This window comes from Lepidochelys olivacea (genome assembly GCF_965140295.1).
Source record: "Lepidochelys olivacea isolate rLepOli2 genome assembly, chromosome: 2".
Taxonomy (NCBI): Eukaryota; Metazoa; Chordata; order Testudines; family Cheloniidae; genus Lepidochelys; species Lepidochelys olivacea.
In genome coordinates, this window is record NC_140412.1 from 26822544 (window position 1) to 26894632 (window position 72089).

At 42.9% G+C, this 72089-nt stretch overlaps 1 protein-coding gene across 1 annotated transcript; it reads right to left on the minus strand.

Annotated features, from left to right (window-relative positions):
- Nucleotides 1-6575: 6575 nt before the first annotated feature.
- On the minus strand, nucleotides 6576-42786 carry SLC30A8 (solute carrier family 30 member 8). Its single transcript, XM_084621724.1, has 8 exons — nucleotides 42617-42786; nucleotides 29878-30074; nucleotides 16324-16470; nucleotides 14871-15024; nucleotides 14487-14676; nucleotides 13951-14056; nucleotides 7394-7528; nucleotides 6576-6998 (listed from the first exon to the last, which is right to left on the minus strand). Exons 1-8 carry the CDS (start codon nucleotides 42694-42696, stop codon nucleotides 6853-6855), a joined length of 1155 nt encoding a protein of 384 aa, XP_084477850.1. The 5' UTR covers nucleotides 42697-42786; the 3' UTR covers nucleotides 6576-6852.
- Between the last annotated feature and the right edge of the window lie 29303 nt (nucleotides 42787-72089).

The window sequence follows — 72089 nt, forward strand, 5'->3', positions numbered from 1 at the left end:
CTAATGTTCCATCTAGTCCAGGCTCATGTCTAAGGCTATGTCTACACAGCCCACCTTACAGCGCTGCAGCCGCAGTGCTATAAGGTGTGCTGTGTAGTCGCTCTTTATCACTGAGAGAGAGCTCTCCCGGCGACAAACCAAAACCACCCCGAACGGGAGGTGGTAGCTGTATCGCCGGGAGATAACGCACTACCTAGACTGGTGCTTTTCAGCGCTAAAACTTTTGTCGCTCAGCGGTGTGTTTGTGCCAGTGTAGACATAGCCAGTACCAGATGCTTCAGAAGAAGATCAAGAACCTCCCCCCCTTCCCATAATGGACAAGTATGGACTAATCTGCACATAGGTGAAGTTTCTTTCTGGCCTCAGTCATTAACGTAGCTTTATGCCTTGAAGCCTGACAGTTTATATCCCTTACAAATATTTTTTACATTGTTTGAATGTTATTCCATCAAAATACAGTACCTGATTCTTTTTGTCACTGGGGCATGAGGAAGAGTCTAGCTTTTGATGTGCTAATGTTTATGGCCATAATCCAAACTCCTTTGACCCCCCTTGCCTCCGTAACCTCAAGCCCTGCAGAGAGGGTTAAGTTTCAAACCCGAAGTTACTATAAGTGAAAGAGAGACACCCAAAACAGACTCTGTATAATATATGAGCTGTAAAATGAGAAAGATGAGTGAAATGATATATGTAAACTTCAGTGTTACAAACTGAACTTCACAGAAAGTTAGCTAGGTTAAGAATTGGGCCACTGTGATGCTAGAAAATTAAAGTGGTGAAAGAACATTCTGGAGGTGATCAGAGGAATGCAAAGTTATTATAAGCAGAGAGAGCTAAAAATTGGTCCTGGAGTTCCCTCCCCCTGTCTCTTTATAGTGGAGTAGTGTTTCTGCAGAGGCTTTCATCCCAAACGAATCAGAAAACATTCTGGAGACAACGCTGCAACAAGTCAGTATCCTGGAAATATCAAATGAAAAAGAGCATAGATAAACCACACCTTACTGTTTCACACTGGTGCATGAACAATGTGAAACTGTCAGCTGTGTCGCCACTTACAATATTCATAGCAACAGATTAGTTTATCTCTGAGCGAAAATGGGATCTCATCCTTCAAACCTTAATCAAAACTTCCACTGGTTTTTATCTGCTTCTGTAAGTGAATGTTGGGAAAATTCCACAAAACTGAGTTGCTATCAACTTCCTGTTTTAGCTTTTGCTGCAAATGTGTGGTCAGTTCTTCTGGCTGGAAATAACTGCTCTACTGTAGATAGAAATGAATCCAATCTGGCCTCAGCTCTTCCACATCACACCTGTACTGCCTACTACTATCCACTACTGCATGTCTAACTGACTGTCTCTCTAGGAGGCTATCCTGGATAGTCTATTGCAGAGGTTTTCAGCCTGTGCTCCGTGGACCCGTGGGGTCTGCAGACTATGTCTAAGATTTCCAAAGGGGTCCGCACTTCCATTCAAAATTTTTTAGGGGTCTGCAAATGAAAATTTTTTGAAAACCACTGGTGCATTGCCAGCTCAAAATGAATATGGCTGACACCCGGCTTCTTATTTTCCCTCTCCTATCTTCTTTACCACCATTTTTCTCCACTTCTCTTTTCACCGCGATTATTCTTCCTATCACCAATGCTCATAATCTTGGGTCAGCTTGAACTCTTTCCTCCTCCTCTTCCCACATATCCTGGCAGTCACCAAATCTTACTGCTTCATCCTCCAAATCATAGTGACAATCTCTTCCATCTTTGGGGTCCTGCTTGCCAACAAACTTGCCCACACCCTAGTCATACCATTGGTCAGTTGATGTAACCTCCTCTTCTTTAGCCTCTCTAATTCTCACATTCCTTCCTTACAGTATATTGTTACCAAAATAATCTTCCTTGCTGGACCACACCACTTGCCTGTTCAAACCCCACCACTAACTCCCCTTTGTCCTTAAGTTTCTTGTCCTCACTTTTATGGGCCTACTAATCTCCATCTTGGCCTAGATCTCTGAACTTGTTCTTGCTACATCCTAACTTCCCACCCTGTTTGTTTCTTTCTCCCGCTCCAATTGCCAAGGCCTTTTCTGTAGTGACCCTGGTCCCAATTCCTAATGGGTCTGGCCCACATCCTCACCTCATTCAAATAACTTTTAAAGACACTTCTTCCACCATGCCCACAAACACTAACCCACACCAATTAATTATCCTCTCCATCCAATATATGAAAACAAAGGGCCAGATTCTCAGCGGTTGAATCACATATGCTGATATACACTAGCATAGGAACTCACAACATGCAAATTAATATTTTCCTACTGGTCTCTTACTGTGTCTTGCTTTATCTATCTCTTATCTTCCAGAGGCTTTGTTGTCTTGAACAGCACAATGCACTCTGCCAGCGCTTACAAACTAATAATGAGACACTCATGAAATTCCTAGCGAGATCGGTGGAAATTGCATCTGAATATCTGAGGGCAGAACTGATTTCAGTGCGAGGTTTGCCTGACTAAGGTCTTCAGGCAAAGCAGAATAATGTCTCCCTACACCCAGGCAAGAAATGGCAGAGTAATTTATCAATCTGTACTGTACAATTACATACTCCTTATATATTATCCACAACTGAAAGAATCTTGCAATGGCAAGAACATTACATTCTGCTCTCCTTAGGCTGATCTAATTGAAAATTGACTTGAACCTATTGCAAATCTAGTCCATGTTTCATAAAAACAAACAAACATACAGGGCCAAATTCTGTCCTCATCAAATTTTAATAGTGCAATGCTCTTTCTAGTTGTCAGCTTCTGAACATGGTACCCCTGAACATCAGAAAGTTTCTTCTCCAATAACAAGCCTGTTCATAGAAAGAGGCTTCCAGCTGAGATGATAGGAGCTGTGGAATGTGCAAATGTTAGGCCCACGTATGCACTGAGATACGTAAGGGCAACATTGGGACTGTTTTATGTAGAAGCACATGGGCATTTATTTTCAACCACACAACCCATTTTTGGTGAGGGGTTGACAGTCTGACTCAGTAGGTGTAATTGGAATATGGGGATTGCCAAATGGGATAAATGCAGTGGTCCATCTAATCTGATATCCAGTTTCTAACAATGGCCATTACCAGATGTGTGAGAGGAAGGTGCAAGAAACCCATTTGGCACACAATTATGAACTAACCTGCCCACAGGAAAAGTGTCTTTCTAATCCCCATTCAGTTAGCAGTTGGTGTCACAGGCTGTCTGTCCCTTGAAGGCAATCTAAACTCATCCTTGCCTGTGACCTAGCAACCCCAGTGGTAATCAGTGACTGCAGCTGAATGTGTTAGAGAGATTTAATTATATTAACTGGCCCTATCTGTGAGGAGGGAATTAGGAAGAAACATATACACAGAGCTGAGACTGTAGATGGACAGTAAAGGCCAGGAGCAGCAGGGGAGTACTGATGGAGGCAGCCAGGGTTGCTCCTGAGTTGTGCAGTCTGGCAAGCCTTCAAAGAGCATGACTCTAAAGAGGAGAGAGTGGGGGAACAGCCAGAAAGGCAGAGATTTTGTGTTTAGCTGGTGTGACCCAAGAACATCTTAATGCCAGCTGACAAGAGGGTCTGAAGGAGTAAAGGTACCTCCTGATTCTGGTATGTACATTCTGGTTCACCAAAGATCATCATGTGAGGACTTAAACGAAAGCTGGTGTTATGCTAGCCATTAATATTGTTGTAAAATGTACGTCTGTATGTGATGCAAGGAGTTATGTGTATATATAAGAAAATATGTTTTAAAGGCACAGGTGGAAAAACAAAAGTTTTCTTCCAGACAGGAGGCAAGATTTGCAGATCTCTGTCCGGATTCTTGAAAGTGGGATCTCAGCCAACCTTAGGGTGAAATAGTCTCTGTCTAAAGAACTTTAACTACTTTGTTAAGTATAGTGTCTAGAAAGCCCGTTATGACTTGTTTCACATGTAACCCTTCTGCTAGGCGAAGCCAGCAGCAACCAGGGCTGGGTTCAATATCTAGGGGTTCCTTTTCAACAGTATAACACAAAACCAGCTCAAGCCCCCACCCAGTAACCTGGGTAAATTACACACCATCCCGGGATGCCTCTGATAGGCAATACTTTCCCACTCGCAAGTATAGTATTGGAATGAAGAAAAGGAACTTTTAATTAAAAGGAGGGAAGTAACTCTGCATTAATTTGGGAAAACACCGCAACCAGGGTTCATAAAAATAAACCATGAGTGAAAGACCCACCCCCAAGTAGGGTGGGCAGTGTCCTTTTCCCCTCAGGTTCTTAATCCAGCAACACAAAAGGCCCTTTACTGTGCCCATCCCTTCTCTGCATCCCACTCACAGTTTGTGTCCTTGTCAGTGCAGACCCAGAGTTCAAACATGAATCTGCAGAGTTCACCTCCCACCCTGGGTGCAGGTAAGGAGGCACCTTACTCGCTGCGCCTCTCCGCCAGCCGTCCTGGTGTCTGCTTGCTGCACATCTCCACTAGCCACTCTGGTCACTCACTCTGCTCACTGCCTCACCAGACACTGGCTCATCAACTATCAGTCACCTTCTGCTGCCACCTGCTTCTCTCTGCAGTGACCTCTGCATATCAGTCTCTTAGTGATTTTTTTCAGCTCTTCATAGGCAGGCAGGAACACTGCCCCATCTCAAGCAATTTCAGCTCTGACTATTTAAAATAACAAAGAGGCTTCTAATGAAGCCTATTTAGCTCTACTCTTTGAACGGTGGTGAGGAACAGATCAACCCAGTCTGAGACTGCTAGGGAGCATCTACACACCTCCTACAAGGGACATCTGTCCCTGGCCATCTTACTTTCACAGGGATCTGGCATTTGAGCCCCTGGCTTAATGAGATCCTTTCAGCTAAAGATGAGCCCCCCCTCAATTGGGACAGTTTAAGCACAGTCCTGCTTCCCTGTATTCCTACAATAATTACAACATTTTGGTAACAGCATTTTACTACCTCTGCATTCAGTACTAAGGTGATTTGTGCCCAACGCCAGCCAAAATTGATTACTTTGACACTGCTCTATGTGCTGAATATCTAAGCAGAGCAGGAGCAAACTGTATTTACATAAACACACCCAAAGTCTATCCCCCTCCCAGGTAGCTGTCAGGGGAGCATTCATTCAGACCCTGCTTACACATATGTAACCATTTGTTTCCAATATCTGTACTCACTATCTCCAGTCTTCCATAATTAACTTACTCTTGCTTTCACTATAAATATCTCAGTGCTGTGATATTAAACAAGACACTGATCTTGAGCTGAATCATATAATCTGGTGTGTGCTATTCCTTTGGGAACAACGGACTTGGTAATTTGGTGTGTAGCCAGTGACACGGGCTGGATATCACAGGGAAATGCTTCAAAGGGACTCTGGAACCGGATGCAGCTATTACCTTGGCAAAGTAAGGGATGGCATTGCCCAGAGGAGAATATTGAATGGCTAACAGGCGGGTAAGGAGCTGACACCCAACCAAGCACAAGCAAGATTCCCTCTTGCTGGTGGCAAAGCGAATCATAGTGCTGGGTACCCCGTGAACGGTCCCAGCTGGGGACAACTGAAGACAGACCTCGGAAGAAAGGAGGTATGCCTGGTGGGAGACTGGGTGAAAGACTGTAAAGCAGCCAGACCTCAGCAAGGAAGAAGCTGTGCCCCCCCAGAGAGAGACAGACATTTTAACTTATTGTACGCTCATAAAGTAGCCCCCAAAAGGGGTGCTATTAAATGACTCAAGCATTGGTCATGTGCTGCAGAGTCAGCAGAGAATGGAAACTGGGGACAGGTGCTGCAGAACTACCCGAGACGAGTAGGTCATGCTGCATATCCACAGTCAGGTTAAACACTGAAGCCATATTTTATGTGCCCTAACATAACTTTAAGTTGAGACTCAATGTCTTTCTAAAAGACATGATGAAGCTCAGTCAGGAGTCATGGGTTTGCTGTAGAATTCACTGAGTGAAATAATATGGCATGTGTTATGCAGGAGGTCAGATTAGGTGAATATAATAGGCCCTTCTGGCCTTAATCTGTGAAACAATGGATGTGCTTCTTATCTGTATAAACATCCAATCTATCTTTTTCATGACCTCAATGATACCTTGTGGCAATGAGTTCCACAGGTCAGTTGTGCATAGTGGCTCACACTCTGCCCCTTGATGGATTACTCACTATTTCTATACAACAGCTATGGAGGATACTCTCCTAATCCCACAGAAAAATACTTTAGTTGCTGTTAGCCAACTGACATATAGAAAAATTCACCAAATATGTACAGAATGAGTCAGCTTGTGGTTCCTATTACAGAATATGCTACACCTGTTTCTTTTCTTAGAATGCAACATGCAGGATATCCATTATGCACTGATCTCCTTTTTTTATCTGTATTCTTCATGCTTACTTGCTGTCTCTCCTTTATCCGGAGCAGTGGTGTTGAGTTTTGCTATGACATTAGTCAGATTTCAACCATTTAGGGGTAATTAGTCTGTGGATAATTTGAAGGCTGATTCATTTTTTTGTTACCTGTGATTACAAACAGATATTCTTAAATATTATTTTAACTCCAGCCATTTGTCTCTTGTCGAGAAAAATTTAGATACATGTTCTTGTAATTGAATGTAACCGTTGACTCTCATTTAATCCGGTTGACAAATGGCCCTAATGCTCCGTCTCGTCATGGTAAATGGCACCAATGAACAATGGTGAAAGTGCACACCTCACTCTGTGACAAACCTTGTCAGTTCAATTAATTATGGTTTGTTGCCTAGTCGAGTATGTGCAGCCAGCGCACTGTACCCTTTGACCTGTTAAATGTGTAATAATAGGTCGACAAGATGCACTGGCTGCTTCAATCCTTTGGATCTTGACAGAAGACACAGTCGGGCTTCTGATTTGCTTGTAGTTCAATCTGAATGGTGACTGAGTGAAAGGTGTAAGTGTCAAAGAGAACTTGAGTAACTTCTTTCAGGATCTGGTGATTGTCCACTGTGTCTTCTGTAGATAGTGAACAAAAATTATCACACTGCAGAAATGCAATACTTTTAAGAAACCTAAGTGACTACTGAAACTATTTGCAAACATTTGGGATGGTCTACTTCTCTTTCCAAGTTACATCTTAATAACTATATTGCAACTAGCTGTTCAGTCTTGCTCAGCAAGCTTATACCCTATGTTGTAACTGATCAAAAATTTTCAATTTTTTTAATAAGTGTTCTACAAAAATATTGGGGGGAAAGTTGTTGTTGCTTTTATTTGTTTTTAACAAAAAATACTACATTTGGTTTAACAAGCACCGGATACAGACAAGCAGTTGTATCCCAATCAGAAGAAATTGACTTTACTAGGCTTCAGCTGAATTATCATTTTTCTGTTTACAGAAATTTACTGACCTGTGACAATGTGAGCAGATAGAATAACTTGATTCATTGTTAGAGACCAGAGATGCAGGTTGTGGATAGACTCCACTTTGTTGACTGCTAGAATTCTCTCTCTCACTGCATCATAATTAAATCCCTTGGGTGTTCCTGTAGAGGAGGAAATATGCCTTTTGATTAAATAAGAACTATATTCAATTAAAGGACACACAGAGAGACCTCTGAATCTTTACTGAATTAGATTTGGGTTTTCTTATAAAAACAACATGGGCCATAGAGTACAGCTCTATTTTTCTGTTCACTGTGAAGTTAACATGCTTATACTTTTGGGCTTCACAACATCCTCCAGCAATGAGTTCCACAGGTTGATTGTATGTTGCATGAACAAATACTTCCTTATATTTGTTTTAAACCTGCTGTCTATTAATTTCATTGAGTGACCCCTGGTTCTTATGTGATGCAAAGGGTAATTCACACTTCCTATTCACTTCCTCCACACCATTCATGATTGTATAGACCTCGATCATATCCCCCCCGCCCCTTAGCTGTTTCTTTAAGAAGATTGTTACTTTTCCATTTATAAATCTCTCTTCATATGGAAGCTGCTCCATCCCCCTAATAATTTTGGTTGCCCTTCTATGTATCTTTTCCAATTATAATTTATCTTTTTTTGAGCTGGCGTAACCAAAACTACATACAGTACTCAAGGTGTGGGCATACCATGGATTTATATAGTGGCATTATGATATTTTCTGTCTTATTATCTATCCCTTTACTAATGGTTCCTAATGTTGCTAAAACTGCCACTGCACATTGAACAGATGTTTTCAGAGAACTATCCAAGATGACTCCCAGACCTTCCTTGAGGGGTAACAGCTAATTTAGAACTGTTGTATTAATTTAGATGGAATATATGGGCTCCAGGTGTTAGCATAAGGCAGTCACTGTCCAACATTAAACAGTGTTAAACAAAGTCCGGAGCTTGGTTTACAGAAGCCTCTGCCTGCTTAGCACCATGGCAAAGACACCATTAAAAATCCATTTTTATTAAAAATACAGAAAAGAAAAAAGTTTACTTTTCAGATGCTTTAAATAAGACTTTCATTTTAAGAACTTCCCTTGTTCTATTTCTCTTTAGCTGAAGAGAGTTTTTAGAAAGAGAAACTCTGGTTGTTTGACCATCTCTTGGATGGTATCAAAGACAGTAATAACTGTCCTTTTGGGAAAAAGAGAAAATGTTAGTTGAGATGGGCTGGAGATGTCAATGCTGCTGTTCTGTTGTTGTTAAAATCAAGTCCTAGAAGGAAAAGCCCCCTTGTTTGACAGTCTCTTAGATCAATGTTTCTCAAACTTTAGCAACCCGAGGACCTCTATTTTGATTTAAAACTTTTGTGGACCCCCAAGCCGCCCTCCTCAGCCCCAGGCCATGCCCCCACTCCACCCCTTTCCCCAAGGCTCCACCCTCATCCCACCTTTCTTGAGGCGCCACCCTCATCCCACCTCTTCCCGCCCCTGCTCCACCCCCTTCCCCGAGCACACCCTGTCCCCACTCCTCCCCATGCCTCTTGCATGCTGGGGAAGTTCCACAGTGTGCAGGAGACACTGTGAGGGAGCGGGAGGAGCTGATCAGTGGTGCCGGACATGATTCCACCTCCTCTCCTTAGTGCGCTCTGTCCCCACTCCTCCCCTCCCTCCCAGCGCCTCCTGCACGCCAGGACAATTGTTCCCTGGCGTGCAGGAGGCACTGGGAGAGAAGGGGAAGGGTTGATCAGCAGGGCCTGTGGACCCCCTGGAATACCATCACGGACCCCCAGGGGTCCATAGACCCCAGTTTGAGAAATGCTGTCTTACATGGTATCAAAGATGATAAAAACTGTCATCTCAGGTGATGTTTGGGATTCAGCAGGAGCCAGTAGGGGTGGCAATGTCATCTGTCTCTGTTCCATTCTGGTCAGGACACCCCACTGGATGAAGGCCCATATCCCAGGAAACAGTGAGGGTGGCAGCCAGGATGGTGACGCTCACTCCAGTAGTCTATCTGTTCTTTCTGAGTGTTTGATTTTTGTTGTTCTTTTCAACTTTCCACACACAAATCTTTCTTATAAGGGCTCAAAAAGGGAGTGAGAGGTGGACTAGCCCATTCCCTCATTATTTTGTCCACCAATTAGGCCTAATATCTGATATACCAAATTTTGGCTCACTAACTGCAAGCTGCACCTCTCTTGTTTTTAACAAGCTTAATTTCAACACAGTCCTTAAATCATAACAACTTGGTCTTTTTGTTTAGATTAATGCAGTTATTCTGTCTCCCTTTCATTCCTTTCCCGCATCAACATTTGTTATTAGAGTTTATTTTAACATTTTTGAACATTTACATACTTTTTACAGTTGAGCTCACAATTCAGGCAAATTTGTAGGCTTCGTTGTCGGAAAAGAACCCATCATTTTGTATGTAAAGTTGGGACTATTTTTCCAATGTGCATTACTTTGCACTTAACACTGAATGTCATCTGTCATTTTGTTGCCCAGTCACCCAGTTTTGTGAGATCCTTTTGTAACTCTTCACTATTGGATTTGGACTTAACTGTCTTGAGTAGTTTTTTTTTACTGCTTTCCATTGAGAAAACTGACCATTTATTCCTACTCTTTGTTTCCTATCTTTTAAACAGTTACTTGTCCATGACAGGACCTTCCCTCTTCCTAGGACTGCCTGCTTTGCTTAAGAGCCTTTGGTGAGGGACATTGGCAAAGACTTTCTAAAAGTCCAAGTACACTATAACAACTAGATCACCCTTGTCCACATGCTTGTTGACAACCTCAAAGAATTCTCTTTATAAAAGCTATGTCATCATGTAGTATAATAATATGGCCAATTCAACTCAGTTGTGCCTTTCTTACAATAGCTCCAATGCCAGTTATTTGTGCTTACACAAGAACCTCAGTGTCTTGTGTTTTGTTCTGTCAGTTTATCACAAGAATACTATACTGTAGGGAACACAGACTCAGCACAGTATGGTGCTGAAAGGAAAGGTCTTCATCAGAGCTGATCACAAACTCTCTGAAGGAATCGTTTCCTGCGGGGAGAATGCAGATTCCTTGGAATAGTAACGTTTCACAGAGACTGTTCAATTTGAATGAAGGTCAAATGGAATGCAGGCAGTGGTCTGATGGAACCCTATCTGCCAGCTGACCAACCCAGTTCCTCAGCAGCCTGCCTGGCAGGTTGATGGGGAACCAGAAGCCCTGGGAGCATCAGCTCAGGTGACAATCCCAGGGCTTCCAGGCTCCTGACTCCCCTTCAGCCCACTGATTTGAGTGGAATTAACCTCCAAAGAATTTAGCCCAAAGTTCTTAGCAGAAATACATGGGATGGAATGGGTTAAACGGAGGTTAAGACTTGCCTAATGTCACATACTGAGAAGGCAGCAGAGCTAGAAATGAAACCCAAAGTTCTAACTCCCAGGCCTTTGGGATAACCAACAAACCATGCATCCTCCACTTTCATTACCTAATGTAAGAGACATGACCTGCTAGGTGCGGTATTCTGGCTAGACACATTTGACACTTTAAGCACCTAAATCCCCAAATCTGGCCCCACTCAGTTGCTGCTGAACCCTGTAGGCACCTAAAGTCAGCTGGCACCTATGTTTTCACAGTATCACTTCCTTAGGCGCCTATGTTTCTGCCTGTGTGCATGTGCGCTTCAGCCTCACTCTCGGTGTTCGGATGCCTAAGCCTTAGAGCGTTGCAGAAACCAGAGAAAGATAGGTATTGCTCTACCTTATTCACCTGGGAGGCCCAATCTGATGTGTGCGCTCAGAGCTCGCCTGCCAGATCAGGCCTCTCTAGGTGAGCTTACACAAAATGGAGGAGAAGCTCCCCCTTCATAATATAACTTTTTAATACAGTGGTTGGGGTACTTACCTGGGATGTGGGAGACCCTTGATTCAAGTCCCTCCCTTTGCCTGAGAGGGAGACAGGATTTAAACAGGGCTTTGCCACCTCTCGGTGGTTTCCTTTCCACTAACTGCTGGGCTGTGGGATATTCTGATGTGGGGCTCCCTCACCCTCTCCTGTAGGAGCTGTTCCACTGTGGGTTGATAATTTTAAAAAGCCATTGGGGCAGGGGGACTGAATACTGGGTCTTCCATGCAAGTGTCCTAACCACCAGGCTACAGAGTCAGTTTCTTGAACACTCTCACTGGCCCAGTGATTCTTTCATTATTTATTCACCCTAACCCCTGGGCTAACAGGTGTGAGGGAGGTCCTCCTCTTTCCCCACCCACCTCATCTCTTGCAAAAAATGGCATGGGTACCTAACCCCAAGGGAAGGTTTGCAGCTAAGTATCCCAAACAGAGGGAGGCACCTTCCTCCAGCCTGGATTTAGGCACCAAATTCACTGAGAGGGTAAGGATTAAGACATCCTTGCTTTGGCATAGCCCATTGGCTAGTTTAGGCAAGGAGCTGCCTAGTGTGGTGGCTTCTGTGAATTCCATTTTTAGGCACCTATCTCCTTCCATTCATTGTATAGGGAGTCTAGGCTCTGAACTCAGGCTTTGTGAAACCCACTGATTTTCTAGGAGCCTAAAATTTAGGCTTTGCAATTGCCATGCCTACATTTTTGTGACTCCCACTCTGGATTTCTACCCCATGACAGGTGAACACAGAGGCAACCTCTAGGAAAGCTTTATACTATGACTATACTGATACATTTCTTTACTGAAACAAAGACGTACACAAAAAGGAAGAGATAATAAAGACATATGCTGCAATAAGCTATGCAGAGAGTCAGGTTGGTTAAACCATAGCAATCCAAAAAGCTATATAACAACAGTTCCTCATCCCTTTAAGGCCTATGTCTTCTGTAGTAGAGGCAATAGCTGCCTCATATCGGTTAGCCCCAAGAAAGCAAAAACTTGTATCTGTGACTGCTACTGTGACTTTCAGCCTTGGCAAATCAAACATCAGGCCCACATCTAGGCAGTCTCACTACGTTAATGAAAAGGTGCTTAGAACTGTCCATTTTACCTTGAACTCTAACCTGACTTTGAAAGATGCTTGGATTTGCTCTTTCAGATCAATGTAACCAAAACCATAGCAATGTTTTATACCTTCGTTGCTTGATAAAATGGCTAACCTGCGACACAGTTTTTATTTATATTTATTTTTGGCACAAACTTGGTTGTGGTCATGATTCATAATGGAAATATACAATGCACAAAACAAAGAATTCACAAATGCCATAGGGGTTATGGGAAGCAATGGTATACATGTGAAAAACAAAGAGTTGTAGGAATTCATCATGGTTTCACTAACAAAACAGCAACATACAGATTCTTGGAGAAGATTCAATGGAACACTGGAATATACATAACTCTGTCATTATATCATCTAAAATAGTTCTAATTAGAATTATGATTAGCGTATGCTTAGAATTATGAAAATACTGAAAATGACATCACTGCACTGCTATGTTTGGACAAACTATTGTTTGTTGTTTAGCTTGCTGCGGGTATTATGCTGCTGTGTTAAGAAAGGGCTATGCTCATATCCTTTAAGGAGGCAGAGCGCAAGGGATTTTGGATCTCAAAAGAACTAGAAGCACACTGGGGGGGTATGCAAGATCAGACGACGTGTTAAAGCATTTCTGTGTTTCTGACTGCAGCTGTCGATGGTAGCCCACATCTGATACCCTAAGAGAATTATACTAGCATCAAAATATTCTAGTCCTGAAATCTAGAGACCAAATTATGTTCTCCAGTATGTTCACATAACTCCCACTGCAGAATTGTATGTAAATATCTGAGAAATTGAAATTGAAGAGGGTCACATGAAGAGCAGAATTTGGCAATTATTTTCTAGGTATTTTCACAGACATGCTTTTTCCTTTGCTGGAGTAAAATATACCATCTAGTATCCATTTGAAGTGCTCTAAGTGTTTATTTTAAAATACTTTGAGTTCAATTCAGATTTTCTTGTACAACGTCTAATACACGAAGGGTCTGGTTTGTTTGTTTTCTTTCAAAAAGTCAGATGTCCACTTGCACTTCTAATCTGTGTGCACAGTTGCCATGAATGCATGTACTGATTGGCTGTTTGAGCACGCAGATGGACAGTTAATGTGTAAATGGGCATTTTGAACATGTGAATTCCTAATTTCTGCACACAACTGTAGTAACTTCATGCAAGATTGTAATTTAGGAATTGATTTTCAAAGAGTCAGGCATACAATTTCAACAATTAACATTTTTGAGATTTGTACACAATGTACATGTAGAAAGAATGTATTTCTTCCATGAAGAGTGGTGAAGATTTTTTTAAATAACGAGTGCCTAAAGTTAGTCTCCTAAATGCATTTAGGCACCTGGGCTGAAATCAATGGGAGACATTCTCTGTCCAACACTTCTGAAGATCAGGGCAGTTATTTAGGGGACTAAACATGGATTTAAGAGCCTAACTTGAGGGACCCATTTTTTAAACCCCAAACCACTATTGGTAAGTGTAATAGAGACAGAGAGAACAGAATAATATTGATTCTAGAAATAACTACTGTACATACAGAAGTTCTTACCTTCCATTAACACAAGCAAAATGTCCCTTAAAATGGTGATGGTTGTTGCCAGAACAAAGATAGAGAACACAAATGTGCAGACTGGGTCAGCTATTTTGTATTCTGGCTAAAAAAATATAAGCACATCACTTGATTAAATCTATCACTTTCAGTTTCTGGCTGACATTTTTAATGAGCTAATCAAAAAACAGTATAATCAAGTTATCTAACATAGTAACCATTGCTGATCTTCTCGATCAGTACAGCCAAGTTAACAGACAATTTTCTGATTGCATTAGTCTTTAAGACCTTGAGCCACTAAAGATGAAGGAGAGAGAGAGACACAGAACAATAGAGTCCTTCTGGCTTAAACCCCAAGGGAAACCTGTTGTGCTCTCAGCCATTTTATTCCCAGAAATGAACATAACTGTCCTGAACTAAATTACAATATATATCATTAAGACAGAGAAAATATGTACATAGCATCTAACGACGGTGTTATGAAAATACCTGCATCATTAATTGCTATGAAGGTGAGTAAACCAAATAAAACTGACCTTAAAGAATATTATAAGTGCACTAATTAGCACACTAATGCTCTGAACTAGATCTCCAATGGCATGTACAAAAGCTGCCCTCACACTGGCATTGGCCAAAGCTGGCTTCTGTTGAAGAGCTGGTATATGTTCATTGGCTTGTGCTCTGTGACTATGTCCAGGCCCAGTCTGGTGCAGAGTCAGACTTAATCTGAAAGAGATACAATGCTGCAAATATCAGCGAGATCATACTGTCTGAAAGAACAACAACAAACACTTCAGCATTGCACTTCTTAAAGCAAAAGGTAAGCAATAGCAAGCGTATGTGTAAATATATGTAGATATTGTCCACTCCAGGGAATCTCAAAATGATTAAGTATTTAATATACAAAAAAGACAACTTACATGACATTGGCTATCACTGCACAACCAGAAGTAATGAGCATCACTGTAGCTTCAATCTCAAAATCTGGGTGCAGCAGTCTCATGCTCGCCAAATATGTCAACACGCCAGTCACCACCCAAATGATTAGCATCGACATCAAAGCACCCAGAATTTCTAGGGGTTAAAACAATTGAATTTTAGGGGCATTTTAAATAAAATGCAAGGAATTGGCTAATGGATGAGCACTAACACTTTCCCCACTAGAAAGCAGTTCTTATGTGTTTGCAGGTCCTAATATTCAAATCATGTTGGGTGACATAAATCTGGTTTCCCCAGGGTTGACTCTTGTTGCAGACTTATGGGCATGGTTTGGAATGATGAATTCATACATGTTCCCATGAGCTTGCAGAGTGTCTTCTGGTTCACGAAACAGGAAGGTGACCTGCACCTTGGGATTTGTGCCCAATTGCTCCAGAAAACACCATGTGAATCTGAAATGCACTGTAGAATTGAAGCCTCAAGATGTTTGCAGATATCCAAATGGAGCACACTATTGCACAAACCTTTAGTAGACTGTTCATGAATGCAAGTCCTGTTTCTGGACAACAGTGAGTGCCCGTGTGGGGGCAGGGGGAAGAGAAGGGGATGGGGAAATGAGGCAGGAGGGAGGGGGCAGGGGACAGTGTGGAGAAAGAAAGGGGATGGGGCAGGGGGAAGAGATGAGGACGACTGTGAGTACCACCTCCTCACTTCTGGGCATCCATGCCAGAGGTGTCTGGAGAAATGGGGGTGGGGACATGTGCCCCCCACTAGCCACAGATACGTGTCACCTCTGGGGAGGATGATCATGCTCCAGGCTGCAGCTTGACCTGGACTGCCTGCAGCAGACAGCACCTCCCTGCTTGTTCATTGGCTTGTGCTCTATGACTGTCTAGACCCCTGCTGGCCATATCCAGACCCAAAGCTCTCTGCCAAAGCAGGAGGCTGCCATGTGAGGCCCATCTCTGGGGGGAGAACTGGTGTGGGGTGGAAATTTGTCCACCGGGTGGCTTCCCAGCTATGGTCCTCCATGGCTTGATGGTTGGGATCACCTCTGCCCCTGAATGTCTGGGAGCAGGTGTCAATGAACGGGTGCCTGACTGGGCACCACAGCAGGCAGGGTGGTATATATATTGCATGGATGCAGCCCACATAACACAGAGCTGCATACACAGCCCACAATGGCAAATAGGTTGAGAACCACTGATCTAATAACTTTGGCTGTAACATTCTCCAGTATTACATTTTCTTCTTTGAGGTTCCATGACTTGCTGTTTTCCATTTTCTGATGTATCCTGGGAGCTTTGAGAATATTAATAGATTAGCCTCACAAACCTGCAGACCTGTGCCTGATCTCAGAATACTTTCCAGTGTACTTGCTAGGACAAATTGCCTTTTCTATTTCACATGGTCATATGACAGTACATTTGGTACCTGCTCTGTGCCATCCAAAAGTTAACCTTTTAGTGGAAGGTTTAGATGATAACCACAGTGAGAAAAGGCTAATCAGGAAACTTGTCAAGTCAACCAAGATATGTGCTGCATCGGTTATCACAGCAAGACTTCCTGAAATTTGTCCACCTGTGTAAAACAAATATATGTATATAATAGGACATGTATCCAAGACTTTATTTGTTGTAAAGCTAAGGAAAACGTTATTTACAATGATAATGTATGGCATAACTTTAAACTCTTTACAGACTAGAAGAAGTTTTTATCCCATTCATGCATTCAAATCTTCCTAGTCCTGAAAAGAGTTGTATCTTAGTTTTACTAAAGCATCCAGGGGCTGGTAAATCTTAAACAGCAAAAAGACTTCAGGACCAGACTTCAAAGAGAAACTGCTGAGCTTCAGTTCATTTGCAAATTTGACACCATCAGCTCAGGATTAAACAAAGCCTGTGAATGGCTAGCCAACTACAAAAGCAGTTTCTCCTCCCTTGGTGTTCACACCTCAACTGCTAGAAGAGGGCCTCATCCTCCCTGCTTGAACTAACCTCGTTATCCCTACCCTGACTCTTGCTTGCATATTTATACCTGTCTCTGGAAATTTCCACTACATGTATCTGACAAAGTGGATATTCACCCATGAAAGCTGATGCTCCAATACGTCTATTAGTCTATAAGGTGCCACAGGACTCTTTGCAGCTTTTACAGATCCAGACTAACACGGCCATGCCTCTGATACTTAAACATGTTGTTTAAGTAACTCATTAGAAATGTGGTTTAATTGCTATTATAAAGTGGCAGAACAATTGCAGTCTCAAACATCCTGAATTACAATACTATTATCCCCCTAATATCTCCTCACAAATCACTGACATTTTTGTCAACACAATATGACCCCAATCAAACTTAGCAACACTCATGACCCTAAAATGGGTAAAGATGGCTTTGTTTGTTTCCTGACCCCAGGATGGCTGGTTCTCTGGCATAATTTAGAGCAACCTAAATGTAAGCAGGGGAATGGTCCCGCTATTGTGAGAAACTTTCCTGGCTTATGCGCTACCCCAGTGAAGTGGGCTAGCAAAAGGATTTGAGTCTTCACTCCCACTTCCTTTACCCAGAGGCCTGCTTGACCTCAAGGGCTCTCCTTCCACTCTCCTGTGTGGCAGAGTCCTGGTAACCCAAACGAGGCTGGGTCACTTGTTGTGGTCACTTAGGGCAGGGGCTAGGGTGTCCCCACTCCGGCGTGTTCTCTCTGCACTGGATGCTTCCCAGACCCACTGATCATTACATACAGTTCAAAGCAAATACAATTTATTAAACAGCAATCAATTTTTAAAAAGAAGGAAAAAATGGGAAAGGTGAAAGGAAAACACATCAGCCCGCTCTGTGGCATGGGGGCATCACAACCAGCGTCTCTGGAATGTAAGGGAAGTTCAGTCTGTTCCTCACAAGTCCCAGGCCCCTTCTCAGGCCCTGGCTGTGCTGCATGGATGCTGCGGGTCAGACACTTGCTCTGGTGGTGGCCGCACGCTCTCAGGATCTAGGTGGCTGGACCCTTCTTCTCAGCGTCGCCCGCGCCCCGTCTGGTTGCTGCAGCTCTCCTCCCAGCACAGGTCTGCTCTGTGGGCTGCTTCTGTGACTCTGCTCCCAGCACTACCTGCTTCCTGGGATGCTTTTCTGGACCCTCTGGATCTGGCACAGCTCTACTCCCCAGTTCAGCTTGGGCCCCTGCTTTCTCCTTAGCTCAGCTCCACGCTGTCTGACCCAGGCAATTCCAGCACACAGGGAGGACAGGACCCCTCCTGGCCTCCTGACTCCCTGATTAGCCTGCCCATCCTGTCAATCAGGCTGATCTGGAGCATTTGGCCACTCCCCCATTGTTCCTGGGGACTGTCAGTCTCATGCTCCTGATTTCCCATCAACCCTTCGCCTTTCTTTTAGTACTGGGAGCTAGCCAACCAAAACACCCCCACTGAGTTTTAGTAAAGGGACAAGAGTCCCCTTTCATAAAGGCAGTGAACAACAGTAAATGGGATTTAAGGAAGAATCTAATAGAAAGACAGTATGTTCTGTGCCCTATTTATGTGATATACAGTATAGTATTTTTGGTAGGGGAAAGGAGTGTTACATTTGCCATATTAACCCTATCATTTTTTATATATAGGACATGCTTTAAGCTAGTCACTCTATGGACTATAGGCTGATCTAAATTATAGATTCATAGATATTTAGGTCAGAAGGGACCATTATGATCTAGTCTGACCTCCTGCACAACACAGGCCACAGAATTTCACCCACCACTCCTGCAAAAAGCCTTGCACCTATATCTGTGCTATTGAAGTCCTCAAATCGTAGTTTAAAGACTTCAAGGAGCAGAGAATCCTCCAGCAAGTGACCCATGCCCCATGCTACAGAGGAAGGCGAAAAACCTCCAGGGCCTCTTCCAATCTGCCCAGGAGGAAAATTCCTTCCTGACCCCAAATATGGCGATCAGCTAAACCCTGAGCATATGGGCAAGATTCATCAGCCAGATACTACAGAAAATTGTTTCCTGGGTAACTCGGATCCCACCCCATCTAATATCCCATCACAGGCCATTGGGCCTATTTACCATGAATATTTAATTACCAAAACCATGTTATCCCATCATACCATCTCCTCTATAAACTTATCGAGTTTAATCTTAAAGCCAGATAGATCTTTTGCTCCCACTGCTTCCCTTGGAAGGCTATTCCAAAACATCACTCCTCTGATGGTTAGAAACCTTCGTCTAATTTCTAGTCTAAATTTCCTGGTGGCCAGTTTATATCCATTTGTTCTTGTGTCCACATGCTACTGAGCTTAAATAATTCCTCTCCCTCTCCGGTATTTATCCCTCTGATATATTTATAGAGAGCAATCATATCTCCCCTCAACCTTCTTTTAGTTAGGCTAAACAAGCCAAGCTCCTTGAGTCTCCTTTCATAAGACAGGTTTTCCATTCCTCGGATCATCCTAGTAGTCCCTCTCTGTACCTGTTCCAGTTTGAATTCATCCTTCTTAAACATGGGAGACCAGAACTGCACACAGTGTTCCAGGTGAGGTCTCACCAGTTCCTTGTATAACGGTACTAAAACCTCCTTATCCCTACTGGAAATACCTCTCCTGATGCATCCCAAGACCGCATTAGCTTTTTTCATGGTCATATCACATTGGCAGCTCATAGTCATCCTGCGGTCAACCAATACTCCGAGGTCCTTCTCCTCCTCCGTTACTTCTAATTGATGCGTCCCTAGCTTATAACTAAAATTCTTGTTATTAATCCCTAAATGCATGACCTTACACTTCTCACTATTAAATTTCATCCTATTACTATTACTCCAGTTTACAAGGTCATCCAGATCCTCCTGTAGGATATCCCTGTCCTTCTCTAAATTGGCAATACCTCCCAGCTTTGTATCATCCGCAAACTTTATTAGCACACTCCCACTTTTTTGTGCCAAGGTCAGTAATAAAAAGATTGGTCCCAAAACCGATCCTTGAGGAACTCCACTGGTAACCTCCTGCCAGCCTGACAGTTCAGCTTTCAGTAGGACCCGTTGTAGTCTCCCCTTTAACCAATTCCTTATCCACTTTTCAATTTTCCTATTGATCCCCATCTTATCCAATTTAACTAATAATTCCCCATGTGGCACGGTATCAAATGCCTTACTAAATTTCTAGGTAAATTAGATCCACTGCATTTCCTTTGTCTAAAAAATCTGTTACTTTCTCAAAGAAGGAGATCAGGTTGGTTTGGCACGATCTACCTTTTCTAAAACCATGTTGTATTTTGTCCCATTTACCATTGACTTCAATGTCCTTAATTACCTTCTCCTTCAAATTTTTTTCCAAGACCTTGCATATTACAGATGTCAAACTAACAGGCCTATAATTACCCGGATCACTTTTTTTCCCCTTTCTTAAAAATAGGAACTGTGTTAGCAATTCTCCAATCATATGGTACAACCCCCGAGTTTACAGATTCATTAAAAATTCTTGCTAATGGGCTTGCAATTTCTTGTGCCAATTCCTTTAATATTCTTGGATGAAGATTATCTGGGCCCCCCGATTCAGTCCCATTAAGCTGTTTGAGTTTCGCTTCTACCTCAAATATGGTAATGTCTACCTCCATATCCTCATTCCCATTTGTCATGCTACCATTATCCCTAAGATCCTCTTTAGTCTTATTAAAGACTTGAGGCAAAGTATTTGTTTAGATATTGGGCCATGCCTAGATTATCCTTGACCTCCACTCCATCCTCCGTGTTTAGCGGTCCCACTTCTCCTTTCTTTGTTTTCTTCTTATTTATATGGCTATAGAACCTTTTACTATTGGTTTTAATTCCCTTTGCAAGGTCCAACTCTACTTGACTTTTAGCCTGTCTCACTTTATCCCTACATGTTCTGACCTCAATAAGGTAGCTTTCCTTGCTGATCCCTCCCTTCTTCCACTCCCTGTATGCTTTCTGCCAGAGAACCCAAAGGTTGATCTAAATTACACCAACTGCCAATGGTCACATGGGGCAAATATGGCAACCAGGGATCATTATGTCAGCTCTAAAATTGATGTTTTAGTAGCATAGAGCTGTGTGTGGCATAAAACACAGTGTAGGGTGGCCATAGTGCTGCAAAGACTCAGTGCCTATTACTTCAATCACATCACACTTTTTTTACCCTTTCTGAATCAACTGATTAATTCAGCCATGCTCGACTCACCTATTGATCTTAACTACACCCTGATATGAATACCAGTAAAAATTCTGGAAAATGTTACAAAGAGCAACATACCACCTTCAGACCATATACTTAGGGGTCAGATTTCCTCATATCTCCTGATTGTCTGTCTGTGGATCTCTTTATACCCACATGGTTGCGGATACCGGTTCAAATTCCTCTCCACGTGAATCTTGTTGATCTGAATGCATGGACAAAGTTTCAAGTGCTATGCGGCTCGACAACATAGTTACTGTTCAGAAAATAGCTTGCTCCATAGGTGGTGCCAGACTTAAGCCTCTGTAGCCCCACAGGTGTGGCTAGGTTAGACTGATGCAAAATAAGTTTCATTTGGCAATCAATGTTTTCTCCAACAAGATCCTTTCCAAATAATTATACTGTAAGTCACACATATAGGACACAGAACATTCTTCTATTCCTTATAAGTGCCATCTACTGCTGCCTACAGGTTACTTTCCAAAATGAAGCAGCAGAGATTCATTGCAGTGAAATGAAAGAACACAACAGAACAGAGATTATCCAAAATGTGAGGGGGCTCTGCAGGACAGCTGCTCCGCAAATGGATTTTTCCATCTGGCAAAAACACCAAGAAAGAGGGTGTGGTTTTTTTTGTTTTTTTTTGAAGAAACAAAATCATCCTGAATAGGAACAAGAAGCCAGAATCTGAAGTTTGCCACAAAACAAAATTCCCCAAAAAACAAAGCAAAAAAACCCCACATTCATTTCAGTCAATCAAAATACGTTGTTTTGATAAAACCAGAATGAAATGTTTTGAATCTGACTATTTTTACATAAAGTAAATTTCAAAATGAAACTTTTCCACACTGAGATGTTTCAACATTTTCAAAATGTTTTTCCATTTTTTCCCATAAGCAACATTTTGTCAAAATGGATATTATTGCACAAAACATTAGGTGTAATCTAAACAGCATTTTCTGACCAAAAACTGTTATGATGAAAATTTTTGATCAGTTTTACTCTGCAGCACTTTGAGGTATGTATTAAGGCTGAAGCAAAAAGCATGCATCACCAGAATAGCAAAAAGATGGGCACCTGAAGGCAAGCGAAAACACAGCCACAACATGGCGAAGAGCTGTGGAAGCCAGGCTGAAAAACCTGGGGCACAGCTGGGGAACCATTGAAAGACTTGCCAGAAACAGACAGGAGTGGAGGAGCCTCATCACTGCCCTAAACCCCAGAGGCATAATAGGAACATGATGATGATGAAAAAGCAATGCAACACACCAACTTTTCAGTTGTGATACATCATCTAAAGCTGCACTATAGACATTTTCTAGGTAGATATCTATTTAACACAGTGACATGCAATATCCTTATGCAACATGTTTCAACCATAAGAAGCTGGAATATGAGATGTTTTTCTCTTAACTTGGCATACAGACCACAAAATACTGCAACATGTTTTTACATTTTGGATACTTTACTTCCATTCTGTTGTGTTTTTTTCATACAGAATTACAAGACACCCACTCTGCTCAGCTTGAAGTTCTGAAAGATGCTGCCAAAGGACTATTAGACATATTGCCCAAGTTGATTCATGCCAAGAGGTGTCTCTTTGAAATCTCCTTGTGCTGGTCCCAGCAATGCAGGCAAGGCTTTCTTTTTTAATTACATGATATAGTTAGGCTTATATCTACCTCAAGGTGCTAAAATGGAACTGAAATCTTCCAGGCATTGTCCCAAATCCACATTTTTGTCATTAATTGCAAATATCCCCATTTGAGCACTCTTACCTTCATAGATTCTAAGGCCAGAAGGGACAATGGTGATCATCCATGCTGACCTCCTGTATAGCACAGGTAACGGAACTTCCCCCAAATAATTTATAGAACATAACTTTTAGAAAAACATCCAATCTTGTTATAAAATTGTCAGTGATGGAGAACCCATCATGACCCTTGGTAAATTGTTCTGATGGTTAATTAGTCTCACTCTAAAAAAATGTACACATTATTTCCATTTTAAATTTGTTTAGCTACAACTTCCAGCCATTGGATTGTGTTAATACCTTTCTCTGCTAGATTGAAGAACCCATTTAAAATATATGTTCTACACTGTGATGGGGTATACCTGCCTTGCACTGGACAAGAAGGGGTTAACCCCCCATATTGTGGGCTGAGGAAGCCACACCCCGTCACCACTGCTGGCCATGCTCCAGCTGAAGCTTCAGTATAAAAGGGAGCAGCCCAGCTCAGTCTGGGCTGATCACTAAGGGGAAAGGACACATGGCAGATTCACGCTCAGGAGCTGATGGAGCCCCAGACCATGGAGGCCAGGCACACTGAAACCCAGGTGGATACCCAGCTGCCCATGGAAGCCAAAGAGTGGATGGAGCCATTGGGAGCTTCACCGGCTGATGACCCCAGAAGACCAGTGGACAACTGCACAGGAAAACAGGGTAGGAAGTAGCCCAGGGGAATTAGACGTTTTCCGGTTGTAGAACTGGGGCAAAGTCAGCTGTTTCAGATGGATCCCTGCTGACCTAGTGGTGAATACAGTCATTGCTGACAGGACCCTGGGCTGGGATCTGGTGGAGTAGGGACCCAGGCCATCCTCCTACCCTGGCTGCAGCCCACTTTCCCCCGGCCACTGGGCTGCACAGCCCTGCATAGGAGGGCCACCATATTGACTCCGGTTACTGGGACACATAGCCCTGCACAGGAGGGCCATCTTATTGACTCTGGACATTAGGCCATACTGCCCTGAGGATAAGGGCAGTTTTTTTGATTCAGCCGTGGGGCTGAAACACCCCTTCCCCCTTCTCCCCCACCCCACAACACCCATGTAGGTACTTATAGACTGCAATCAAGTCACCCCTTAACCATCTCTTTTTTTAGATTCAAGGGGATCAATCTATTTATCTTATCACTACAAGGCATGTTTTCTAATCCTTTAATCATTCTTCTGGCTCTTCTTTCAACCCTCTCCAATTTATCAACACCTCTCTTGAATTGTGGGCACCAGAACTGGACACAGTATTTTAGCAGCGGTCACTCCAGTTCCAAATGCAGACGTAAAATAACCTCTCTACTATTCCTCAAGATTTCCATTTATGTCTCCCAGGATCACATTCGCTCTTTCGGTGACAGCATCACACTGGGAGCTCCTGTTCAGCTGATTGTCCACTATGACTCCCAATTCTTTTTCAGAGCCATGACTTCTTCTGTGGAGAAAGAAGTGGTTTGGGACTATTTAGAAAAGCTGGATGAGCACAAGTCCATGGGGCCGGATGCGCTGCATCCGAGAGTGCTAAAGGAGTTGGTGGATGTGATTGCACAGTCATTAGCCATTATCTTTGAAAACTCATGGCGATCAGGGGAAGTCCCAGATGACTGGAAAAAGGCTAATGTAGTGCCCATTTTTAAAGAAGGGAAGAAGGAGGATCCTGGGAACTACAGGCCAGTCAGCCTCACCTCAGTCCCTGGAAAAATCATGGAGCAGGTCCTCAAGGAATCAATTCTGAAGCACTTAGAGGAGAGGAAAGTGATCAGGAACAGTCAGCACGGATTCACCAAGGGCAAGTCATGCCTGACTAATCTAATTGCCTTCTATGACGAGATAACTGGCTCTGTGGATGAGGGACAAGCAGTGGACATGTTATTCCTTGACTTTAGTAAAGCTTTTGATACAATCTCCCACAGTATTCTTGCCAGCAATTTAAAGAAGTATGGGCTGGATTAATGGACTATAAGGTGGATAGAAAGTTGGCTAGATTGTTGGGCTCAACGGGTAGTGATCAATGGCTCCATGTCTAGTTGGCAGCCAGTATCAAGTGGAGTGCCCCAAGGGTCGGTCCTGGGGCCGGTTTTGTTCAATATCTTCATAAATGATCTGGAGGATGGTGTGGATTGCACCCTCAACAAGTTTGCAGATGACACTAAACTGGGAGGAGAGGTAGATATGCTGGAGGGTAGGGATAGGATACAGAGGGACCTAGACAAATTAGAGGATTGGGCCAAAAGAAATCTGATGAGGTTCAACAAGGACAAGTGCAGAGTCCTGCACTTAAGATAGAAGAATCCCATGCACTGCTACAGACTAGGGACCGAATTGTTAGGCAGCAGTTCTGCAGAAAAGGACCTAGGGGTTACAGTGGATGAGAAGCTGGATATGAGACAACAGTGTGCCCTTGTTGCCAAGAAGGCCAATGGCATTTTGGGATGTATAAGTAGGGGCATTGCCAGCAGATCGAGGGATGTGATCGTTCCCCTCTATTTGACATTGGTGAGGCCTCATCTGGAGTACTGTGTCCAGTTTTGGGCCCCACACTACAAGAATGGGCCCCACACTACAAGACGATGTGGAAAAATTGGAAAGTCTCCAGCGGAGGGCTACAAAAATGGTTAGGGGACTGGAACACATGACTTATGAGGAGAGGCTGAGGGAACTGGGATTGTTTAGTCTACGGAAGAGAAGAATGAGGGGGGATTTGATAGCTGCTTTCAACTACCTGAAAGGGGGTTCCAAAGAGGATGGATCTAGACTGTTCAGTGGTAGCAGATGACAGAACGAGGAGTAATGGTCTCAAGTTGCAGTGGGGGAGGTTTAGGTTGGATATTAGGAAAAACTTTTTCACTAGGAGAGTGGTGAAACACTGGAATGTGTTACCTAGGGAGGTGGTGGAATCTCCTTCCTTTGAAGTTTTTAAGGTCAGGCTTGACAGAGCCCTGGCTGGGATGATTTAGTTGGGGATTGGTCCTGCTTTGAGCAGGGGGTTGGACTAGATGACCTCCTGAGGTCTCTTCCAACTCTAATCTGTGATTCTATGATTCCCAGAATAGACAACCCAGTTCCAATTTCTCTGCTCCCTCCCCCACAGAACCCACCCAGAGGGCCAGATGCCTACACCCCTCAGCCCAGACAGCCACACCCTCTACCCCTCGGAGCCCAGCCGCAGCCCAAACACTCACATGCACCCCCTACCCTCCCAGTGACAGGGATCCAGAGGGGGCAACAGCCTGATGCTGTGTCTTGGGCTTGTGTGGAGTTTCCTGCACATCGCCTCCTTCCTTCAGGATATGCCAGGAACTGCAGCTGCTGAAAACCCTCCAGCTCCTCCTCCTACTTCTCTGGAAGTGTTTTCTATTTGCGAGCTGGGCTCTGCTGCTGGGTCCAGTAGCCCCTAGTGGCAGCCAGCAGCTTTACAGCCCATTACTGTGGGGTGGGGGGGGGGGGAGAAAATCCTGCGCAGAACATTGATTTCTGTTCAAACTTTGTATTGTACAGTGGTGCAGAATTCCCCCAGGAGTAATCCTCATTTCAGCTGCTTATCTCAGTTTTGCCTACAGGAGTATTTTGCCTTTTAAGAGGGGATGGGAGGATAAAATGTTCTTTACTTTCAAGAGTAAGGCTTGTATTATAGCTATAAGGTTTATATCTTTGTAGCAATACTCCCAACAAATGGCTTTGTGACTGATTATTACTCACAGTGGTTGTTTATTGCTTTGTGTACTACAAAGCCATAGAAATTGTCAGTTACTCAGTGGTCAATCATCTAGCACATGCTGTCTAGCCTAATGAAGAAAAAAATTAAATATATGGGTCATAATTGCAATAATCCCCATAGACTGCTGTCTGTAACTGCAGTTAATAACTGGTTTGTCAGAGTTTAATGGTCTGAAACAAAATGGTTTTCAAGACTGTTACTTAGCTGTCACTGAAAAAATCTGAATGATTCATTAAGCAAAAAAGAAACATTTTGTTAACATATCATCTGTCCTTCCAATTATCCTCTAGCAATGCTGTATTCACCAAATTTAAGCCTGCTGATTACATGGCTTTGTTAATAAAGCATTACTTCTGTCACTGGAAATTACTGCATGGAGATAAATAGCATGCACCAAATTTCACCCAGTGAAATTCACCTGACCCACAAGCAATTTATGCAGGGAAAGTGCGGGGGAGGGGGAGGGCGGGGAGGAGGTGGTCAAGAAGTTGGGGAGGAAAATTCTCCCTCTAATGGACAATAAAAGTAGAAGGCAGCAGTGCGGTCTCTCAGTGACCACAGCTCCAGCCAGTACTGTAAACAGAGTTAACCAGCTTCTCATTTGGGGAATATGGGGTGTGGTTTAGGTTAGTTTACATACTACTTTTTTTTACCACTAAACCATTGGCTTCAGCCTATAGGCAAGAGGGCTCGAGAAGCAGACAAGCCCCGTACTTTCGTGGGGTTTAAGGAGTACTAGGTCTACACATGCATGGATCCCATAGTCCTTCACTGGCTGTCCTCTACAATACTATGTGGGGTTGGTGTTGAAAAATCCCTTTCAAGTGCACAGGTCTCCCTCCATGCTTCCTCGCGCTACTACAAGACAAGGCTGATGTGGCATGTATGCCCTTGTACTGACCCCACACACTGCATCTCTAATGCACAACACCACATCTCCAAAATCTCTCGCTGACATAGGAGATGAAGGTTTCCCAGGTTTTAGAAAAAATAATTACCTCCACAGCTGTGAGATACATATATAGGGTATGACACTAAACTGGGAGGAGAGGTAGATACACTGGAGGGTAGGGTTAGGATACAGAGGGAGCTAGACAGATTAGAGGATTGGGCCATAAGAAATCTGATGAGGTTCAACAAGGACAAGTGCAGAGTCCTGCACTTAGGATGGAAGAATCCCAATCCCACCGCTACAGACTAGGGACCGAATTGCTAGGCAGCAGTTCTGCAGAAAAGGACCTAGGGGTTACAGTGGACGAGAAGCTGGATATGAGTCAACAGTGTGCCCTTGCTGCCAAGAAGGCCAATGGCATTTTGGGCTGTATAAGTAGGGGCATTGCCAGCAGATCGAGGGACATGATCATTCCCCTCTATTCAACATTGGTGAGGCCTCATCTGGAGTACTGTGTCCAGTTTTGGGCCCCACACTACAAGAAGGATGTGGAAAAACTGGAAAACATCCAGCGGAGGGCAACAAAAATGATTAGGGGACTGGAACACATGACTTACGAGGAGAAGCTGAGTGAACTGGGATTGTTTAGTCTGCGGAAGAGAAGAATGAGGGGGGATTTGATAGTTGCTTTCAACTACCTGAAAGGGGGTTCCAAAGAGGATGGATCCAGACTGTTCTCAGAAGTAGCAGATGACAGAACAAGGAGTAATGGTCTCAAGTTGCAGTGGGGGAGGTTTAGGTTGGATATTAGGAAAAACTTTTTCACTAGGAGGTTGGTGAAGCACTGGAATGCGTTACCTAGGGAGGTGGTGGAATCTCCTTCCTTCGAAGTTTTTAAGGTCAGGCTTGACAAAGCCCTGGCTGGGATGATTTAGTTGGGGATTGGTCCTGCTTTGAGCAGGGGGTTGGACTAGAGGACCTCCTGAGGTCCCTTCCAACCCTGATATTCTATGATTCTATGGAGAAAGATCTGGGATTTGTTTTCCAGGGGAAAATTCAAGCAGCTTCATAAAACTATTTAAGGGCTGGAAGGACAGATTTCTGAGGAAAGATTTAAGGAAATAAATATGTATAACTTGGCTAAATGAACAGCTAAATAGAAGGAGGTGAAGGAGGGATGAAAACATAACTGCTCACAAGTATCAGAGGAGTATAAATATCAAGGAGGGAGAGGCATTGTTTAGAGTGATTCTAGGGGTTTCAACTGCTATGGGAGAGAGCAAAGGAAAAGGTAGGCTGACTATCAGGAGACAGGTCCTGGGAACAAGGCCTCCTAGACTGTGGAATAATTTATTGCCAGCTGGATCCATTTTAGAGGTGGTTGGAACATTTTCGACAAAATAAAACTTTGCCAAAAAATTCCATTTCGTCAAAACTGAAATGTTGGGTGGAGACCTACCAGTTTAGACAATGTTTTCACTGAAGGGGGCGAGGGATCAGCTCTCCCACTCTATAGCCTGGTGGTTAAGGCTCATGGGAGGTGGCAGACCCAGGCTCAATTCTCTGCTTTGCCTAATTCAGAGTGATCTGGCTCTCCCGCAAGCCAGGCCTGTGCTCTAACAACCGGGCAACATGCACGCCTCTTCCCAAATTGAATAGCTTAGGTTTCGATCTGAATATGGACTGTCAACCTAACTCCATTTTCATGAAAACCTTCAAACAGGTTTATTTCATTTCCAATGCAGAACAAAAACAACATTTAAAAACCTTCAAAAGGTGCCACAAAATGGAATTGTTGTCCTCTGGCCACCTCCAATCCACTCATCCAAAGACAAACCAACAGTCAAATCTGAAGCTTTTAAATCCACCCTGATGTAACTCCGTTGATTTCAGTGGTGAGACACAGATGATGAATATGATCATGGAATGTATTATGAATGCTTTAAGATTGTTGTATAACACTCATTTTATATCAAATCATACTGATGGGTGACCCTCAAATGTTGGCAGACCTGCCAGGCTTGGATAAACTTATGAAATCTCTGAATCTTATCCAAAGTTGATAAGGTTTGGAAATAGGACAGGAGGTTCTCTCATAAGAATTCCAGAGCTTCCTGGTTTGAGCCAGGCTTAAACTGTCAACCAGTCTATTATATGAATTATTCCCTCCATTCCAGATCCAGCCTTAATCCTTAAATGACAGTCACACAAAAGTTTTGAGAAATTCACTAAAAAAGTTTACAGATTTTTTTTAATTGGAAAAGATTGGGTGTCTGGGATTAGTTATTTTATCCCAGCTGGTACGCCCCTCTATAATGAAGATCACAATAGGTGCAGAGAGAGTGGCAGCAAAAGGATTCAAACATCACTGACCTTGAGAACAATATGAAATTTCCTTGATGTCAAAACACCGAGCTGTACTCACCTATAATTTCAGCAATCATGAAGATGAGACAAATTATCGATGCTGCATAGAGCTTCCGCTTGGCTTGACACTGTTCTATTTTTCTGCTCTCATAGGCCGTTGAGTGGCTATGGCAGTGCTTCAGTGGATTATCTTCAGCATCCTCTGATTCCTCCTGGCATTCTTCTTTGTTTAAATTATTCTGCTGCAATCCCATCCTAGGAGATTGAAAGAACCAGAAGATTACAAAGCTATTGCTATTCAGGGGTACACTCCTGCAATCCCATACCTCTGTGCTTAATCACTGAAGTCAAAAGCACCTTTGAACCTCAGTTGGACTACTCACATGAGAGATTTACTCACATGAGTAAAAAGAAAAGGAGTACTTGTGGCACCTTAGAGACTAACCAATTTATTTGAGCATAAGCTTTCGTGAGCTACAGCTCACTTCATCGGAATCATCTAGTCTCTAAGATGCCACAAGTACTCCTTTTCTTTTTGCGAATACAGACTAACACGGCTGTTACTCTGAAATCTGTCACATGAGTAAAGGGTGTGCAGGGTGAGGTTTAAAGAAATCGTGGCTCTTCAGGTTGTTCTGCATGGGATTTCCATTTTTATGCCCTGCTTCAGTGCTCTTTTCATTACACACCTAAGTTAGCCATGCACAGTGCAGCCTTCCTAAGATGTGCACATTATGAGCTGAGCAAAAACAAAACAAAAAGCTCCATGCAAATGTACAGCATGACTTGCAGAAAGTCAGAACTCAGGCAAATCCAAATCAAATTCCATGGAACATTTAAAGGCACTCCTCCTCAACAAGGGCTAGTTCCATAGAAAATTTCAATTTTCTACTCCCAGCAATTTTGATAGAAGGACTATTATTTTAAAAGGGGCCACAATTCCTTTTTTTTATAATTGAAAAACGTCATTTATCCCACTCTCCTCATACTCAGAAATGGCTGAACTGTTTCTCATGTGTGCGCACCCAAAAGAATCCAGCTTCAGGCAGAGACTAAGGATGGAAATTGTCAGCCCAACAGATGAAAAAGGATGTGTGACTATAAGCAGGGGACGCAGGGTAGTCTGGACCCCATCTATGCTATTCAAGTGGCATAAAAGGGGCAAACATTCAGCAGAACCTGCCCCTAAAATCCCCCCAACATAAGGCAGCTTCCTAGTAAATTTAGAGCTGCCAGAACACCTCAATCCTGACCCCTCTCAAAGCCTCCAGCATAGGGGATACCAGGGGATGGAAGGAAAGGGGTATGGCTGGGGTGTACTGTACTGCAGCTGTCCTCAGCTGCTGAATGGCCCTTGTGGCCCTTGTGCCAAGCATATACTAGAGCAGTTCTGAGACTGCTCTAATTTATGGTAGGGGCCAGGTGGCTCCAAGATGGTTTTGTAAGGGCCTTTTTTCTCCTCTCCTTTATTCCTGCACTGAGCAAAGCTTGGGTGGAATAGACACAGGCCCACAGGGGTTAGAATAGAAACCACAATGTAACTTCAACTACAGTATTTACTGCTGCAGCAGCTGCTTCTGGTGTAATAAATCCAACAATAAAACTCCCCTGCCATACTTCCTGAATTGCTACTTGTAGGAGTGCAGTATGATAACCAACTATTTCTTCCCAGTGCTACATATATAAAGTTTATAAAATCATATGTTCTACCCATCTACAGTCTATGAACGTTGTTGTGCAGCATTACCGTCTTGGAATGTAATGTAATGAAAGTCTTGACATGTAATGAACTGCCCTATTGTTTTGAGACTGAAATTAGCTCAGAGACGTGATGCAGACCTGGGTTTAACTGCACTCTGGTAATAACAGACTGTTTTCACATTCCCTGCACTGAAGGATTTGTCCCTGGGATTAATATGTGTCTTGTAGATTGAGTTAAAGGGCCCCTAACTTCAGGAGGTACATAGATCTTACTGACTTTATACAGCTTTTCCTGTGCTGTTTGTGAACCACTAAAAAGCCCTGAAACTAATTGTACTCATCACATGGATTACTTGATCAAATAACTTTTCCAGTAACAAGTGAACAAAGTAGAGGGAACAGATTCTTTGCCCTTGTTCTGCCCCCTTAGTGTTGGCTGAGTGGTGCAGAGGGGCTGGAAACTGGCCATACCTACCCAAGAGAGAACTTCTCAGCGGGAGGAAATCAACTGGTGTAAAGCCAGTGGAATCTATGCTCACTGCCTGCACCCATCCTAGCATAGGGGGCAAGTCTGGGTGTGAAGTGAAACAGGGAGGCAGGGCACAGCTCTGTCAATTCACAGCTGGCATCTGGTCCCCTAGGGAACAAACTAGCTGTAAGTTACTGCAGCCCCTAGGCTGCTCTATCTTACATCAGGGCTGGGATGCTTTGAAAGTCAAGGAGCTGTAACCCCAACAACTTCCCCCTTCCCTGCCTTCACCAAGTGGATTTAGGCAAAGAAGGGGAGACTCTGGTGTAGAGTATCTGTCAATCCATTTACCAGGAAAGTGGCAGAAATTTTCCTTGCTTTCTAAGTCCAGTAATCATCAGCATGGGTTTGATTTTCTAAATATTCTATGCTCCCCAAAGTCAGGTTCTTTTCCCAGCAGGGCTTTCTGAGGTGGGCACATACCTGGTCCATCAGTCTCTTTGCTTGCCTAGCCTAGACAACCTATTCCCTGTACATGTTTCCACAGAGATTATTTGGCAGAACAAATGGTCAGATTTATTGCCCACTGAGTGGAGATGCTTTTTCTTTGTTTTCTTCTCCTCTTCTCTATTTTCTCAGAACAGCAAATAAATTGTGGGTGAACCATCTGGGAACAGGACTCACATCTGGCGACGTGTTGCCCTGCCAGCCGGCACCCTGAGGGCCAGCCCTCTACAAGAATCTGCCATTATTTTGTGTTTATATTCATCTGCTTTCTCATGTTCAACTGTGTCACTCGAAACACAGTGTTTTGCTGATGAATTAGACCCAGAAGGTACCACAAATTGATTAATTCCAGATGGTTGAGTTGAACAATTTACTCACTTTCCCCTATTGCTCACAGCATGGAATTTTCTCTCTCTCTGGAGTTAAATCCCAGCACTCTTCTGTCAGGAACTGGGTCACTCTTTGTGCTTTTTTTTTTCTTTTAAATCTTCAAAGCACCTTACAAACATCAGCTAACACAACCTCAGACAATCACTATGAGGATGGTAAGCACTATGCTGTAGATCTTGTTGATTAGATCAGTAAATTGAGGCACAGAGAGTAAAGCCAAACATTCTCACATTTACGTGTCTTAAATTAGACCCCTAAATTAATGGCCTTGTTTTGAGAGGCACTGAGCATGCACCATTCCCACTGAAGTCAGCCAGAGTAAGAGAGAACATAATCTGGCCAAATGTATTAGGAAGACCCCTGACAACTGCAGTGAGTAACAGATTCTTCAGTAGCAGCTCCCTGCTAATTAAAATAATCTAACACACACATTTTTAGATGTAGAGAACAAGAGCTAACAGTGCACAGATCAGTGCAGACAAACCATAAACCTCCTATATGTGCTCGAGTGAGACACAACCTTTGAGCTTTAGCTCCCTGCATTGACACATTGCAAACAGAGTCCTAAATTAAAACAATCTTTTTTCCATTTCAAATTCTTTTTTCTTTGTAGGAAAGGCAATAAGGGTACATGTCATGGAGGGCACCTACTGAGTTACGCCAGGAAACAGTGAATAAGAATATATTAATACATAGCACAGAACCGCCACAAATCATTAACAAGTGTGATTACGGCTTCCTTTTCTTTGTTTTCATGGGATGTGTGCAGTGACTTGCTCTACAAGTTGATGGGTACAGCTGCCTTCCTCGCAGGTCTATATTAGAACTCCAGTGAGGGGAATGAAACCAGAACCAGCAAACTTCCCAGAGAAGGAACACCTCCCCCACAAAGGAAAATCACTCTTTATCTGTGTCTGAAATAATAATGAAACTACCTTCAGAAATAATACATCAAAACTATATTCATCTCCTTTATGTAGGTACCATGCTGCTCTTAACTGATGTCATTCTAAACTTGGATGGTTTTAAAGAGACGAGGTGGGTGAGGTAATATCTTGTCTCTCTAATATCCTGGGACCAACATGGCTACAACTGCACTGCATACAACTGTAACCCTTCTGCCCATCAGAGTTGGCAGCAACAAGGGCTGGGTTCAGTATCTAGGGGTTCCGTTCCAATAACACAATGCAAAACCGGCTTGAGCCCCCACCCCCGCTGGGCGCCTCTAAGAGGCAATACTTCCCCTCTCGCAAGCACAGAGTCTGAGGGTAGCAAAAGCCTTTTAATAACAGAGAGAAACAATGTGGCATTATGTTGGGGAAACACCACCAACAGGATTCATAACACAGCCCATGAGCAAAAACCCACCCCAAGCAAATTGGGCCATGTCCTTTCCCTTTGGTTCTTGAGTCCAGCAACCCAAAAGTCACCCAAAGTCCCAAAAGTCCAACAACCCAAAAGTCTCTGTCTCTGGTCAGTGCAGCCCCCGAGTTCAAAAGTTTATCTGCAGAATTTTACCTCCCAACCTGGGTAGAAATGGGGGAGGGGGGGGTAAGGGGCACCTTACATGGTCTGAAGCCAATTGCCCCACCTCTTCGTGGGGCTCTGCTCCGCTCCACCAGCCGTCCCACGAATCGCTCTGTTCCGCCAGCCGCTCCGCTCCACTCCGCCAGCCGCTCCGCTCCATTCCACCAGCCGTCCCATGAGCTACTCCCCCATCCCACAAACTGCTCCACAATATATCTTCAGGCCCCCCCACTACTTAACACAATGCTCAGTGATTTCAGCTCTTAGTTATTTTAGGTCTTTAGTGATTTTAGCTTGTAGTAGGGGAAGCTTCAGTGCTGGTGCACCGTTGGCCCAAAGTGCATTCAGCTTAGCAGCCTGTAACTTCTAGTAGAATCAAAACTAGCTCTGATCTTTCACAGGGGAGAGGGAGAGGGAGCAATTGGCATGTAGGGCCCTCACCAGGGGCCCATACCACCAGGTATTAATACCTGTCCCCAGCCTCTTAATTCACTGGGTTTTGGAACCCATGTCCCTTGCCTAGCGAGTGCTGCTTAGTTGATGATCAATCATAACAAAAGGCCAAGTACAGTTCCACTGTCCTTGATTCACATAATCAGGATAATAACAGTTTATTCTTCCTGCCCCAATAACAGAGAATCTTGGGCTCCTACAGCAGCCAAAGTGACCATCTAGGCGGGGGGTGTGTGCCTATGCAAATGAGATCAGCCCCTGAAGTTCTTTTCCACAACCCACCACGACTCGCCACCAGATGTCAAGGTAGAGTTCATCCTGACTCTGCTTACACAACCTTGGATGTTTTTAAGTCATTTGGGGTCATCTTTTTCAGGCTATCCACAGGTCTCTTCTTGCTTCCTCAATAGCGTAGGTGCAAAACAAAGCAGGTAAATATTTGCAAGCTAGATATAAACCAGCTGGCGAACAGTTGTACTAGACATCTAATTGACAATCATATGCCTGCAATTATTTTGTTTAGTTAGATTTTGTGGGCTGGCCACATATGAAACTTAACTACTCAGCTCATAAAATCCACCAGGACCAGGATCTTATTGTGCTACGCGCTGTACATAGACAGAACAAAAAGACTGTTCCTGTTCCCACAGACAGATGAACTTGTGTTGGCCCTTTCTGGTTGCTGTAGCGAGCTGTTGTCTCCTGTTGTGTACTTGGATAGTAAATTCTTCGGAACAGAGGCTGTCTTTTCATTATATGTCTGCACAGTGCCTAGGCCCAATGGGGCCACGATCCCTAATTGGGGCCTCTAAATGGTACCTCAATACTACTAATAATAATTAATGATAATAAATTAACTGCCAAGATTATAATCATAGACTTTACACCCACTAATAAAAAAAATAAACTTCTCAAACTTTCGCCTCCCCAAAGCCAAGGAAAAGAGATGGGCTCTGCAGTAGTCCCTGATATCTGATTTTGGCCCAAAGAGGGAATGAGTTCCATGTTCAAGAGCGCCTGTAGAAGATGCACAATCACCAACAGTGCTGCCTACTGGTTAGGCAGGTCTTTGGCAGGGTGTCTCCCTATTGAAAAGCACAGCCTGGTCCTTCACTGCCTCCATCCCAAAAGTTTCCATTTCTCCCCTTTAGTGCAGAGGTTTTACTGGGGGCTGAGCCCTCGAACAGTCAAGGCCTTTTCCAGCTGGTCTGCTGCTAGCTGAACACTCTAGGTGTTGTAACGTCCTCTCCGAGTGGGTACGGGAACTCTGGCCCACTCTCTCCACCAGGCTCCAGTCCAAGGCCCAGTGATGGGAAGCTACGCTGGACACCTTGTGGTGATGAGACTCGCCCACTTCCTACCACAGCTCCCTTTAGCTTCCCAGAGTAAATCACTCCAATCCAGTCTCTGACCTGCACACTCAGTCACTGTTTCTCCTTTGTGGGTTTGCACCGGTGTTGTCCCGTCTCAGGCAATGAGCTTTGGGGAAGCCCTCTGCTCCCTTCCTTTGCCCCCTTCTGAACTGCTCTACTTCCATTTCTAAAGCCCTGCCTCCATCTGGTGCAGGCTTTGCAGATGTGTCCGGGCTGCGTGGGCCTAGAGCTGTTCTGTAACCCCTTGCTCTCCAGCGTGGGGTTTGTATATCCCATCACAGCCCCTCACAGAGAGAGCCCTACGGCAGTCCTCTCCTTTTAAATGAGGAGACTTGCTATGATTGCAACTGCCGAAGACACAGAATCACCTTCTTGGAGAGGAAGTCTGTAGGCATAAAGAGGGAAGTCACATTATGAACATCTCTCTCTTGATCTGTGTGGGTTTTATTGTAAAGTGTCAGGTGCTACAGATACTAAGCATGATCTAGATAAAGGGTTTGTTGCAAGGAGAGTGGAAGTATAGCCAGCTCTTGCCATTTTACCAAGAGTCTTATGATATTTTAGTGTTTTTCTTAAAGCCCGAGCTCCTGGAATCAGGGGATTACATGAGAATCACAGCTTCTATGTAACAAAAAGACATTTCTAGTCCTCACAGTTAAAAAATGTGCACCCTTAAGGCTCCAAAATCAAGGGACAAATCTATAGGAACCCAACATTCATTACTTTTGAAATTTCAGGCATTTTAAGGCTCTCATGGTTCTTGGGACCTGACATGATTTTTGCATGATTGGGGTTGGCATGCTGGTGCTGTCTTCATGACCACCCAAACCCATCTGTAAACTGGGGTGCTCAGTAGAGATGGTCTTTAGTAAGAGTTGGATACAGTAGTTCTGAAAGTTTCAGGGGTAATTTTGAGAGGTAATTTAAGATTAAATTAACCCACCAAATGAGTGCTAAAGCATGGTCGATGTCCCCATTCCCTCCTCTTCCACCCCCCACAACAGAACAGCTGCATGGGGTGAGGATCCCTGTGATGCCAGAGTACAGGGGAATTCCTGCCCCCTTACACATAGAAGGGTCATACATAGGACACTACAGAAGAAGGCTGGGAGCCAGATCAGAGAGCTGGCAATCAAACACATCCACTCGACACAAGATCCACTTAAAGGGTGTACGGAGGCTGCGGCCACTGATGAGGAGAAAGGGTCTGGCACAAACCCCTCGTTTGAAGAGAAGCCCTTGATTTGATAGCTGCTTTCAACTACCTGAAAGGGGGTTCCAAAGAGGATGGCTCTAGACTGTTCTCAGTGGTAGCAGATGACAGAACGAGGAGTAATGGTCTCAAGTTGCAGTGGGGGAGGTTTAGATTGGATATTAGGAAAAACTTTTTCACTAAGAGGGTGGTGAAACACTGGAATGCGTTACCTAGGGAGGTGGTAGAATCTCCTTCCTTAGAGGTTTTTAAGGTCAGGCTTGACAAAGCCCTGGCTGGGATGATTTAACTGGGAATTGGTCCTGCTTCGAGCAGGGGGTTGGACTAGATGACCTTCTGGGGTCCCTTCCAACCCTGATATTCTATGATTCTATGATTCTATGATTCTGTGAGAGCTTTCATTGAGCTTCACTTCCACAGAAGAAAGCTAGGATAGGGGGAACTAAACATCCCCCACATCTTTGTTATGTAAAATGAATCCATGTCTAAGAGTTGTCTCACTAACTCTCCTCAGAATCCTTAGGCCAGACCTTTACACAGTGGTGTGAGCAAGGTGGGCAGGAATCAGTGACAAGCCTAAGGCCTTGTCTACCTCTGGTGTTATTCAGGAATAGCTATAGCACTTTAAATTCACACTCCATTTTAATCCAAAACAACTTTCAAGTGTCAAGAAGCCCTAAGCTTTCTTCTCAGATCACCTGTTCTTAGGGTTGTCCCTCTTGTCACTACTTCCAGTATCCCCTGCCTCTGAGAGCCACTTAACTCCTTTTATATTCCTTGGGTTGGCATCAATAGGATTCAGTTGCCTTGACAGGAAGATGAGTCAGCCGAAGCAACTCTGCAGCTCTATGCAAAGTTCTAGCACCTGATATCAGGGCAACTCAGCAGAAGACTTCCGCATTTCCACAGAGGATCTTAAAATTTACCTTCCATCACACACATTTTGTATTAGTGTACCCCTTAGGGGTGGATTTGCTCTTGCAACGCTAAATTTCAGACTTTCTCAGGGCAATCAAAATTTAGCTTAATGTTGTCTCTTTATTTACTGTTATTTGTATTTTAACAATAGTAAGATTGATGAAGTAGATTGATGAAGCCTTGAGTCAAACTGCTAGAATGCTATCTGAAATCCCATTTTAATCAATAGGATTTTGCACAGTGCAATAACTCTAATAAGCATATAAAATACATAACAGGAAACACATTCATCAGCACTGGATTGGGTCAACAAGTCATTGATATAACGAAAGTGTAACTGTTATACTCAGGCACAAATGACAGTATTACCAAGTAGGATATCAAATTGGTCATGCCAATATTGCATTGATCTGGTGTCCGTATGTGACTCATGTGGCCAATATTTTCAAGTGACTAGCAATTGTGTGTGCTCAACTTGAGATACTTTAAAGGAACCTGATTTTCAGAGGGTGGATGCTCAGCACTTTGTAAAAACCATCCCCCCTTTGAAGTGTCTCAAGTTGGACAAACAAAACTCAAGGCACCTGGGATCACTATCTGTTGAAAACCTGGGCTGACAGCAGCAGTTCTCAACCTGCAGCCCACAGGCTACATGCGGCCCAGTTAGCACAGAGCTGTAGCCCAGGACCCCTGGCCCCGCACAGCAAGGGTCAGGGGTTGGGGCTGCCGGCCGGTCCCGTGGGGTTGGGGTCCAGGCTGCCACCCAGCTGCCCTGCCACCTGGCCCCACGTGGCTGGGTCCAGGATTGGGACTGCCATCCGGCCCCACATGGCGGGGTCCAGGGTCCGTGCTGCCCGGCCCCCCACCCAGGGTTCTGTTCCTGGCCCCACTCTGTGGAAGGGTCTGTAGAAGGGGGGCATTGGGTATAGGGGTCTGGGGGAGGGGCCTGGGGGACGTGCTGTGGTTCTCAGCCTGCAGTCCAGGTAACACACTGTGGGCCGCATATGTGGCTCCCAGTGATAAATAGGTTGAGAACCACTGGCCTGTAGCAATGAGTTCTTTCCAAAACTCTGTGGAGAGAGAGGTTCAGGTAGCCAGACTTCCTGTTAACACGAGTACGATGACCAGGATTTTGTCATCAACATAATATAATAATGGTGCTTACTAAAAAAAATAAAAGTGTTGTAAAGAAGTAGCCAATTTGTCTGCAAAATAAATGCTTTTGAAAGCAATACAGCTGGGTTGTTTTTGCTAAATGTACACACAAAGAATTGAAAAATACAGTAATTTATCCCCAGGACTAAACTGAGATAACTACTACTGATCAGTTTATTACACCTAGAAACTGTGCACACAGCCAGTCTTTGCAAATACGTGCTCATAATATTGTTACCCCATCCTCCCTACACCTACATGTGTTTCTTTCCTCCACCCGTTGTATGGTGTCACAGATCCTAATAGTAGACAGAGCTGAGTGTAGGCAGACCTCTGGGCCTCTGCTGAGCCCCACTGATTTCAGTACTTTGCAGGATTAGGATCAAAGATTGTAAACACTTCAGGATATGGATTTTTTTCCACTATAATAACAACAAATTCATATCTAGAGCTATTCAGCAGTTGATCTCAAAGGAAATCGGCATCATTATCCTCATTTTATACATGAGGAAACTGAGGCACAAAGCAATGAAGTGATTTGTCCAAGGTCACCCAGCAGGTTAGTGACAAAGCTAGGAACATCTTCTGAGTCACAGTATACTGCTTTATCCAGTAGGCTACATTGCCTTTCATAGCAGATCTGGGAGTCATCGTGGATAGTTCTCTGAAAATATCTACTCAATATGCAGCAGTCGTTAAAAAGCTAAAAGAATGTTAGGAAAGTGATAGATACTAAGACAGAAAATATCAGAATGCCACTGTATACGCCCACATCTTGAATACTGTGTGCAGTTCTGGTTGCCCCATCACAAAAAAAGATATTATAATTGGAAAAGGTACCTAGAAGGCTAATGAAGATTATTAGGGGCATTGAAAAGCTTCCATACAAGTAGAGATTAGAAAGACTGAGACTGTTCTGCTTAGAAAAGAGATAACTAAGGGGGGATATGATAGCGGTCTATCAAATCATGAACAGTGTGGCAAAAGTGAATAGGGAAGTGTTATTTATCCCTTCACATCACACAAGAGCTAAGGGTCACCCAACGAAATTAACAGGCAGCAGGTTTAAAACAAATATAAGGAAGTACTTCACACAATTCACAGTCAACCTGTGGAACTCATTGCCATGTGATGTTGTGAAGGTCAAAAGTATAACTGGTTCAAAAAAGAATCAGATAAATTCAGGGAGAATAAGTCCACCAATGGCTATTAGCTAAGGTGGTCAGGGATACCCAGGCTCTGGGTATCTCTAAAACTCCAACTGCCAGAAGCTGGGACTAGATGACATAGGATGGATCACACAAAATTGCTGTGTTCTGTTCATTCCCTCTGAAGCATCTGGTACTGGCTACCCTCAGAGTAAGGATACTTGGCTAGATGGACCATTGGTCTGACTCAGTATGATCGTTCTTATGGGTTGATACAGTGTCTAGCACAAAGCGGTCCCCAAGCTGGTGGAGGTTTCTTGTTACTACTGTAGTATAAGTAATAAGCACTTGTCCATTGAGCATTTCACAGATTAAAAAACAAGAGGCGCAGCACAGAATTTGCAGCCCAGGGAGGGGAGGGGCTAAAATTGCTTTAAACCGCTTCTGCATTGTCCTAATCCTGGGCTGTTCTGAAACCCTGGCACAATTTAAACAGCCCCGAAGACCTACGTCAATCTCCCAAGACTGTGTGCTTTGGCCCCATCCCCAAATGCACCATATATCCCCCAGCCCTGTCCTGGCACACACCCTAACACCAGGCCTTGTGAGGGGGTGATCAGAAGGCAGCCTTATGGCTGTCTTCAGCAGTTCCTTTGCCAGAAAAATATTCCCCCAATCAGATTCAGGGCTTTTAGAGCCCCGATATGAAGCAGCCAGAGGGAGGGTGAAGATCTCCCCTAAGCTGTTTTAGCTCAATTGTAAACCACCACTGAGATTCCTCTGTAACTGATCATGAGTCACATAACAAATGGGGAGTTGAATTTAATAGAAATATTATTGCTAACATACATGTTCTTTTGGACAGCATCATATACATTTATGCAGCCATGTAAATAATAAATATTAAAGCAATAATCAAATATTTGAAGCATTAAGATACTGTGGTGGTGGGCACAGTGGAAAAACACAGAGCTAGATTTTCATTAGAGCGGACAGGTTTCCTACCAAATTTCTGCCTCACACATTTTAAGAGAGCCAAGCAACAAATAACCTGAAAAGCAGTGAGATAATAAAAATGTCAAGAGGTGCTAAGCTGTAGCAGGGCTGCTGTTTTACTTAAAATATTTGCTGCTCCTAAGCATGAGGCAGAATGAAAATAAGTTTCAAGATAAAGGTATTTCCTAGTAGTCATCTGTACTCATTTTTTTAAAAATTCCAAACTAAAAAAGATTACTATTTAATTCACACAATTAAATACATTTAAGAATAAATACCTTTCAATTCTCAACTAATATATAGGCCAGTCCTTCATTCCTTGCCCACCAGAGCTTTGGGAGGGCAGAGAATACAGGATATAGCCCTCAATCCATTTATAAGGATTACAAAGTAAAAGCTTGCTCACACAAACCCTTACTCCCGTGAGTAATCCTCAATCACAGTTGGCTAGTCATGTGAGTAAGGTTTTGCAGGATCAAGCCCTTAATGCCATCACATTTCTTTAACACCTAATAGATTATTTAGACATTCAGGGATGAAGGAGCCTGGACTCAAACCCAGTGTCAATAGCGCTATTATGATTCAGCCTAAAAGTACATTATAATCAGTGGGATTTTGCATACTACCATAAATCTACTAAGCATATAAAATACATTGTAGGAGACATTGGCTTCAACTGTAGATTGGGTCAGTCCAGCACAGATGCAGATGCATTAGACTAATCTTTAGTATCTTAAACCAACATTTAATAAGAAAGTTTGGAAGGGGAAAAAAACCTCACCAAACCCCAAACAATACCATAGTGTAATGTGCATCCCTATATAGAGTCCGAGACTCAGAGAAGTGAGTGCTTCAAATTCAGTAGTAATATCTGCAGATTAACTGGCTCATTGTACTTTCAAGGGCAAAGCAATATAAAGTGAAATAGACACAGACAGCTGTGTTACCTGTCTAGAGCTAAGGAATACTTCTTGGTGCCTCTGTCAGCCACAAGACAAGTTCTTTCAAGACCCTTTGTGGTGGCCATGATGAAAACTTTTTTCCTTCCCTTTTTGGAAGCAGGCAGGGGTAAAAATGCTCTCACAATTAAGGAGAAATCTCCGCCAAAGGTTTAAAAACTACACGTTTGAATAATCTTGTTGATAAATCCACTACAAGGGGAGCTGCTGTCTTACGGCTGCTGGTGTCACTAATTCACCCAACAGTGACTTGCTGGGTTTCTGATATTGGAGGTTTTGTGGCACTTTTTTCCCCCCTGACGATATGATGCAATCCTTGTTGCACACATGATGAGAAGCCTACCACTTTGCCCTAGATTGCTGACTCAGCCTGGAGCATGCAAACACACACACACACACACAAGAAAAGTGATTAAAACAGCCTGATTTGCCTGAAACAGTCAAACCACTGTTTACCACCCTGCCTGCTCAGCCTGGAAAGAAAAAGAAAAAACCCTCCTTTTGCCCAGGTTGGCGCAAGCCTCCGTAATCTAAGTGATTGCTGTAAACATCTCTTTCTCCCCTCCGTCTCCCCCACTGGAATTTTGCTACAAATGTTTTTAAAAAATTAGGTGACAAGAACTATTAATTATTGCAGTTAACAACCTGAAACAGATTACTGAGATCTATATGTGAACAATACACAGCTGCATTCCCTTTCTCCTGAGGATTTATTATTTCTATTACAGTAAGGCCAACAGGCCTCAACCATAGACTGGGGGCCCATTTTGCTAGACACTGTACACATAAGATATCTAAAAGACAGTCCCCTGCCCCTAAGACATTACCTCTTTCCTCGGGCTACTTCCATAGCTATAATGCAGCTATCAATGCTGTATTTAGGTATCATCAAGAGTCAGCATATCTAGTCACAGAAGATTTTCCTTTAAAAATAGACAAGATTTTTATAATCTAGATAGATATATGATCCCAGAGCCTGTCACGAGATGAACTCAGCAATAAATTCCCCCTTCTGTGCCTGCAAAACAGTGCCCGGAGCAGGAGAAAATGTTCTGGAAAGCAATAAACCTTTAAGGAGGTATTTTCCCCCATTCCATTAGCATCATTCCTGTCTATTGACAGGAGACAAACATCATCATTATTTATTATTTGCATTACCATAGCTCCTAGGAGACTCAAATCAAGGACAGGATCCCCTTGTGCCAGATGATGTACAAACACAAAACAAAAAGACAGCCCCTGCCCCAAAGAATTGAGATTCTAAGTAACAAGTATTTCATCTTCACTATCACTCTCCCATCATTCATTGCTGTTAACAAATGTATTCCCCCCCCCCAATACAATGAAATGGGTGGAGACGTCATGATAATAATCAAAAAGTACATGAAGGATGCAAAGTGAAGCACTCAGAAGCGAGAAAGGGGCAACCTGCACTCTGCCTCTCATGCATATGTATTACGACCTACTCTTTATTTATAAAATCTCTGGTTATTAGCCCCACAGAATTGGTGCATTATTCAGCATGCGGGCTGCATCAATTGATGTCAGCCCTGACCTGAAGGGGGATCACTTATATCCTCAACCTAAAAGTGATACCTAGGACCCTACCAAATTCACAGTCCATTTTGGTCAATTTCACGGTCATAGGATTTAAAAAATCGTCAATGTCACAATTTCAGCTATTTAAATCTGAAATTTCACAGTGTTGTAATTGTAGGGGTCCTGACCCAAAAAGGAGTTGTGGGATGGGTCTCAAAGTTTATTGTAGAGGGTCATGGTATTGCTACCCTTACTTCTGCGCTGCTGCTGGCAGCTGCCTTGAGAGCTGGACAACTGGAGAGTGGTGGCTGCTGGCCAAGAGCCCAGCTCTGAAGGCTGAGCAGCCACCAGCAGCAGCGCAGAAGTAAGGATGGCATGATATGGTATTGCCACCCTTACTTCTGTGCTGCTGTCTGCAGAGCTGGGCGCTCAGTCAGCAGCCACCACTCTCCAACCACTCAGCTCTGAAGGCAGTGCAGAAGTAAGGGTTGAAATACCGCAGCCGCCCTAAAATAACCTTGCAACCCCCCTGCAACTCCCTTTTGGGTCAGAATCCCCTATTTGAGAAATGCTGGTCTCCCCCATGAAATCTGTATAGTGTAGGGTAAATGCATGCAAAAGATCAGATTTCACAGTGGGAGACCAGATTTCATGGTCCGTGATGCGTTTTTCATGACCATGAATTTGGTAGGGCCCTAGTGATACCACAGGTCAGGGCTGACACACATTGGTGGGGGAGAGTGGGAAAGTTTGCACCATTGTTCTGCAGAGAAATGAAGAAATTTTGCCTTTGGGGTTGGCGGTCTACATTTTTACACATGCACTAAAATCCCACACAACATCTAGAGAGATAAATCGAGCACCTGCCAGATGCTCTCTTTCAGATAAGAGCAGGACAACTCATCATTTCCAGCCTAACTGCCATCCTCATACTGGGATTTCCCCCAGAACCCAGTACACACTCTATGGGATGGTGGTGTCGTGCATGCTGAACAAGTCTCAACTGATTTTTACAGAGCCAGAGCTCCACAAATTACCTACATAGTGTACTGTCAGCTGTCCCAGTGTGTCTCCAATAAATAAGGCAGCACTTGAGCCTGAGAAAAAGGAGATCTGATTAATAATGGGTTGGCCATGTTTCTTAACACCTGCTGGCAAATAGAGTGAATAAGTGAACATTGTACCATGCCAGCTCCCTCCTGCAAATGTACTCTTCCTCCAAGTCCCTTTCCCCGACGAACTGCCCCCTGCATGGTCCACTCCAACATTACACACTCACAGACTTTCAATGCTGATTGTCTCCTCCAGCAGCCATCCCCAGACGTTAAGGATATGGTCTTAATCAACCCCATGTATATACAAACCAGATGCAGTGACCTTTCAGTGTTTTCCCCCTTTTACTCTTTCTGGTCCTTCGGATGATAAATCTTCTAAACTAAGAATTCATTTTTAGACTGGTTAGCAGTTAGAAGGCTGCTCAGCCTTCAGAGCTGGGCTCTTGGCCAGCATTTTAGACTGAAGGAAGACTGCTGCGCTGGGCATCACAAAATGGGGAAGAGATGGCCAGCCCTCTGTGGAGATAGAGGTGGTTAGGGACTATTTAGAAAAGCTGGACGTGCACAAGTCCATGGGGCCGGACGAGTTGCATCTGAGAGTGCTGAAGGAACTGGCGGCTGTGATTGCAGAGCCATTGGCCATTATCTTTGAAAACTCGTGGCGAATCGGGGAAGTCCTGGATGACTGGAAAAAGGCTAATGTAGTGCCAATCTTTAAAAAAGGGAAGAAGGAGGATCCTGGGAACTACAGGCCAGTCAGCCTCACCTCAGTCCCTGGAAAAATCATGGAGCAGGTCCTCAAAGAATCAATCCTGATGCACTTGCATGAGAGGAAAGTGATCAGGAACAGCCAGCATGGATTCACCAAGGGAAGGTCATGCCTGACTAATCTAATTGCCTTTTATGATGAGATTACTGGTTCTGTGGATGAAGGGAAAGCAGTGGATGTATTGTTTCTTGACTTTAGCAAAGCTTTTGACACGGTCTCCCACAGTATTCTTGTCAGCAAGTTAAGGAAGTATGGGCTGGATGAATGCACTATAAGGTGGGTAGAAAGCTGGCTAGATTGTCGGGCTCAACGGGTAGTGATCAATGGCTCCATGTCTAGTTGGCAGCCGGTATCAAGTGGAGTGCCCCAAGTGTCGGTCCTGGGGCCGGTTTTGTTCAATATCTTCATAAATGATCTGGAGGATGGTGTGGATTGCACTCTCAGCAAATTTGCGGATGATACTAAACTGGGAGGAGTGGTAGATACGCTGGAGGGGAGGGATAGGATACAGAAGGACCTAGACAAATTGGAGGATTGGGCCAAAAGAAATCTGATGAGGTTCAATAAGGATAAGTGCAGAGTCCTGCACTTAGGATGGAAGAACCCAATGCACAGCTACAGACTAGGGACCGAATGGCTAGGCAGCAGTTCTGCGGAAAAGGACCTAGGGGTGACAGTGGACGAGAAGCTGGATATGAGTCAGCAGTGTGCCCTTGTTGCCAAGAAGGCCAATGGCATTTTGGGATGTATAAGTAGGGGCATAGTGAGCAGATCGAGGGATGTGATCGTTCCCCTCTATTGGACATTGGTGAGGCCTCATCTGGAGTACTGTGTCCAGTTTTGGGCCCCTCACTACAAGAAGGATGTGGATAAATTGGAGAGAGTCCAGCGAAGGGCAACAAAAATGATTAGGGGTCTGGAACACATGACTTATGAGGAGAGGCTGAGGGAGCTGGGATTGTTTAGCCTGCAGAAGAGAAGAATGAGGGGGGATTTGATAGCTGCTTTCAACTACCTGAAAGGGGGTTCCAAAGAGGATGGCTCTAGACTGTTCTCAATGGTAGCAGATGACAGAACGAGGAGTAATGGTCTCAAGTTGCAGTGGGGGAGGTTTAGATTGGATATTAGGAAAAACTTTTTCACTAAGAGGGTGGTGAAACACTGGAATGCGTTACCTAGGGAGGTGGTAGAATCTCCTTCCTTAGAGGTTTTTAAGGTCAGGCTTGACAAAGCCCTGGCTGGGATGATTTAACTGGGAATTGGTCCTGCTTCGAGCAGGGGTTTGGACTAAATGACCTTCTGGGGTCCCTTCCAATCCTGATATTCTATGATTTTCTTATCTATGGGGAATCTTGGAGCCCTGCACCTTTCAGTGCCCCCATTTAGCTCTTCCCTGGATCAGACCAAGCACAAAATCTACGTGCTTGTGTAATTCACTGGTCAGTGTGTAATCACTTCAAGAGAAACACAAGTCTTTCATTCTGAACTTGGTGTGCTTCCTCCACGGTAGGCGTAGCCCGTGATAACACCAATAGCGGAGAGTTGCATTTAAATATTTTAAAAGAAAATTATTATTAATTATTATTATTAGAAGACACTATTAGAATAATGTCCTGCAATAACTGGATCAATACAGATGGCTGTGTGTGACATTTTATTTCATGACCACCATGTGCAACGAGTGTTCACGTGCCATTACCGATGGCGGGCTAGAGGCTGCGAATCAGGCGTCTCTGCAGGAGTCCTACGAAATGAAAATGCCAAGTTTCTCACCACCTGGGAATGACAGTGAAATACCAGTTTTATCCTCATAGCTGAGTTAGGAAGGGTCTAAAGCATACGAGAGGAAGAGTTTATTGTCTACTGGAGGGAAGGGTGACATTTGAAGATGTCTAGCTGTTGCTATGCTATTGTCTGCCTCTCATAAACATGTTTTCCTTTAAGTAGAAAGGACCACAGAGCAAAATACCCTCAAAGATCAGGGGTGTTTGGCCTATAAGCCTGGATCTGGACCCCACAACCATCCCTTATATCTGTAAAGGGCTGAATCAAAATGTCAGATCCAAGACCGTACACTTAAAGGAAATTTAAAATCCATTTTGGAGGGCTACAGCTCAGGCCCATTTCTGTTTAAGAGCACTGGATGCTTGTAACTTTTGTTTCCATCATTTTGCAAAGGGGTCTCAGGCCTCAGATGGATGCCAGGAAAACAGCCATAGATTATTCACTCTATTTAATCTAGACCTTTGTTTTATGTCTACTAGTGTTTGTGCTGATTGGCATACTTCTTAGGAAGTGGGTTGAAAAGCATGTTATAAAGTAATCTTTTCCAATTTTTTTCACATAGGCAGGGGTGTTCCTCTTTGTACAGAATCCAAAGTTCATCAAGAGACAGACAGCAGCTGCCTGTGGAATTTCTGCTTCAGAGAAATTATTCAGACCATCTCGATAAATTCATCTCCCTCTTTCAGTAATAGTGCATTTTGTTTTTCTGAGTCTATATTAGAAGTGTCACAAATCCAATCATAGCAATTCTAATGACCCCAGTCAAGGACATTTCTCCAAATTTGCATCCAACGGAGATAAGTGAGACATCACACTGGCTTTTGCAAATGAAAGTCCCCTATCATTATCATCATCCAAAATCTCAGGCAGTAAAAGAAGCATATTCTTGATCTCATTTCAACTCCAATCGAGCATGCTTTAAAATACAAAACTTTCATCCTGTCATGATGAGGGGAGATATTGACAGCTTAAATGTACAGTGGGAAATTCAGTGCATCTATTAACAGAAAATGCCAGGAAAGTCAGTGAATTTTACTAGACATGAGACATCTTACAGATCATCTGCAAGTTTTTCTTTGCCATTCTATGTCAGCAATTCATGTGGCTCTATTCAGGATTGCCTTTAATGTGATGATCCAGGCATTTTCCAGCTTGCTTATTGTGATTCTCTTTACCTACTGTAAGTATGGAACTACCTGTTAACCTATATGGAGCTCTAGTGACTTCAGCTGTCTCTCCATGTAGCTGTCATTGTAGGACTGGGGTCTTAGACAGAACAAATCGATAGAAATAGGGGTGACATTTTTGTGTGGCATTGGCTACTTAAAGGGGCCCAAAGTATGAGACGATCAGAGAGAATGTCTCCATCCTGATTTTGTGCCAATTTAAAAATCATTAACAGGGTGCTAATGTTTAATATTTTAAAGTACTGAATTTTTAAATATTAACATTTTTCTTCTGATTTTTTTTTAGTCAGTGCTCAGAGGATGAAAACTTTTGACAGACTTTTCCACTGAGTTCCCGCATTGCCAGGGCCACCAATGACCCCTCACTTCCGCAAAGGCGACTGCCATCATCAGCAAGCTATGAAGTACCTATTTTAATTAAAACTAGAGATCAACTTGAATCTCAAAGTTGGAACACATATCGGAACTTCGCCAAAGCCGTGGCTGAATTTCAGGTTCTACAGATTAGTGATAGCGAGCGGCTCTCTTTTACCTTTCAGATTGTGGGCTGAGAACATGGCACCCTTCTTTGTAACCACAATCTAATACCAGGATGGTATGTTACCAAAACAAACTATGGCCACATATAGATACCATGGTAGTCAGTGACCTGACACCTTAAGCAGCAAGAGCACATGCTCCTAAAGAAGCAAGTTTGCTGGCAGTTTTGAAGTAGCAGGCTCTTATGCCTGGTGGGGCCAGTGAATATCAGGACATGCAATCCCATACACAGATGCTGGAGACTTGCGTTTGGGAGTGACCTCAGACACCTGCTTCCAGCACTAGTGGACATCAGCTGTGTTGTTCAGGGTTGCTGAAGAGAAGTGGTTTAGTACAGTGGTTCTTAAACTTTTTTTTTCGTGGACCAGCTGAAAATTGCTGAGGGTCTCAGTGGACCACTTAATAATCTTTCCAAATGTTGTTTGTACCATTAGCGAACTATTGTAAAGCACTTTGGATAAAAGCGCTATATAAAAAAACCCTTAATAATAATTAACATTTTTGTTCTACAAATAAAAGCACAGAACTCATATTTTAATATCAGTAATCTTACCTTTCTAATGTGATGGATGTGCCCTCTCTCCCCTGCCATGGCAGCCCCCAAGCTGGGGCTGGGAAGGAGAGAGGGTCTCTTCCCCGCCATAGAGCTGAGGCTGGGAAGGAGGGCCATCTCTCCCCAGCAGCCACAGCTCTGGAGCTGGGGAAAGTCGCCTCTTTCTCTGGCCGCTGCAGGTGCAGTCCTGCACAACCCAAATTCCCTCCAGCCCCTTTTCTCACTCCACTGCCCCCTCCTACCTACCCCCTATTCCCCCCAAGGCCACCAATTCACCTTACGTGTGCCTCTTCTCCAGGGTCCAGGCACCTAATTTGTGGAGCCCCGCGTGCGCGGCTGCACTAATTAGGTAGGTGGCCCTTCTTTGTCTTGTGCGCGTGCGCCCAGCATGCACCTTAGAGGGAATTATCTGCGGACCACCTGAATGGAGTTCGCGGACCACTTGTGGTCCACGGACCACAGTTTGAGAACCACTGGTTTAGCATATTGAGCTGGACACTTAGGGTGAAATTTTCAAAGGGCCTCAGAGCCAGGCATCCAGGTTCTCAACACCCACCATTGAGGCCAGATTTTCAAGAGATCAGCTTCCATTTAGGCAGCTAAATAAACAAACACCCAGTTGTTCTCACTGTGATGCTGACACTCAGATTAGCCTCAATGTACTCAGCTCTTTTGACAATCTGCCCAGTTCTTTTAGTGCCTAAATGGAAGCTGAGCAGTTTTGAAGATCTGGTCATTACGCAGGGGTGTCATCACCCCCAGCCAGGTATTCCAGGGTGTTGGCTAGAAGAAAGAGACAGAGATGTGTCTGAAAAGTAAATGATAATGGTTCTTTCAAATGCTATTGCCATATTGTGTGTCAGCATTTCTTATTAAAATCTATTATTTTTTTCTAAACACTTAATCAGTCAGTCTCTCTCTTCCCCTCTCCCCCTTCATTTTGCATTGTTATTGCAATGGGATTTTTTGCTTGTTTTTGTTTTTATTGTGTCTGAAGTTGGTTGGGGAATTAAGCCTGTAATTGCATTGCTAACAAATATTTCTTAGATACATTTATTTTTCCCTTTGGGAAAGAGACTGTTAGGAAAAGAGTACACATGTTTTGGCAGCAGAAGAGATAATTATGACATTTGGTAGATACGTTATTACCTGGATCTTGTTTTAATTGTTTTCTTCTTCTAATAAAATACGGAAACTTTATTGCATTATTTCTTTCATTACCACTTGCAGAATACATTTTGTTCTCATGCTACTTAAATTTGTAAGTACATTTGGGTAGTGAAGATATATTTTACACTAGATGTTGAGAGCCAGCTTGTTAAAGATACATCGAACTGTGCATTATTTCTACTGGTGCAAAACTAATTGACTTTTCCCAGCCATTGCACAAATATTTATTTTCCATTTTATCATCCATATAGTTGCAATTTGAATTAGGAAAGGACACAGCAACCCGTCGAAAGCCTACACAGGTAGCATTGTACTTTAAGGTTTCTCAGCAACCAGGGTTCCTCAAGCCAGTCAAGCTGCTGTTGATTTTAAACTGTGTCCATTTCACACTTGTCCATACCAGTCACATTGTCCATTTTCCAAAGCATGTTTCCATTCACATTAAACTTCTTGTAAACTTTCCTTTTCAATAATATCTAATGCCTAGGGCCCAAGACTGCTCTTGGTTAAAACCAGTGTAAGTTGAGGAGTATCTCCACTGAAATCAATGACATTTGCTATAGCATAACAGAGCAGAATTCAGCTTCTAATGCATATACTTGAATGGCCCAAGATCCACTGGGGAAGTTAGAGCCAGAGCCATGAGCCAATACTAAAGGAGCCAGCCTAAGTTGCCATGGGGCTCAGAGAGACTACTCCACACTAGCTTTAGGCACTGGTGGTTCCACCCTCCTCTGGGTGGCTATCTTCATTTGCCTCTTCCTCTAATGATTTCACCAGCAAATGCTATAAAATCCCAACAAAACAGCTACAATATAAAGTAAGTGAGGCAGTGGTCCCATAGCAATAACAGCATAGATTTACACAATGAAAGACTATATTGCATTGTATATGTACACGGGGCAGAGTCATGCCTAAAGAGGTAACTTTAACCTCTGCCTTTCCTGATTTTTGAGTGCTTCACTTTCCAAAATTAACATTCTTTTACCACAGTTTTTTAAAATGAAATTTCTTAGATTTTTCAAAAAGGAAACATAATAGACAAAATAAATGTCATTCTGTGGAACTATTTACTGGACAGCACTAGACCGCTCTGCCCTACATGAAATGCACAGACTGGTCCTGATCCAATGCTCACTGACCTCCATGTGTTCCAGACTGACTCCAATGAGCTTTGGATCAGGATGTCATTGAGGCGAGCCTTGCTTCATTGAGTGCACACTTTGTGCACTGAATGAGACAGGCGCCCTCTCAATACATTCCCTTAAAGATTGCCTGTGCACGTCTTCACATATGCACCTCACTGATCTTTTGTTCCTAGTTATGTTCTGGCCCTATCCTGACGGCAGGCAGAGTAAGACTATGATGTCATTCTCATCAGTGTTATGGGAAGACAAGCTACAGCAGATGTGGGTGTTGGATTGTGCCCTGAATATGATCAGGTTATCTGATGATCCTCTTGATCTTGTGGGAGATCCTTAGCCATAGGCCAGCAGCCAAACAGACTGGGTTTCCGGCTTACTATTCTAACCTATCATCTGGGAATGTCATTACCTGTGAAAGATCATCGCTTCATCGGGAAATCTTGCTTGCAGTGGGAGAGGTGATCTCAGGCAGTGTGGAGAGCACTGAAAAGCAAAAGAAGAATTTTAAACTTGTTCCAAGATTCAATAGGTAACCAGTGCAATGATGGCAGAACTGAAATAACGTGCTTCTTCTGTACCATATGGAATATTGATGACTGTGGATCACCCCCAGGTGTAGTGCGTTTTAACAATCAAAGCTTGGAAGTCATAGATACAGCATTGCCAACCCCAAGCCTTCAATAATCATGAGATTTGTTTAAAATCAGGAAGTTTTATAAAATACATTTTTGGTTTCTTTTTATTTGTTTTCTGGTTTATAAGCCTTCCATGGTCCACTCAGGTCACATTCACAAGCTTTTCTCTGCAACCACGAGGGCTAGAATGTGGAGGAGGAGTGTTTAAATGAAAGCTGAGGTTATGACGTGTTCAGATGACTTCAGGAGCTGGGGCTTTATGAAAACCACCAAATATCATGAGAATTGGCAGCACTTGCATGCATTGATGTAGCTAGGTCTTCATTCCATAGGATGGTATGCAATCTCCTAGCCAGACAGAGGAACAATGGTGAGTTTTGCTGCTGTTATTGGGTGTCTAGCATCAAGGAGCAGTCCAGGAGGACAACTCTGTGATATGTTGCACACCACAAGCAATAAGCCTAGATCACCCTGCCTTTCCTGCTGCTGGTGCGGCTGGTTCTGGAGGCCCATGGGAGATAGTGAGATTCCTTGGTACCCTGCCAGCATGAAAGAAATGGTGCACTGTAAACTGGAGCTATCAGGTTGTGACAATAGTTAATGAATTCTAGTTTGGAGAAGCCACCACACACACACAGTACAAGTTCTAATTTTAATTGTGTTTTCCATAGACATATAAGTCATAGCTGCCTACCATATGCCTGTTTCCTGCCTGCATTCTCTGGGCACCCTTTACATTGTGCATATATAGCACCTGGAAATTAAATGAAGAGTTAAATAATGAGTCTCTCATGGCTGGGGCATAGTAAAAATTATACAATGAGTTTTTATAACTTTTTAACACAATAAGGTTAAAAGAGACTGAATGCTGGTCTTATGATACGATCTTTTCAGATTGTTCCCAAGTCAGCAACAAGCAATTCATAATCCTTTATTATAGCATTGTCATGATGACTGTAATCAAGTCCCTCGGCTGTCTGATGATACCATAGATAGTATGAAACTGCAAAATACTGATATGTTTCTATTTAATATGACATTTGAAGAGTCTATCAAAAGCCTGTTGATAAATTTGGCACCAGCTTCCTGTTTTCAATGTATTAAGTTTCTGCAGTTATCGATATAGCATTAAATAAGAGCTAGTGTCTCTGTCACAAGGGTACATGGCCTTCCACTGGTATTGACAGGGAGGAACCACCTGGTGGGTGAAACCAGGAAGGCCATGCCTGCCACATGAGAAGCAGAGGGATGGGACAGGAAGTACAAAAGGCAGGCCCTGCAGCTCAGTTGGGCTGGAGCTGCCAAGGGAGGCAGATGTCCCCACCCGCTGCTGGAATGGGAACCCAAAGAAGACCTCTGCTGCACCGAGGACTCACCAGACCTACAAAAGCTGCCAGACACCCCAGACACTGAGGAGCTGCTGAGACTGTCACTGGGGGTGTACCCCAGGGAGACATACCCCAGGATCCAGGCACACCATGAGGGGAGGGGAGGAAGTAGCCCAGGGACAACTGATTCTAGTCCGGCTGCATTGCTGCCTGGATCCAGGTCATCATGTTGAGGCTGGATTCCCTGCTGACCCAGTGGTTGAACCCTCTGCCCCTGTCAGGGCCCTGGGCTGGGACCCGATGAAGCAGGGTGGGCCCGGGTCCCCTTACCCCCTGCTGTCAACCCCATCCCTGAGGTGGCAGCTTCCCATAGTTGCCTGATTTTATGGGAGATTAATAATATTGTTTAGATAATAGGGGTTATAGGCTCACCAATTAATCTGATCAAAAGAATTTGCAGAGACCCTCAGGATGTATGACAAGGAAACTCACACTGAGAAGAAAAGGCAACTCTAAGCCTTTTATTGAGATAAATGGCACAGTAATGGAGTAGTGATCAAATAATCAACCAATTACAAAAGCAATGATATTGTTCAAGCAGTACATGTGGTATTATATGTTATAAAAGATTCTCGATTAATATACTTACCCCCTTCCTTGATTAGAGACACAGGACTAGCCTTGCCTCTGGCATGCCAAGTGAGTTTGGTAGTCCAGGTTCTTCAAGTCTTGAGTGGGAGGCGAAGAACATAGAAGAAGCTAGAGCTAAAAGCTATAGAAAGCCTATAAATGCTAACTTAGAATTTACTTAAAACTGACAATTAAGAATGAGCAATGACGAACTAACAATAAACAAGCTGAACCTGCCCAGCATGGTGGGTTGCCCTAGTATAGGGTCTGAGCTCTAAGTGCCCTTCTTCCATGTCCAAACTTTACTTCCTCACCCACGAAATGTTAGGGTGCATTTACTCTATAGGCTGTCATGTTCATGCATATTCATGACATATTCGTAACTATTAGAAACCATTAGCTCATCCTCACTTCTGTTATTTCTGTCCTAACTGGTTATTTCCATGTTCTTTGTGGTGTACCTGTTAAGTCTGAAAACGGCCATGAACTTGGGTGGTCTTACCTAGCAACTTGCTTTAACTGCCCACTTATCTATGTGAAAGGTCACAAATATATATACTGTATGTTTTAGCTCATCACCATGTATCTAAGGTAAAGGTCTCGAACAGATATATGTTAACTTGCCTTAGCTTAATATACAGCATGTTGCTTGTAGGTTCTTTGCATTACAGCTAAAATACTCTAATACAAATTGATAAACCTATTATAATAACAAACCTATAATGTAAAAAAGGATTACACTCATAAGAAAAGATATATACGCAAGCAAGCTAGCTCTATAGGCTATACCACCTAAGGCCAGGAGGCCTGTGTTTGTCTACAGTCTGCCAGAGCTAGTACATTAGACTCTAGACTCTTTGCTGCTCTACTCTGCCAGAGGGCCAGAGTCCCCTAGACTGTTTGGCACCCTGAGAGCCTGGGCCCCTACCTGAGAGCCTGGGCCCCTAGACTGATTACTGCTCTGCCCTGCCTGAGGGCCAGAGCCCCCTAAACTGTTCGGTGTCCTGCCTGCCTGAGGGCTTGGCTCCTAGACTATTTACTGCTCTGCCCTGCTTGAGGGCCAGAGCCCTAGACGGTCTGGGGTTCACCCTGCCTGAGGGCTTGAGCCCAAAAGCCTGATTACTGCCCAGCCCAGCTCAGAGGGCCTGGTTGCCAGAGACAGCTAATTTCCCCCTTTTCAGATTGCCTTTCTAGGAACAGGATAGCAAGGGGGCATGGCCTCCATCCGAGACTGACAGGGAGAGATGACCACACACTCCTACAGTCTCTGTGATAAAAATAACATTGCCCCTTCCCCCATTAGGAGTTTTCAAATCTAGATTTAAAAAAAGTCATTGCAGGCTGACATTGGGTGGGGGGGGTCTCAAGGTAGCAATACATGCGTTATTACAATAGTCAGATGCACCCTGCAGCCCAGAGCCTGTGCACCACATAAATCCACTTAAACACTAGAATTAGGGCTTTAAATGCTGTGTGACCCTTAGGCTGGCCTTCCATCTAGGAAGGAATGCTATCCAGTTGAAGTAGGTGCCAAAGTACAGATTTAAGTGCCAAGCTGGTGAAACACTGTTCCTTCTACTAATTAACCCCCAGCTCTTATCACAGGCTAAAGGGCAGTTGCAAGTAGGGTCCCATGAGACTACTTGTCCTGAGGGAGCCATATTCTGATTGGTATAAGGGAAGGCATACAGGAAGTAGCCCTCAGCTTTTTCCTCCATACCTGTGTATGAAAACATGGGAGCATTTTCAGAATACCTCCATCCAATTACCTTCTGAAACTCTACCCTTTGCGCATTTCAGGTGGGAGGTGCATTCGATATATGCCGTCACAGAGTTCGCAATCCCCTCTGTGGGGTTTTCCTGCAGAGGGATTTATTTGATGCCAAAGGACATAGCTGTAAAAGGTCAAAAGATCCCAATTATTTTTCATGGGAAATTTAAAATAATGAATCATGTCCTGTAATTCTTTTTTAATTTTTTGACATTCGTGAAACCCAAACCCAGGAATTGTTTTTTGTTTTCCCAAAAAGCTTTCATTTTCCAGTGTTGGTCAAAAAACCGGAAAATTATAATTAAAATGAAAATTTGCTATGAAATGTTTTGTTATGGTCAAAAAGCCATTTTTCATTGGAAAAACAAGGTTTTGATGAAAAATTTGCACCCCATTCTGATTACATCATCCACCAGTGCAATGTAATCACCTCTGCTGTGACAGATTTGAACAGCCACAGAAACATTTAGTTTAAGATGGGAACTGAAGCAGTATTAAACTCAGACAGTAGTAAATTTTGGAAGGCAAAATGTTCTTATGTCAAATACGATAGACCATGACAGTGCTTTTAACTTCCACTTTGAATTTCCTAGTCTGCACTGTTCTGCATCACAAAGAATTTATCTTTATTTTTTGTTGTAATAATGTCAGTATGGCTAAGCAGTGCACCATTGCATCCTGTGACATTGCAAATAATAATGGCTCAAGCCTGCTATATTAAAGGGCAGCATATAGTGAATTCTAAGGATAAATCTGCAATTGGAATAGTTGTTCTTTAATATGGTGGTTATATAAGGAACAGGCATAAAATATCGATTTTCCTAACACCAAATTTGCAGTAGTTTTATGTTGTTATAAACTTTTAAGTGCAGTGAGAGACAATTTATATGATCTATATGATACAGTTAGAAAATTCTGTGATAAAAATGAGCTATTGATCTCAGGAGATTCTAATTTAGGTTAGCTCACTTAAAAGCGTTAAATAACTAAATTAAACTAAAAGAACACTTAAAAGAACTAAAACGCTCTGCAGAGCTCATATTTTGAATGACTTATCAGGGAGTTAAAAAAAAAACCAGCCATCTTTGCCAGCAATAACTAACTGTAGTAGTAGCCAACGTCCCATACTTTTGCTGAGCAGGGCTTTCACAAATAATTCAAGCAAGTATTTAACAACTATTTTTATTTATTATTTGTATTATGGTAGCACCCAGAGATACGAGATAGGAACACTACAATGGGGTCCAATCCTAACACAGACACATAATAGAAGAGAGTCTGAAGAGCTCAGGATCTAACTGTGATGGCAGCTTTGAACAATCGTTGTTTGGAATGTTGCATCAAAGATGCACAGTCAAGTTAGAAGACAGAACATTTTTCCTGTTAGCAGCATGTAGTGATAGACATTTACAAACTGAAGGATCCCGAATCTTCCTACTGGTACAAGATGTTTGTATATAGCTGTGATTAAGTAAACATGAAGTAATAAATCCTGTCCCCCTTTAGCCCTCTGTGAGCAAGTATGGCACAAAAGATAGCAGAACCAGCGGAGTTCTGCTGTACACAAGTGGAGGCTGGGATCTGAGCGGGAACACTACAATGGGGTCCAATCCTAACACAGACACATAATAGAAGAGAGTCTGAAGAGCTCAGGATCTAACTGTGATGGCAGCTTTGAACAATCGTTGTTTGGAATGTTGCATCAAAGATGCACAGTCAAGTTAGAAGACAGAACATTTTTCCTGTTAGCAGCATGTAGTGATAGACATTTACAAACTGAAGGATCCCGAATCTTCCTACTGGTACAAGATGTTTGTATATAGCTGTGATTAAGTAAGCATGAAGTAATAAATCCTGTCCCCCTTTAGCCCTCTGTGAGCAAGTATGGCACAAAAGATAGCAGAACCAGCGGAGTTCTGCTGTACACAAGTGGAGGCTGGGATCTGAGCGGGAACCAGAGGAGGACTGTGCAACCTCAGAGTATCATGGAGCTGTGTTCTGTAGGGACTGCATTTGTACCAGAAGTGCGGGGGTTTTGTGAGGGGAGTTGAGGAGAGGAAGTGGTGTGGTCAGTGGATTTGTGACTTCATAGATCCAACCAACTAAATCCTTCTATGTAAAGGGGATGCAGATGGCAGACTACTGCAGCCATAAGGTTTAGAGCAGTTCCACTGATACTTTGCAGCCTGGCATGGAGAATTTCCTCCTTCTCAACTGCCATGGTCCACCCTTTCTCAAAACCCAGGGATAAGGGAGAGAAGCTGGGTAATTTCTAAGGGGACAGGAGTCAGCTGGGGGAGGGAGTATCTTTGCCACTAGGGAAGCTAGAGGTGAGTCAGAAAGGAGGTAGGCAGACAAACACAAGCAGAGGGATCTAGAGTGCAAGCACACCCAGAGAGTCTCCCTGCCAGCCTCGGTAACTATATTGGCCAATAGAGGGGAGCAGCCACCACTCCATGCAACAAGTTAAATGACGTATGGCAATACTGTAGGGTGGCCAAACGTTCAGGATTGTCCTGGAGTCTCCAGGAATTAAAGATTAATCTTTAATGAAAGATTATGTCATGTGTTGAAACCTCCAGAAATACGTCCAACCAAAACTGGCAACCCCCCAATAGTGTCACTGCTTCAGTCATTTAATCAAAGACACTGTTCCTAAAGTGTCATTTTCGGGTGGGAGATACTTTGGAATTAACAGATTAAAATGACACCATTCATATGACAACAGATTTTAGAAACTTACAATGACCATAAAATTAATTGCTTTCTTATACAGCACTCTGCATTCCTACATCTGAAAGCACTTCAAAGGAGGTCAGTATTACCTGTAGAAGGAGAAGCAGAGATGTGAAGTCCTTTGCCCATGGTCACACAGCCCGCCCATCCCAGAGCCAGGAATAGAATGGAGCTCTTCTGCACCCCAGTCCATTGCCTTACCCACCAGATCATCCTTCCCTCTTTTCCCTCTGGAGAATCCATTTAAAGGATTGTGGAATTCAAGGGGCCTCGATGGCTCAGAATATGCAGAATGAGATACAGAGTTGTAAGTTAAGGCATATTTGTGCACACAGATCAGGTACAGAAACCTTTAAAGATCTAAACTATGTCCACAAATAACTGTGAATGCAAAATTGCAGGTGGAAAAAGGGAGGCCCAGTCAAGAGCAGGCTGAAAATTTTGTACCAATATAACTAGTCCAGTTAGGGATGTGATTTTCTTTACCTGAAATAGTTATACTGTACAACCTGTGGTGAGAATGCAGCTATGCCCAGATAAAGGTGCCTTATACTGGTATAGCTTATTCCCCTGGTATTATAAATCAGAGCCATGACTTTCCCAAGTCATTAGTAGATGCCTCACCTGAGACCACTTAAAGGGGCCTGATTTACAGAGGGTGGGTTCTTGACACTTGACCAGGCCCTTTTACAATGACTCAGAAGTTGGGCGCCCAAAATCACTAGTCACTTCTAAAAATCTTGGCGCCATGTATTTATAACAGTCATAAAAATGCAGTTTTGTTTAGTACTAAGTAAACATGAAAACCTTTGTAGCGCTTACTGCAATACAGACATGCCTGCTTGACAGACAGACAATCCCATTACAAGTCCAAAATATGGTGTTTTAGAAAATATAATTCAGCAAACTCATAAGGGATGCATGATAACAGATTTGGAAATAAAAACACTCTAATTTCATTTCAGAATTGTGATAAAAACTACTGTTTGCAGATCAAAATAAGAACTATTAATTAGCATTGACATATTAACACGATTACTTTATTGTGACACAGTTAACTTATGCTAAAAACTTCCTGTTATTTTTGTTACCTCGTCTTGCCTTACTGTTCCATTCTTCTGCTAATCTGTCCATCTCATCTACCTGTTAACTATTAGCTTACAGTCTAAATAGATATTTGGGGCAAGGACTATCAGTTGATCTATATATCTATAGCTGTACAGTGCCTATCACAACAGGGTCCTGGCCTGGTGGGGGACACTACTGCAACATGACTGTTGAACACCTCTTCAACATCATCCATATGCTATGTCATATTCCCATGTTATGAAAACCCTATGTGAAAGTAATACATCCCATAAAAAGGGGAGGAGTTCAGGTACCATAGGTGCTTTGGGCCTGATTCTCTTCTCACTCACACCAGTTTTGGCATCATGGGCCACATCTTCAGCTGGTATTCCAGCTGGAACAGACTTCAGCAGAGTTACTCCAGATTTACGCCAGAACAAGTTAGAACAGAATAGGAGCCTGAACTCCAGAGCTCTTCTCTTTTGTATGTTTCATTTACCACGTTAACAATGAATTAACATGGGAGGATTTGCACTGAATTTACCAGGGGTTTCTTTAGACTCCACAGCCTGGTATGTTAACGTTATCTTTGCTATACTGGCTTAACACTGTGAGCCAGACACATTCAAAGAAAGAGCTGTTCCTGAATCTCCAGAGGATAAATGATTGGAAGAGATGAAACTTTAGGTTTTGTCAAAGATGTGGGGAGGTTTAGTAGAAGAAAAATAATCTTGAGTAATTATTTTTATTGTTAAAAATCTGAACAGCAAAGTAGCTATGGCAGCCAGTTTCCCCTGCCCACAGATCAGTTCTAATCTCCTACCTGCCTATTGCACAGTTCTTCATTTTAAATTGAACATATATGTTATGTTCTTGATGGAAAGGTCCTTTACAGGTTCCTTTGCCCTCTTCAGAGGTAGCAGCAAAAGGCAACACAGTAGCTGACCAAATGCTGTAGGAAAAGGAAAATGAGGTTACAGGAGCTATAAGAACCCTGTATGCCACAGAGCAGCCTTTGGGAATCCAGTGAAGTCATCTCAAGGCTGGAACTTTCTTTCCTCCCTACCTCCAATTATTATTAAAAACAGTAAAAGTAAATGATTGGTCTAACGTGTAAGTGAAATGTAAGCACTCATGTCCATAAAATCATATAGATTATTACATTATATCAACAAAGGGCACAAGCTTCCATGTCACAAAGATAAATGGAGCGAGACCTCTAGGGCAAAATGTTCATAAACATTTATGAGTCTAAATCATTTTTAAGACTTATAAGCAAGTGCCTAAGGACTGACCGGCATAGCTATAGAAGAATAATTATACCATTATAATTATAAAGCTAAACCGATACAATACACTATCTCAACACTCTATTCTCGAATAAATGTGACTTCATCCCAGTATAATTAATCTGCGTTAGGGTAATTGTTGAACTATGGAAGTGGACTAATCATACTGGAATAAAATATATAATATAAGGGATGGCCACAGTAAAGAAGATCAGAACTTCTGGTCTCCCTGAACACAAGAACAAGGCGGCATTCAATGAAATTAAAAGATGGGAAAATTCAAAACTGATAAAAGAAATTCCTTCACACAGTACATAGACTGTGGAACTCACTGCCATAGGAAGTCACTGAGGCCAAGAACTTTGCAAGATTCAAAAAAGGTTTGGACATTCCTGTGGATACTAAGAATATCCAGAACTATCATAATTAATTATAAGAAACATTTTGGAAGAGTTATTAAATCTCATGCTTCTGGGCTTAAGCCAATTTGAAACCAGAATGAAATCTAACATTAGGTGTGGGGAAGGCAGATTATCCCACATCTGCCTATTATGGGGTTCTTACACCTTCCCTCTGCAGCATCTGGTACTGTCAGAGACAGGATACTAGATTAGATGGATATGATGGTTGATCCAGCATGGCAGTACCAATGTTCAAACAACGAGCAGAGGCAGAGAATTCCAAATTCAAGAGATCTCCATTGAGAACCTTTGGCCACCAGGTGCACAATGATGAAAATCAAGCAACACTAGTCCCAGCTGAATTCAGCTGCCGTGCTGCTCACAGGGAGATGCTACACACAGCTAGGGTCCAAACCAATTATAACATACTTCAAAGTCAACACTTGAATTGCACCTGGAAGCAAATAGAAAACCAGAGCAGCTGTCACAGAATAGGCCCAATATGTCCCCTACTGTGAACAGTGCTATGCAGTCAGGCAGCCACATTCTGCACCAGCTGTAACTTCCATCTCGTTTTCAAGCGTGTCCCAATGTGGAACATATTAGATTGATCCAATGCAGAAGCTACAAAAACATGGATAATAGTAGCATGATGTCCAAGAGGAAGGGCTTTAGATGTCCAGCAGAGAGAGAGAAACTTAAAGGAACTTACCATCACCACTGCTATGTGTAATTCCAGGATGAACTGAGAATCCAAAACCACCCTGAATTAAAAATTCTTGAATTAATCCTTTCTTGAATCCTCCAAAGAAGGAGACGTGTTCAATTTCCACTAAAGAGTTTAGCAATGATAAAACAAAGATATAAAGATAAATCAATTTCTGCAGTAACTGCAGCGTTACTCTGGAATAATTCCACTAACTTCATTAAAAAGAAAAGGAGTACTTGTGGCACCTTAGAGACTAACAAATTTATTTGAGCATGAGCTTTCGTGAGCTACAGCTCACTTCACAAAAGCTTATGCTCAAATAAATTTGTTAGTCTCTAAGGTGCCACAAGTACTCCTTTTCTTTTTGCGAATACAGACTAACACGGCTGCTACTCTGAAAACTAACTTCATTGGAATTAAGCAAGGGTAACAGAGCAGAATTTCACTCATCCATGTTATTAGTATGGAAATGGATAGTCTCAGGTTTGAAGTGAATGTGCAGATTGCCCACATGAAGGTGTAAAGGTAAACCACACTCTCAGACAACAATATATCTGGAGTCATTCCATTTCCATTGTGTCATTCCAGCCACATATGTTGTGTTCAGTGAAAAAGGTGACATTTTGCAAAAGAACTGTGAGTGCAATTGCATACTGGCACTCCTGGTATTATCCTGTTCAGGGCTTTCCTGTCAGCCTGGCCTTTGAGCATATGGGACCAAAGTCTGCTTTCATTTACCCCTGTGTATTTACTGTGTGTAATATTTGTCTTGGATTCTGAGGGTTAGATGATAGATTACCCTATGCGAATATACAAGGGGGAAAAGGCTACAAAGATCATTCACGTCTTTGTACTCTGTACCAAGGCCAATCACAGTCCTAGCCTTGATGCTCGGAACATCCAAGAACAGAGAGAGGCTAGCATGCTGCTGGCACTGGAAACCCCAAAGGAACTGCAAAGGGGAACACTGATGATGAGCCCATGGCTTTGTTCCCTTTCTGCATTAACCAGAGGAGCCGATCCTGGGCAGGGGGAACCACGCATTTTACCTTGTTAGAAGGTTGATCAGTGGCTGCTGCCATGAATATTCTATTAGTGCTCCCAGATGCATTGTACCTGATTCTGGGGTGATCCAAACGGCACACCCATACACACAAAATGGAGCCTCAAAAGAGCTGTCCAGGCTTTGTAATGGAGCTGTTCCCTTATTAGTTTCCATGATGGTGCTTTTACTATTACATTTCTTCCTCCAAAGAATTCCTTTGTGCTTTCAGTATTTGTCATCATGGAACTGAGGCTCTTTGTTAGGGGCTTAGCTTGCTAGACAAAACTAAGATGCATATAAGCCTGATGAGACAGCAATTTTTCCACTTAATTATGGCATGCCTGCACCAGACAGTAATAGAGATGTTCTAGTTTAAAATGAGTATTTCAGGGCTGGGAGATAAAGGACTGCTCATCTCACACAAGGATGTAAACTAAACTTCCTAACCTAAATAGAGGGCTGGTTATTGCAAATATAAAGGCCTGTCTGTATTTTACTAATAATTCTTTTATATGCAACTCTCAGACTCCTAGGATGGATTGTATATCTTCCCCACCCCCGCTGCCTCTGAGGATGCTATTCATGCAGCTGCTGATCTCTCCAGACTTTCTCCGAGACCTACTAACATATTTAATGTTATACTTAATGGAAAAACATAAAAACGGTTCACAATATTTTGGATCCTACCTTATATCCCCTTCCACCGGCCTTTAGAAGACCTTCAGTTATACCTTTTATCTTTATCTATGTAACTAGGTGAAGCTAATGTCTATGCCATGGGGTGTCAACATGGTGGGGATGTAAAAAGTTTCAGGACATCCTGCCCATCCATGTTTCTAAATGGAAGGAGGGTCCTGGCGAGATGGAAGGGGAGGTCTAGGTATGAAAAAGGGGGTTATGCTACCCTTTGAAAGCAGAATAGACTGGTGCCAGTCTTCTCACTCACCTTTCCTAACCAGAGACCAAACTAAAAACCACTGTAACCTTACTAGAGTGCATGCTGATTTCACTTACACTGATGCAACTCCCATTGGCCCTAGTGTGAACCAACTCAATGCATACACGTACTCTCTGTTTACCTGACAACTCATATCCTATGGCTATCACCAGCTGCTCATCTGGAATGACAAAATTCCTCAAGTAGACTTATTTTAGATCCCGCTTGTTGGAAACTTAATGAGACAGGGGTGTGAAGATCGAGAACTCTTTTCAAATTTAAATTGTATTGGTCAGGGGAAAATATCTGTAATAAAGCTTTGAAAGATTTGGTTTCCCCATCTGTAAAATGGGAATAATGATGCTGACCTCCTTTCTAACGTGCTCATAGATCTGCTGATGAAAAGTGCTATAACAGCCAGATATTATATTAATTTATGATTAATTATTTTTATTATTATTAAAACAAAAAATATAGGAAACACTCTGGTACAGTAAGGCAACTCCTATCTGTCAATCTATCTAAATATCTACTCATTGACTGTCATCTGACGACTTATAATACCTGGTCAAAAAAGTTCAAATTTCAAAATCTTTGTAAATTAAAAACAAAGGACAAATTTTGTGCAAGATCTTTTGTTATTTTTCCCCTTTTCCTACACAGCTCTACTATTTAGCTATCAGGATATTCATGCTGTACTCATCAGCATGGTACCTGAATTGAGAATTTAGTCTGTAGCTGCATGACTACAAAGAACTTCCCAGGTGTTACCACCCTGCAAACTGTGTCCACTCAAGACTTCATGGCAACAGCAGGGACAGAGCTTGTGTCTTCCAGCTCCAAGAACTGGATCTAAAGCCTGTTGACGTCAGTGAGGTTTGGATCTGCCTCAACAACAGAGGCCATTTGAACTAAAAGTGAATCTTCTTCAGCTGCCTCAGTATTAGGACCTCTTATTTAATCATGGAAAACAATGGAAGCTGACAGTGTTCAGCAATAGAGGTGGGTGAATAACTGATTTTTTTGGTTGGGTGGCAGTTACAAAAAAAATTAAAACACATTGATTTGGGTTGAACTTGAAAATTTAGAATTTTGTGTGACTCAAGAATGGAAAAAGTCTATTCTGGTCCGTTCCGGGGTGGGGTAGGGTTGAATCAGGGTGTCTCACGTTCCTGGGAGTGGGCTAAAGTTTACCAGGGGAGGTTGGGGGTGGGGAGACAGCAGCATCTGCTACTTCACCACTCTCCTCCTTCTTCTCTCTCTCCCTCCACCCATTTTTTAAAAAATAGCCAAACCTATTAGTGTCAAATTCACAAATATAGTAGTTTCAGGTCAACTAAAAATGCATTTTTAATTAAAAAAAAAAAGAACTATCTATTTGTCCAAAAAATTTTCCCCGATTTTACTCAGCACCTTTTAAGAATATATTAGAGACATAAAATGCACAAAGAAACAGCAGAAATTGTTTTGGGCTCTTACTCCACAATATTGCAGTCTTACTACAGTAATATTGTAAATACTACTATAGTACTATTATAATACTAAAGTGATACTTCATGGCCTCTGGGACTTAGCCCTGGTCTACACTGGGGGGTGGGAGGGGAGAAATTGATCTAAGTTACACAACTTCAGCTCCGTGAATAAAGTAGCTGAAGTTGACGTACTTAGATCAACTTACCATGGTGTCTCCACCGTGGTGAGTCGACTGCTGCCACTCCCCCGTTGACTCTGTCTGCACCTCTCACGGTGCTGGAGTACAGGAGTCGATGGGAGAGCACTCGGGGGTCAATTTATTGCGTCTAGACTAGATGCGATAAATCGATCCCCGCTGGATTGATTGCTGCCTGCCAATCCGGCGGGTAGTGAATACATATCCTGAGTAAGTGCATAAAGTTCCAATAAGCCAGTCAGTAGTTACCAAACTCATTGCTATCTGATGTCAGAAGCCTATATGAAATAGGTTGATGGCCATAGAGAAGTGCCTAGTCAACAGGCAGGCATCCAGATTCCAAAGCCATCATTCTAACTGGCAGTCTCAGCAGAGTGATGGAGGATTGAATGCGCATGGAGACTGAAACACACAAGGCGGTCCCTGCTGATTATATGGATAAACATTCTATTGTCTCTTTTGCAGCTCAGAGTATTTTAGACTCCAGTGTGGTGAATCCAGCATTTTTTGTGCACACGCAAAAAAAAGGGGTTATAATTTTGTAAGGATAAGGGTAAAAACACTAATAAAAACAATATTTGCCTGACCGAAAACATCACTGGTGCTTGCAGTGTTGTTGTAGCTGTGTTGGTCCCAGGATATTAGAGGGACAAAGTGGATGAGGTAATATCTTTTATTGGACCAACTTCTGTTGGTGAGAGAGACAAGCTTTCGAGCTAACATCCTCGTTTCCAGATTTAAGGAAGATTATAACTACTTCACCTATGAAAAACATGTTCTTTTCTATAGTACAGGCAATTGACCAGTAATATCAGGTTGAATTTCTGAGTCACCTTGCTCCAATTCCAATGGGTCCTATTGGGAGGTGATTCAAACTCCTTATAGGCTTATTTCAACATAACAGCCTGCCCTGCTCCCCTGAAGCTTCCACCTGCTTGTCTTTATGAAACTTTTACTGCAGAAATACTGATACTTGCTGTAAAATGTTGACTGGAGCTCTCTCTATGCATTGCTTCCACATTATGGACCATATTATACTCTCTCTTACAAAAGGTCAACTTGACTGAAATCAGTGGGGTTGCACAGCTGTGAGAGGAGAATTTGGCTCTGTCTATCTCCACTCACTCTATGATGGAGTCATTGAAGACTGTAAATTAACTTGGGAAAGAATAGTTATTATCAGTGATTAACTTACAGACTAGTCAGCTTTAATTGCTTTCAGAAGAATTATATACTGCTTAGACAGCTTTTCCACATTTTATGGACTTTTATTACCTGTACTCAAGCTGGCCACATCAGTGTATTGGTCTATGGATTTCCAATGTTTCTCTTACAGTACCTTAGTTTTTACAGCTATTCTTATCTTTTGCCTTGTTATTTATTGAGACAAAGTGGATGAGGTAATATCTTTGTTTTACATTATACAAAATGTTTGTTTTATATTTGTTTTTTATCGTTATCTTAAATCTCAATGTGTCCATCTTATTTTATCCTAATTACTGCTAATGTCTTTTTTTTTTACATCAATAGGGGTTTTTTTCCATTTAGAAGGTGTTTACATATAGGTCTCACACATACTGTTGTACATGAAATCTATTCTTACTTGGGGACATGTTCTGATTTTATTTTATAACAGTTTTACATCAATACAACTCTATTGACTGACTTAACAACTGACCCTGAATCTGCAGGTCAGATTTTTTTAGGTGCATCAAAGGTGCAGACGGACAGCGAGTGGGATTTTCAAAAGCGCCTAGGTGCCTAACTCTCACTGAAATCAATGGGATTGACTTGTGAAGTATATAGCAAATTCAAATATAAAATGCCAGAATACAAACACGAGAGAGAATTTTCCAATAAGCTTTCACTTCCATAATATACATATACTGCATGCAGTAAACTGTATAACTCCATTGAAGTTAATTGCTAGGCATTGTATGGACATAATAAAAAGACAGCCCTTCCCCAAATATCTTTCAAAGCAGCCTTTCTAAAATGATAGATTTGATATTAAGGGTAACAACAAAAAGAAGGATTAAAAGAAAAGTCTCTATGAAAGGGTACAGGGTGTGTGTCTCCTCTGCCACAACTCTGAGAACAAGTGGCTGCTGTATTTGCACGCTTCCAGAGTACAACAGTGAGAACAGATTTTTCGGTTCACTGGCCGTCCCAAAAAAAAATCATTTCAGACTTCCAAGATTTTAAATAATTTTTGGCAAATCAAAAAGCCAGTTTAAATTTTGTTTTTATTCTGCTTGTTTTTAATAAAATTGAAGGAAATTCTGAAATGAAGTTCTTTTGACAGCCCCCAAAATCAAAATGTTTCATTTAAAGAATGTCAAAATTACTTTGACTTTTTGACTTTTTCAGAAGTTGTTTCTTTGTTTTTCAAGACAAACAATTCTGTGAAACCAACACAGATTCACAAAATATTTTGGTGTCACTGGATCTGCATTTTTCACCAAAGGAGTTTCAGATGAAAAATTTTGCCCAGGTGTAATCTACAGGTCACACACCTTTAAAGACACATAATGCAGAAAACAAAGGTATCACGGCTTCAGGACACATTTCTATTAAGGTTCCATTTATAAATAGTTTCTTTCACACCAGTATGGAGTCTACAGAGCAGCATTCTATAGGCACAGTTCTAGGTCCATAAGCCAGTTTAAGACCTCTTCTGTGCCACTGTGCCTATCATCCATTTCACCTTGGAATCCATGCTTGGGGCACTGTGTTATGATAGTTAGGCATTCTCACTGCAGTCGCATGAAGGGGAATCTTTGCTTTTCCACTGTTGCATCAAGTAGGCTCATCTTCTATGGTTTGTTCAGATGCTTCTCAGTGTGTCCCAAGTTAGGTCAGAACTGGGACGGTGACTTCTTGTCCCAGTGATAATGTGCTTGTTTGGAATGGTGGATGAGGTATAGACACTCTGCCATTTGCTGGCTGGGTTCAGAGAAATGAGGTGGTTATATGTGGTCCATAGTGGTTCTCGCAATTTCAGGCATTGTTGGGGTATGTTGTCTACACCCTGCTGGATGGGAAGTTCCAGGTAGTCTTCAGTGTGCTTAAGGTCTCGAGCTGTGGCTATATCTCAATGGATAGCTCTCAATGGGTAGCTGGTGATTTGATGTTTACCACAGTAGAGGCATTGATTTTAAAGTTCCTGTGACTATTTGCATGGTCTGATTCAGCTGCCTATCCTGTCCAGAAATTGGGTACGGCAGCTTCTTGTCCACACAGGTGAACAGTACTCTGCAATTGAGTACACCAGGGCCAAGGCCAATGTTCATAGCACCAGGGAAGTTGATCCCCAATTTGTTCCTGCCAGCTATTGGATAATGTTTATGCGAGTCTTCAGTTTGGAGGCTACTGTCTTGACGTGGTCATGAAAGGTGAGTGTGCAGTCAAGAATGACATCCAGATATGTTGGCTTTGGGTCATAATGCACAGTTTCAACATAGAACTCAACAGAGTGTTTTGTGGGTTCTGTTATCATGGTGGAAAGTAGAGACTACCACTTTGCTTGGATTTGTTCTCAGCCACCACTTTTGGAAATACTCCTCCACAATCTTAAGGTCAGATGTAAGGATCTCTTCAAGTTCTTTATAGCTATGGACCTGAGTTCGAAGCGCCAAATCATCACACTGTGCAATTTTTTGTGCTATTGTTTCAGGCATATTGCTCATCTAGACCTTGAAGACGGTGCAGAGCCTTGCAATAGCCCATTCAGTAACCCCTCCAACGCATTATTAAGGATCTACAACCTATCCTAAAGGATGACCCAACACTCTCACAAATCTTGGGAGACAGGCCAGTCCTTGCCTACAGACAGCCCCGCAACCTGAAGCAAATACTCACCAACAACCACATACCACACAACAGAACCACTAACCCAGGAACTTATCCTTGCAACAAAGCCCGTTGCCAATTGTGCCCACATATCTATTCAGGGGACACCATCACAGGGCCTAATAACATCAGCCACACTATCAGAGGCTCGTTCACCTGCACATCCACCAATGTGATATATGCCATCATGTGCCAGCAATGCCCCTCTGCCATATACATTGGTCAAACTGGACAGTCTCTACGTAAAAGAATAAATGGACACAAATCAGATGTCAAGAATTATAACATTCATAAACCAGTCGGAGAACACTTCAATCTCTCTGGTCACGCAATCACAGACATGAAGGTCGCTATCTTAAAACAAAAAAACTTCAAATCCAGACTCCAGCGAGAAACTGCTGAATTGGAATTCATTTGCAAATTGGATACTATTAATTTAGGCTTAAATAGAGACTGGGAGTGGCTAAGTCATTATGCAAGGTAGCCTGTTTCCTCTTGTTTTTTCCTACCCCCCCGCCCAGATGTTCTGGTTTAACTTGGATTTAAACTTGAAGAGTGGTCAGTTTGGATGAGCTATTACCAGCAGGAGAGTGAGTTTGTGTGTGTATGGGGGTGGGGGGGATGTGAGAAAACCTGGATTTGTGCAGGAAATAGCCCAACTTGATTGTCATGCACATTGTGTAAAGAGTTGTCACTTTGGATGGGCTATCACCAGCAGGAGAGTGAATTTGTGTGGGGGGGTGGAGGGTGAGAAAACCTGGATTTGTGCTGGAAATGGCCCACCTGATGATCACTTTAGATAAGCTATTACCAGCAGGACAGTGGGGTAGGAGGAGGTATTGTTTCATATTCTCTGTGTATATATAAAGCCTGCTGCAGTTTCCACGATATGCATCTGAGGAAGTGAGCTGTAGCTCACGAAAGCTTATGCTCTAATAAATTGGTTAGTCTCTAAGGTGCTACAAGTACTCCTTTTCATTATTCAAAGTGTGAGGCTTGATGGTTTGACCTCTGAGATATACATGCATCCTTTGGTTGTTAAGCATGGTGTTCAGCAGCTGGGGAATCCGCACGCGGGGGATGACTTTTTCCAGTTTCAGTAGCAGTCCATCCTTCCAAGCTGTGTCTTATTCCATTGACAGACTGATAAAAGCAGAGTCAGTCTTGAGTTTTCATTGGAATCCTGCCGCAGTGTTTGTAGTAAGGGCCAGGGCCTGGTCACAGCAACTCCTTTGCAGTCAGAAACCAGCTCACTCCTTCAGTAGCCTGGCATCCACAGCAGGCCCAATTTTGGTTCAGAATCATACACTCCATTACTTCGTAGGTAGTGCTGAAATGGGAAGTCAGCCTATAACTAGCAGGGTCATCTGCAGGTTTCCAGACTTTAGGAGTGCAATGACCTTGGGCTTCTCTCACATGCAGGGGATTTCCCTGGCCTCCAGGGTGTTGGTGAAAAGCTTCATCATCCACTTCAATGCCAGTGGATCTAGATTATATAGGAATTCAGGATAGGTGATGTCATAAATATAAAGGGAAGGGTAAACCCCTTTAAAATCCCTCCTGGCCAGAGGAAAAATCCTCTCACCTGTAAAGGGTTAAGAAGCTAAAGGTAACCTCGTTGGCACCTGACCAAAATGACCAATGAGGA

Excerpts from the sequence above, each read along its gene's own strand:
- SLC30A8 (XM_084621724.1), bottom strand. The coding sequence starts at position 42,696 with ATGGCCACCACAAAGGGTCTTGAAAGAACTTGTCTTGTGGCTGACAGA. Across the intron at positions 16,471-29,877 it reads CATGATTGCTGAAATTATAG|GTGGACAAATTTCAGGAAGT; the intron begins GTGAGTACAGCT and ends TGTTTTACACAG. Across the intron at positions 7,529-13,950 it reads TTTGCTTGTGTTAATGGAAG|GAACACCCAAGGGATTTAAT; the intron begins GTAAGAACTTCT and ends CCTCCTCTACAG.